The sequence below is a fragment of the Solanum dulcamara genome, chromosome 7 (genome assembly GCF_947179165.1).
Source record: "Solanum dulcamara chromosome 7, daSolDulc1.2, whole genome shotgun sequence".
In the NCBI taxonomy this organism is placed as follows: Eukaryota; Viridiplantae; Streptophyta; class Magnoliopsida; order Solanales; family Solanaceae; genus Solanum; species Solanum dulcamara.
This window is the reverse complement of record NC_077243.1, coordinates 30026244-30098332: the sequence shown is the minus strand read 5'-3', so window position 1 is coordinate 30098332 and position 72089 is coordinate 30026244. Positions and strand designations below refer to the sequence as shown.

General features: G+C 35.9%; 3 protein-coding genes across 8 annotated transcripts; 1 reads left to right on the top strand and 2 right to left on the bottom strand.

Annotated features, from left to right (window-relative positions):
* The first annotated feature begins 15185 nt into the window (after positions 1–15185).
* On the top strand, positions 15186–32710 carry LOC129894244 (transcription elongation factor TFIIS-like). Its single transcript, XM_055969834.1, has 2 exons — positions 15186–15598; positions 31506–32710. Exons 1-2 carry the CDS (start codon positions 15434–15436, stop codon positions 32484–32486), a joined length of 1146 nt encoding a protein of 381 aa, XP_055825809.1. The 5' UTR covers positions 15186–15433; the 3' UTR covers positions 32487–32710.
* Positions 32711–34523: 1813 nt separating this feature from the next.
* On the bottom strand, positions 34524–35253 carry LOC129896087 (uncharacterized). The gene is given in 1 exon segment (XM_055971909.1): positions 34524–35253. A coding segment is annotated over 1 exon segment (441 nt). The 5' UTR covers positions 35086–35253; the 3' UTR covers positions 34524–34644.
* Positions 35254–37650: 2397 nt separating this feature from the next.
* Positions 37651–66756, bottom strand: LOC129896695 (uncharacterized). 6 transcript variants are annotated; one of them, XM_055972633.1, is made up of 20 exons: positions 66646–66756; positions 65674–66460; positions 65376–65582; positions 64769–64830; positions 63694–64183; positions 58020–58220; positions 56170–56425; positions 55789–56029; positions 55547–55722; positions 54898–55461; positions 54007–54173; positions 51472–51688; positions 51121–51324; positions 48219–48335; positions 47772–48014; positions 46545–46749; positions 42966–43171; positions 40725–40876; positions 39322–39586; positions 37651–38404 (listed from the first exon to the last, which is right to left on the bottom strand). In XM_055972633.1, exons 2-20 carry the CDS (start codon positions 66456–66458, stop codon positions 38135–38137), a joined length of 5028 nt encoding a protein of 1675 aa, XP_055828608.1. In that variant the 5' UTR covers positions 66459–66460; positions 66646–66756; the 3' UTR covers positions 37651–38134. The 6 variants fall into 6 exon arrangements, with proteins under 6 accessions (XP_055828608.1, XP_055828609.1, XP_055828610.1 ...); XM_055972634.1 differs by having other exon boundaries at positions 55547–55716; XM_055972635.1 differs by lacking the exon at positions 64769–64830 and having other exon boundaries at positions 65431–65582.
* Positions 66757–72089: the final 5333 nt, after the last annotated feature.

The window sequence follows — 72089 nt, the reverse complement described above, 5'->3', positions numbered from 1 at the left end:
TATATTTAGGGGCTTGTACATGTGACAACCAGTCCGTGGGGGATTTTGTAGTTGACCAAGATTTTCATTTTTGTCTATTATCTATCTATTTTAAACTATTTTCACATTTTATTATGCAAATATTAGGTTTAGTCTAGCTTGTATAATGGGAATAGATAAGTGATATCACGTCTGATTTTGGGTCATGACAAATGATATCAGAGCCTCAGGTTCATAGGTCTCACGTGTACAAGTCAAGTCTAGGTAGATACTCGATGATCGGTATGGAGACGTATGTACTTATCTTCGGGAGGCTATGAAAACTGTTTGGAAAGATGTTTACTTCTTGATTTTCTATCGTGCGTCCTTGATCAAATCTAATTCCTATCGCTTCACTCTGTCCTCTCTCTTATATTGATGACTCATGCTTGGTCTTGCATGTGTGTAGTTGAGATATCATCGCTTGGTTTTAATGTTAGATTCGGTACTGAGGTGGAAGCGATATACTTATGGAAATAATGTATGCTCAGACTTGGAATGCTCTATGATCCAAAAGTAATGAGTGAGGTTGTGGTTCAGTGATATGTTTTGAGGATATGGTATTGAAAGGGGAATAATGGTTGAGAGACTGCATGAACATCTCATCCTGTCTGGTTATACAGTAATGGAAAATAGCACTTGTGTGGCTTATTCGATATCTGAAGTGGTTTGACAATGAAGAATGTTATAATTAGGGGATTGGCTATGTTGTGATTCAATAATGGAAAATAGCACTTGTGTGGCTTATTCGATATTTGAAGTTGTTTGACAATTAAGAATGATATAATTAGGGGAATGGCTATATTGTGAGCACTGTACCTTTAGGAACTACAGTCTATGAAATTCTTCATAAAAGTATGGGTTTCATAGTGTATGATGATGATGTTATGTCAATTGAGATCAGAATTTTTTATGATAATTTTATAGAGTAGGTGTATATCACGAAGAGTTATGATACATCTATTGCCACTATACCCGTGTTTACTTAGGTGAGGTTCTAGGTTGTGTTGCTTCTGCTATCGACCTGGCCTACGAAAAAATGCATATCATTTTTGCTGGAAATTGAAATGTTTTAGTAATGTATGGCAGTTCCGTAATGGGTAGAAAGGTGTAGACCATCTGGAGATGATCTTTTTGGTGGATATGGCGTGTTCTAGTGGTGGATCTTTGGTGGGGTATTAATGTATTTGGATGGTGATGTGTATTTTGAGGGTCTAACTGGGGATTAGTGAGTTCTTTATGAGCCAAAAATAGTGGATTGACATTGAAAGGATAAGTTTATAGGTAAAGAAAGTTCCATCAAGTATACTTATGTGAAGGAAATTAAGTGTACCAGCGAGAGAATACATATGGGAATAGGTTAATTCATAGGATTAGACAGTATAACAAGTTTGAGGTATCACATAGATGATAAGGTTAACTTTGTGATAATGGCAAGGGTCGCTGAGCATGGTAATAGTAGTTGGAGATGGACTCAGGTTAGGATGCAACTATATGGTGATGACTTTTGGTTAAGGGGATCCAGTATGATAATGTTGACGTGCGAGTATCTAAGGTTGCGGTTTCCCACTTGATGAGTAGCATAGTTATATGGAAATTTGTATGATGTGTTGGGAACCACTCGAGTAGAATTGAAAAGAGTTTTGACTTATGATTGGGAGAATTAGTGGGATGTAGTTTGGCCTTCAGAATAAGGCAAGGACAAGAATACTTACTTTGATTGCAGAGTTCAAGGATTTAACTTCAATGATGTTGGAAAGTTGGATTCAGAAACACGTAGCTTCGTCCGTTTGGTTCTGGTTATGAAAATAGTATCTGGTGTTCATCAGTCAAGTTGAGCATGCTTCGAGAGAGGAGTCTACGGATGTTCATATCAAGCATTGTAGTAAGTTCTATAGTTGTCTCGAGTATGACGGCTGGCATAATTTGGGTTCCTAATGAGGGACAAGGTAAGATCAACGTAAAAGTATTTGATGATAAGCTGAGGTATGTGATTACATGAAATCTTCAAGGTATAGGCTAATGTTGAATGATAAGGGGATCTATTTACACGATTTGAATTGACATTCAAGTTTTGCATCATAAATAAAAATTTGGGTGGTTAGTTTTTGTCAAGGTACGAAATGGTAAGGTAAGGAATAATCAATTATGTCGATTACTGAGAATTTGTAAGAACATATGCATGGTTTAAGTTGTGGAGTTTATTAATTTCGGTTGTAAAAGAGTTTGATGAAATCTTTCTTTGAGAAGTTTGATTTAAGGTAAAAGTTAATATGTTGTGGATGTTTGGCCAAGAAATAATGATGATAACCCTATTTACAACCTTCCCTATTTACAACCTTCCCTATTATGGATCATCACATCCTCCCTTCCTTAGAGGCATTTTGATAAGTGTGTAGAGAACAGGGGTCACATGGCCACTTTCAAGAAGGTTAGGAACACGTTTCAAGGTACAAAAGTGCGGGGTATAATAATATTTATGTTGAAGGAAAATGGCTCCGACGGATACATGGTCCATGTGTGCCTCCAATGGGTTCTGGCCTACTAGTCAGCAGATAGTATCATTAGGATAGATATGCATCACTATACGTGACATTGCATTGCACTACAATGCATCATACATCTTTTGCCATTTGTGCACTATTTACTCCTGATATTCTTGTGATTTATACTATTAATTGGTGTGATTTGACTGAGACTTAAGTTGTATTATTGATGATGATGATATATATATATATACTTGTACCGTCAGAAATATTAGACTAGGTTGATTTCTATGCCGGTTGTAATTTGAGGGGTTTGATTGGTATGACAGGAGCACTTGCATTCTATTAGCTTTTCTTATTCTTGGTTGTTTACTTCATGGGTACAGCGTTGTTGGTACTCACAGCTTGCTAACTACACTTGTGTAGATTTTGAGCCTGTATAGTGACCCAGTTTTCTTTCGTTCATCCAAGGCTTATTGGAGGAGACTTGAGAGGTAGGTGTTGATGCCGATGATCTTTCTTGTTCCTGTTTACTTTTACTTTGTTCTATTCGAGATACAAAGATTTGAAACTTGTATTTATATCAGTATCATTGTATTTAGGGGCTTGTACATGTGACAATCAGTCCTTGGTGGATTTTGTAGTTGACTAAGATTTCTGTTTTTGTCTATTATCTATCTATTTTAAACTGTTTTTGCATTTTATTCCACAAATATTGGGTTTAGGATGACTTATCCGGTGGGAATGGATAAGTGTCATTATGTCCAATTTTAGATCGTGACATGTACCAACGCACACCACATATGCAATATTGTATTAACATATGATCAAAACATAGATCTTATTTTTCTTTTCTTAGGATCATGTAGCTCAATCTTAGCAAGAGACCCCTACATTTTCAAATATTTCATAAATAGGAGAATAACTTTTCCACAATTCATGAAATTTTCAATTTTATATGCAACATACAAGTTTATATATATTAAAAGCAATCCATATATGATCAATTAGCCAATTCAATAAATTGTTAACTAATGACCTTTAAAGCATTCTGTCAAACAGTAAGCATAACTAAATTACTATACCACCACGAAGCATAAAACTCATGTCCATTAACATGCACAAACATAAAAGCGCTTCAATTTAAATATAGAAAGATAATTTACCGACGTTAGGAAGGAATTCAAACATAATCAATATATCAAGGGCACATTAATAAAATATTAAAAGATATCAAAGGATTCATCTTTATTTCTCAACGAAAAATACTTTCAATATATAGAGAAATTGTCAATAAATGTGACACAATAACATTTGTCACATCTACTCATTATTTATTCAAGTCTCAAAATATCAATAAGATTTAATTCTAACAATTTAGATACTCTAAACACAAGCAAATAATTTCTTAGTATGCACAATTCCAACACAAATATCACTTTTAATTAAAAAATACTCCAAATATTTATAGAAATAATATATACCTTGAGTACTCTTAAAATAAGATAAACTAATTAAAATGTACAAGTCTAATATGTCACAATTCAAATGAATCAATCAAGTAAGTATAAGTACTAGCATTTTATCTCGACCCAATTTCTCAGCTCATGATGGCACCTACTATAACCCACCAGTAGGCGAGCCGACCCATATTCCAGAATGGTGAGTAATGGGATGTCAGGGTAGAAGACCAACAAATCTATCTAAAATAGTAATGAAAATAGCAGGACCATACATGAACGGGCGGAAGCAACTAAATATATACAAATCAAAATGAATCCCTCCCAGAACCTAGAAGTCACTTGCACAAAGCAACTAGTAAGAAGAGTATAAGTCCCAAAAGTGGACCACGAAAACAAAGTTGTCTCAAAAAGTAAAAGACAGGCAAAATACATATACAGAAGGAGACGGGTAAATTCATGACGCAATATGCTCACCCTCGCCTCCGATCACGAACGCAACTGGCTCAAACTCAATGCCGGTAGCTACTACTCAGACCTGCATCACGAAGACAGATGCAGAGTATAGTATGAGTACCAAAACAACAGGTACCTAGTAGGCATCTTAGGCCGACTGAGCAAGATAAGCAAAAGTAAACTGAAATGCGAGTAAAAGACCACCATCAAATACAGGACAAGAAGTAAATGTAGGTATGTACATGAGCATACTAGCAAACAAAGAGAAAGAATCTAACTAACTCCGTCAGATTCCCGTAAATCCGATTGGTACGCTCATGCACAAATAAGGAGTAACCACTTACACGGACACCCATAAGCCCGACAGATGCAAGAATAGTTGAAGGATAAAAAGAACGGAACTAAAGGATTCCAGTAGTATCACCATTTTCCGAACTTGAACCAAACCATATCCAACTCTAACACCTCAACCCACAACTAAGAGTAGATGAAGACTTAACCGATGATTCATCAGGGAAAATAGAGAATTTAATCACGTGCGAGCTGGACCACGGACTGAAACTGGGTAACTATAGCTAATGAGTCGATATGAGTGGGCTAGACCAAGGACTTTAACCGGGTAGCTATAGCCAAAGGTCGAGAAAGGGTAAGCTAGATCGCGGACTATAATCGAGTAATTGTAGCTAGAAAGCCTGAACACAAGTAAGTTGGACCACGGACTGGAATCGAATATCTGTAGCTAAAGGAACCAATCACAAGTAAGCTAGACCACGAACTTTAACCAGGTCATGCTCTAAGAAGGAACACAATTTAGACCCCAAATCAACCCCAAAACTATTATGCATTCATGATCAACCTCAAGCTTTAAGAACTTAGAAACACTGGAAAATGGAGAACTTACCTCAAGGGAAATCTCAAATCCTAAATTTGAACAAATACTGGAATCTCCTCGAAAATCTACGCAAGATAGCCTTTTGAATCGCCCAAATCGCCTAAGAATTGAAGAAGAAATAACACTTTGAAATTTAATTCAAAATTTAAAAATCAAGTCTTAAGAACAACCCTCAGGTGTTGCTTTAGCGACACCCGAGTATTGCTTAAGCGACAGCCCTGTCGCTAAAGCGACTAAGTTAACAAAATCCTGGCCGCTTAAGAGACACTTGCTTTAGCGACCAGGGGTCGCTTAAGCGACGGCACCAGATATAGCTGGTGCAAAAACAAGCTTAGCATGTCAAATCCTCCGACGAGGTGCTGAGGATTCATTTAGAACCCCGTGTGCACAAACGAGATATTCTACCCTACCAAATTCGACGTTCTGGACTCAATGACGCAGTTAAAATTTCTATACGAGGTCGTTATGACTGAAAGTGGATCCCATACTCAAAGGCCGTTTTGAGCCAACTTCCACAATGAGCCTCGAGATTAGACCGGAAGCCTCAAAAAGCGAACAAAGGGTTCATTCTAGACCAAAATCGATATTCCAAAACTAACCGCGCTGTCAAAATTTTTATTTGAGCGTGTTTTTCAAAATGTCGACCAAAGTCAACTAGAGGCCAACTTTCAAAGGCAAAAGCGTCCAATGGTCTTAAACTCGCACCAATTGGCTCGATACTCGTGCCGACCATGCTATTAGCCTAATTTGGCCATTCTGAAACTGATGAAATCATCATAATTCCGTTCTGAGGTTGTTTTCTTGAAGTTATGACCGAAGTCAACTTTTCAAGTTATACCTGCTCCAAAATAGGGAAACGCTCTAAGAACTTGAGTAGTTCTAGAATCACCGACATGTATAAATTTTTATTCTTCTCCAATTCAGGTGTAGGACACAACAAATTTAGTTAACACAAATACACTTAACAACATTAAAGTCTAACACCCAATTACTTACATTTGCCACAAGATTCGCTTGAGAAATGACCACAACAATTTAATATCATCCGCTTATCAATTTTAATTTTAATTAGCGAGATTATCACTTTTCTAAATCTTCTTCTACATCGAGAGATGTGCTTACTTAATTTACCACACACAACTTTATAAAAATATAGACATATGTCATCACATACCATTATTAATGTGAACAATTGAAATGGACACCAATTAAATAAGATTACCTCAAATAATAAGAGATTATGTTTGTCAAATTCAAATGCATTGTAGTGACAATTAATCCACTCACAATTTGCTTTGTTTGGCATTAAATCCCTCTTCCCTTATGGCTGCTATGATTCCAGATCCAATCAAAGAAGTAATCTTGGTCATTAACTTCCCTTCAAGATTTCATAACTTCCCCAAAAATTCATGTTGTGTATCTATCTTCAACTTCATAAACGAGAAAGCATAATTGTTTTATGGAATGTTGAGTATCTTCCATAAGACCATAGTCATGAAATATCCTTAAGATTGTTGGAAATCTTACGAAAAATACTCTACCATAATGAATACTAACACTCCATCACAAACACTAACACTTCATTACGAACACTTGTAGGGAATTCATATAGCTTGAGGCGTGCTTCTATCACTGTCCTTAAGGATGTAACAATTTAATTCTAACAATTTAGATACTGTAACAAATGTTGTTATGGAAATTGAGTGTTCTAAGCATGTTTTGTTATAATCTCACAAGAATCAAATTATACGAATATTAATATCATGTACCACCTTAGATAATGCCAATAATTTCACATGTGAGTTAAATAAGAAGAATCTTTTCATTCTAAGAACTAGAGTAGTTCTAGAATCACCGACATGTATAAATTTTTCTTCTTCTCCAATTCAGGTGTAGGACACAACAATTTTAGTTAACACAAATATGTTCAACAACATCAAAGTCTAACACCCAATTACTTACATTTGCCACCAGATTCGCTTGAGAAATGACCACAACAATTTAATATCATCCGCTTATCAGTTTTAATTTTAATTAGCTAGCTTATCATTTCTCTAAATCTTCTTCTACATTGAGAAGTGTGCTTACTTAATTTACCACATACAACTTTATAAGAATATAGACATATGTCATCACATACCTTTATTAGCGTGAACAATTGAAATGGAACACCAATTAAATAAGATTACCTCCAATAAGAAGAGATTATGTTTGTCAAATCTAAATGGATTGCTCAGTTGGTTAAGCACCTCCACCCACGACCGATAGGTCCTGGGTTCGAGTCACACTGGAGGGGAAGTGTGGAAACACTATAAATCCTCCAAAATGGGGGGTTAAAAAAAGAAAAAAAAAATCCACTCACAATTTGCTTTGTTTGGCTCTTCCCTTGTGGTTGCTATGATTCCAGAGCCATTCAAACTAGTAATCTTGGCCATTAACTTCCCTTTAAGATTTCATAACTTCCCCAAAAATTCATGTTGTGTATCTGTCTTCAACTTCATAAACGAGAAAGCGTAATTGTTTTATGGAATGTTGAGTATCTTTCATAAGACCATAGTCATGAAATATTCTTAAAATTGTTGAAAATCTTACGAAAAATATTCCACCATAATGAATACTAACACTCCATCACAAACACTAACACTTTATTACGATCACTTGTAAGAAATTTATATAGCTTGAGGTGTGCTTCTGTCACTGTCCTTAAGGATGTTTCACCCGATGTGGGTGTATTTCCCAAGATTCAACAAGCTCTTCTAGTATTAAAATTAGGAGCCTGAAACTAACAAAGATAGAAGAGAAAAACCTAGCAAAGGAAAGAAGAGGAGATCAACAAATTGTTCTCTCATTCCTCACTTCCTAATAGAGCAAACTATGAACAATATATATAGTAGAGAAGATTCTGCCAACGTTGCAATACCATAAAGGCAATTTGACACAATAGGAATTGAATACCAATTGAAGAGAGAAGTAATGGTTGATAATTTAAGAGAGAAAGAATAATGGTCAATTAAATTGGTCAATAGGAAGGGTTATTTCAACGATAGAGAAATGGACAATATTTCTCATTAACAAGTCATTTACAACTTGGTCAAATTGATTCAACAAATATGTTTGGTAACTGACCAAATATCCAATAATGAATGTCATTAAGACTATTCAATTGTCATCAAAATATGTCACATAATTAACAAGGCATGAAGGAATTGACCTAGACAATAATATGAATACTTATTTTCGAGATATTAGAATTATTTTTCCAATAATTATATCAAAAAGTGTCAAGTAATATGAAACGCATGTAGTAAGAGAATGGAGAAAGACAATATATATACTCATGCTTAATGCATATTATATTGAAATACCGGTCATAAAAATGAATTTTGTGAAAAATTTATAAAAATATTTTTCTACTTATAATGTTAATGAACTTAAAGAAAAAGTTATAAATATCCAGATTAATAAATAAATAATATATAATATAAAGAAATGTACATATATATGATATAATAAGAATAAAATAGACAATACATAAGATAAATAGAAAGTTTGATTATTGTTCAAAATTGATGGGAAATTTAATTTTTAAAGCAAAGTTTTCACTCTAAAATATATTATAGCTTCAAAATAGAAGCAGCACTGAATACCAATAAAAGTAAAAAGGTTTCCAGTCAATTTGCTCTGTACCTTAAAATGTGGTGATCTAAAATTAGACTGAGAAGGTAAATACTATAAGAGCCCGTTTGGATGGGCTTAAAAAAGTAACTTTTATGTATAAAGTGTTTTTAGAACTTTAAAGTGCTGAAAGTTATTTTTATAAATAAGCAGTTGAGTGTTTGGATAAAAGTGCTTAAATGAGAAAAATTATGTGAATTTTAGGGTTAAAAGAATAAAAAGGGTAGCTTGGGAATTTAATTAAAATATAAGGGATATAAAAGTAATTTTCATGGTCAAAGAAAATGACTTTAAGCACTTAGGAAAAAAAAAGTTAGGAATCCTAACTTTTCATTTTTGACTACTTTAAGAATTTTCTGGCTTAAAGTTAGCATTAGACAAACACGTCCAAAAGCTGAAAAAGGGCTTTAAATTGGTTTTGACCAACTTAAAATCAATCCAAACGGGCTCTAATCCTGTTGGAATTCCACCAACTTAAATTGTGGGGCTCTCGTTTTCTAGGACTTGGCTTTCATTTTCCTTTCTCACTAATTCCATTGCAAAAAGTTAGAAAACCAAAGTCTAGGGCTTCCGACGCCGAAGATGACAAGTCCAGCTGCAGCAGGTAACGGACTCTTCAAGTTCCTCCGCCCCAAACTCCGTCCCCAATCCACCGATATCCAGGCCGCCGCCATGTGGGGTGTCGCCGCCGTTACCGGTGCCCTCTGGGTCATCCAGGTTCTTTCTCTTCTTATATTCCTTCATCCCTCATTTCTACTTTTTCATAAATTTTGAGATCTCTGCTTATAATATATATCCTGATCTGTTTCGTTTTCCCTTATGTTTCATTCAATTTGGATACCATTTCAAAGTCAAGTTGTTGATTAGATATTGAATCGCTTGTGGTGATTTTCCTGCAATATCCTAAAATATAATCATTATCAAATGCTTAATTAAGATTAATGATTTTGTGGAACTAGGATTTGGTGATGTTCAATGGTTGAACAATCGTGTCTTGTTATTGTTGTTGGGTTCACACTATTGTTGTAGATTTCATGATCTATGTGGTATTCTCGATCCAAATTTCAAAACTGAACAGCTTCGCGGACGTGGTAGGGGATGGAATGTGTTTGGTTTAAGTAATGAGGTGGTAGCAAAGGATAAGGATGGGTTATTAGTAGCATGTTTTACCGATCGGATTTTTTTTAAAGAAAAACAATTAAAATGAACAAAGAGAAGGATAGGAACAATAAAATGCTTTTTGCTCTTGCAAAATACCCCTGTACTTCCTTGATCCTTGTAACAAACAAGAGTGTGAGTGGGATTGTATGGTGGTAGTGAACTTTGGTGATCCATGAAACTTTTACAGATCTTAGATAGACTGAGATGGTCCTACCACCTCCCAGATTTGGCTACTCTTTTGTGTGCATTTTTTCATTCTGAAATATTAGTGTTTTTATTTTATACCATCAAGCTAATATTGCCTCCAGGGCTTTGGTCTAATGTAGGGGGAGGGGTGGATGTAGTGTGTAGCTTGCGGGTTCATCTGAACCCTATAGTTTTGGTTTGGACTTTATATATGTGTTAAAAATCTATAAAATAATTACAGTTATTAATTTTGAGCCCAGTAAATCAAATGAGAGGTGGTAGAACCCAAAACTAGAACCATAATGTTTAAATCTTGGATCTGCCTCTGGCTTAGTGGTAAGAGCGCAACATGTGACCTGGGGTTAGTAGCACGTTACGAGTTCGAACCTTGCTGCAGAAAAAGACTTGGCATTAAAGTGGAGGAGGGTAGAGCAGTGGATTCATTATCCACTGAGTTTAGTACCACAAGTCTCATCCCTTGAGAATTTCTCAGTTAATAAAAAAGATAAATTTTAGTTTATTGGGGGCATTCTGGATTTATATAGATTTGTGGTTTAACAGGTTACACCCCTACGATGTCCTCCAATAAAATTTGTTTTACCTATTGAAAAAGAGAGCTGCTTATATGCATTTTCTCCACAGTCTATGTTGTAAGAACTTATTACATTATCTGCCCAGTCATTCAGCACTGAAACTTATAGCTTTCTAGTTTTACTTTTGTTAAAATTTTATTTAGCAAGTTCTCACAGAAGATTCTCAAACTCATTCACAGAGAAGATATGAGTAGTATTTTATATTATGTCTCAAACTGAGTTATTATGTCAATTACTCAATTAGTTACAAAACTATTTCCCAAAAAACTACTCAGCTAACTCTAGCAGTGTTATTACCAATCGCTTGCTAAGGTGCGGAGACTCTTCACTTTTGATGCCGCATCCGTGTCGGATTCTTTAAAATTACACTACTTTTGGAGAATCCGACACGCACCCGCAGACACTTTTGAAGAGTCTGAGCATCATAGATTCGCTTGTCACTTTGAAAGATGAATCAATGTGAAGCGATGATTTATCGTTTCATGGGCAAAGCTATGTGCTTGAGAGAAGTGTGCACTTTAAACAATGACACACAATGTGATTCTAACAAGAAGTGGTTCATTATTCGAATGCCAGGACTGAGGAGTGGGTTATTATTAACATTATTGTGAATTGGATGCTAAAGTAAGTTAACTTGATTATTATAGTACCAATTCATAAGTTTTGTATTTTTTAATTTCCTGTAACTTGTGTTCTTTTACTTCAAAGAAGCTTGTGCAACACTTCTTGCTTAAAGCCCCATTGGCCTTGTCTTTTCTTTGTGCTTTTTCTAAAACCATTGTGCTCTATCTACAAGATCTCTATCTATGTTCCAGTACTGGCTTCCCTTCTGTGCTCATATTCCTGCAAGCCCCCAAGTTAAAAGACCAGAAAAGTGAAGTGTTACAAACATTCAGGTGAAAGATTTACAATAAGCTGCAGTTAATGAGAAAAATACAGAAGTTTTATGATGCATTTCTACTGGCTTGATATACCATGTAAGTTGGACATGAATGATACTGTTTTGGGAAGGAGGCGCCAGTGGAAATAGTTTTCTGACAAGCATCTTTTTTTGCTATTGTTTTCTAAATGTCATGTTTTTTGAGTCTTGATACTGGTTTACTCTTCATCTGTCTCAGTGGTTACCTTTGTTTCTGCAGCTTTATGCTCTTGTTGTTTCATATGGGAAAATTTAGTGCTCTCAATGATCTGTTGCTTGAATTCTTTTATGAGTTGCCTACCTGTTATTAATTTGAAAGGTTCTGCAGGATGTATCCTGATGGTTTATTTCTCATATTTGAATTGTTTGGGGTGTGATATATATGTTAGGTTTCATCACACTTCTATTTCCTTAAGTTTTCTGAAACTATATCTGTTTCTTTAGAGTCCAAATTCTAAATGACAGGAAAAAAAGGCCAAGTGAAATAAAGTACGTTGCTCAAAAAATTTGTTTTCTACCTATAGCGCAATAATTTCATTCTCTATAGGTTACTCGGGTAGCGTTCCCCGTTAAAATCCATTACCTGAGTTTATTTTTATTTTTTTTAATAAAAAACTTACATAGCGCAGATAAAACATGCGCTATGCTAAGTTGACAAATTTCCAGCCACTATAAGTTAACCCATTTCTTTCGTATCTACACCACAAATTTGAGAAAAAAGAACAAATACTCTATTATAATTAATATAGACAAGCAATATGGATTATTAACAGATCCAGTTTGGTTTATAATGTGAACTCAAAATTTTCATTTTATATGTTTGACTTTTTTCCTAATTTGTATAAAAAATCTAACTTAACAATTTTTATTAAGTTCTTCTTGGTGAAAAATTTAACTTTTTTTGTTACAGAATTAGGAAAGTTGAGTTGAGTTTTTGTAATAAAAAAATTAGGAAAAAGTTAACCAATGAAAAGTTACAACAAGTTTTTTTAATTTAACTTTTTTTTCTTCTGTAATAAAACTTTGGGATACTTTTGGAGACTTCCCTCCAAACTTGGCTTCTTCACGCTTACCTCCCTTGTTGTTTATAATAATACATGTACCTCCCTTATTTTTTTTTTTTTAATGTTTGTCTTAATCTGTTTATTATTAATGCAAAAAGATATGATGTGATTAATTCTCTCTTTCTAACTTACTATGTTATTTTTATAAAAATAAAATTGTTGTCTAACCATTCAGATCAATCAACCATAATTATAAGTGATTAGATGCAAATTGAAATAGCGGGTGAAGGAAGTTGAAAGCATATCACTATTGAAATGCTGGAAAGAGTTAAAAGAGATCAGAGAAACTCATGAAACGGGTTTACTTATAGAGTGACTGAATTTTTTTGTCAACTCTGCATAGCGTATGTTTTATCTGTGCAATGTATTTTTATAAATAAAATAAAAATCGGGTAATGGATTTTAATGGGGGACGTTAGCCGAATCACCTATAGCTCATGAAATTATTGCCCTATAGGTAGTTTGAATGCAATTTTTTTTTTTGCAATGTACTTTGGTTCAGTTGGCTTTTTCCCCGCCATTTTAGGTTCCAGACTCATTTCTTTCCTTGTTTAGGAAAACTTAAAGAAACTTACTATCAGTGTGATTAGACCTTTCCTTGATGAACCTTGGCATTTTCTTGCTGTAATGAGGAAGTTGCAATTTATTTTGTGTTCATAAAATCCAAAGATGTGTATGTATTAAACGAATAGGAGAGGTAGGTTTAATTATAGATGCTAGATGAGCTGAGCGGGAGAGAGTTTTCATGAAATATGCTGAGCTGAATGGGATATATTTTAGCAGTTTGATTTGATATCCTTGGACAGGAATATTTTATTTATGTACAAGGCAATCTCAAGTGGTAATGTTGCTCTTTTAAGATTTTCGGAATACCTGTAACTCCCTTCGAGATTGTTCAACGCTTTTCCAGCTAATGTTAGTTGTTACCGCATCAGTGTGGTATGTAAACACGATTTTACTGATGTCATAATTAATTTGCTTATCTGACTTTATACATTCTTCACTATATTTCTGCAGCCATGGGATTTTTTGAGGAAGACATTTATTGAGAAGCAGGAAGAAGAGAAGTGATGAAAATGTCGAAGAAGCTGGTGGCTAATTGATATCATTTTTGGTGATAAACAATCCTTAAGCAGGATTAAAATCAATAATACATTTTCATTTCATGGTCCTCGTTAGTACAATCATGAGCCTTTAATGGTTAGCTGCTTCAATCGATTTTCCAATTTGGATTTATTTTTCTTGGTCGAGCTTTGCGCTCATTATTGTTTACTTGATGCTTCCTATGGTGTACTCACCAGAAAGAATCATGATCTGTGTATTTAGAGTTTGAATGGGTTTCCAAAATAATCAGAATTTTAATTTCAATTGGTGCTGCATGTTTAATGTTCATGTCATCATCTATCTGAGGATCAAATTTTGTGCTTTACAGTTTCAGCAGGAGAGCGAGCGAGCAGTTAAATAAGATGATACGCTTTATCATCTGACTTGTAGCCAGTAGCTATCCTTTTTCTTCTTGGGAAAAGTAACTAATAAGGAGTAGAGGCTGGAAGAAAATTCTTATGTGGCGACACCATTTTGCAATACAAGATAGGAAATGTATACTTGTATTTATAGGCATCAGGGCTTTGAGTTCAATGCTAAGAACACAAATCTAACTCTGACATGCCTGTGAGCCAATTGGGGTTGGGTCAGTTAACTCACATGGGCATATTGATTATTTTGAAAGGAAATGAAAATGTGCGAGTAATCAACACTAGGAAAAGCAAGTGAATCTAACGGACTTTTCTAATATTTTTGGATTGCTTAAATGATTCTTTGCTCATTTACCTTGCAAAGAATCATCCCAAAAGAGGCAATGATTTGATTAGCCTTGGCTTGGCTTCTGTAGCCTCTTGCCACTTGAGTTATTATCGGATTCTCCAAATATTTAAAGAGCCATTTGGTTTTGGTCCCTAGTTCCTATTCAATTATGTATGTCTTTACTTAATTTTTTTCCTTCATTAATAAGAAAAGAATGTTATTATACTTAATTAAGCATGTTTCAACTATCGTCAAAAAATCATATTATACAACAAACTCCCTTTTTAAAAAGAGTCTAGGCTATACCACAATTTTACTATCTGGCAGTCGCAATTTAATTTTTGATCACAAACGTTTCAAATATTTAATATACAAAAAAAAAAGGTATTGTAAGTTACAACACTTCTTAGTTCTTATACAGTTTTTAAATATGAAAAAAAAAGAAGAAGAGGAAGTAATAAAAGAAACTAAAACAAGGTGCAGACTTTGCTAATTATCCCACGTCATTGGATCTTGATATCCAGTGTGGCCTTCGCTACCGTTCGATCGCCGCACACGTGCCGCAACTACCTTGATTATCTCTTCGCCCGCCTCAATCGTAACGACTACTCTCCCCTACATCTAAGCTCTAGGGTTTCATCATTCGAAGAAACGCCAATTCCTGAGATAATGTTTATTGTTCTTCTTGCGTAAAGATCCGACTGTTTTTAGTCAGTAGATATGGAGAAGGAGCTAATTGAGCTTTTCGATGCGGTAAAGCGAGCAGCTGATGCAGCCGCTGTAGACGGTGGTGCAGATTCTTCAGCGGAGGAGAGTAGGTGCCTTGACGTTTTGAAGCGGCTCAAGAAATTTCCTGTCAATTATCAAGTCCTCGTTTCCACACAGGTATTCAAAGATTTCCTCCTTTTCTTCGTCGCCTTCCAGTAATAATACACAATCTCCCGCTTTTCAGTTTTAGCATCCACGCATATGCTAATTCCGTGTACTTGCCCTTGGAAAGCTAGCATTTTGCATTATTTCAATTCCTGGAATTCTTTTTCTTTGTATTTGAAAAAATAATTTGAAGTGCTTCAGGAGAATCTCTCTGTGTATTTCTTTGGAATAAAATTCTGTACACGACCACACTTGCTTCTGATGCAACCGATCGGCCCTAACCTTGCACCATTCCGTCACTTTAAGCTACAAAAGAATTGCTTTTGATAACAATCGTGCTCTTCATTTAAAGAAAACCAGTTCGTTCCTTATTTAAAGAAAAGGATTCGTTCCCAGTTGATATGCTTCTTAGCTTCGCTAACCCTTATTAGGTGGATTCTGGGTTATTATTCAAAAATGTGATATACCATAATTGGAAGGTTGTGGAATTGTAATATTGGGATAACTGTCTCTTCGAATTAGGATCAAGCTTCGTTGCTTGGTGTCAAACTAGGATATGCGATGGATGATCTATTCTCCCTTTCAAGTAGGGGTTCAACGGAGCTTTATTTAAAGAACATTAACCACCACTTCGACTGATGCGGACGCGATTGGCCCATCACATAGAAGCCATTAGAAGTAATTATTCCAAATCAGGAATTAAAATGATACCGATCACTTAAAGCAAAAAAAACAATATTAAGCAAGGAGTCATCACTTCTTAAGTTAAAGTGATTCCACTTTATGAACTTTAACTAGTACTCTAGCAGTATGCAAGTTGATGCCTTTTACATTCAATATTGGAAGAACTACCATTCAGCAAGAAAATAGAGAATCAGAAGAGGTAAGACATCCTAATGGATATTCTCTTGGTCTGAGAAAATGGTCACAACTATCTGCTTTCTTTCTGCACCCCTTTTCTTAAATCAAAACACAGCTAGCATATTAAGCATGCTAAAATAACATAATGTCCCTGGTATCATATTTCCTAGAAACCGTAAGTCTTAATGACCATTGCAGATAATTGCAAATAATTAATCAGGCAGCTAACATTTATCTTCTTTTTTTTTCGAAACTGGTAATTTATTTATCCTTTTTTTTTAATTGGTACTTCCTCTGTCCCAAATTAGTTGTCAGGTTAGGGTCTTGCACACCCTTAAGAAAACAATCATTAGGAGTGTTATTTGACTAATATACCCCTACTAGAAAAATCAATATCATTGATTGATGTGTTCTGTATAGAATGCTACAAAGAATACCTAAAGTTTAACAAGATAACATTTCAATAGTACTAAAAGTTTTTACACTGCTCAATGAAATTTTTTTGCCGCCATCTCCGTCAATGAAAATTTTCTGCTCCCACAATTTGGTTTAAACAAAAAAATTTCTTTCATACTATATGAAAATTTAAAATTTCCCACTAAAATTAATATTATAAAAGAATGCATGGTACTTGAAATATGAATATCAAACAAAGTTATCTTCTGAAGTCATTAATTCTAATATATGCTGAAATTTTAATTTGAGTTTTGGTGTTCATGTATTTAAAAATATATGCATAATACTCTAATGATTCTTCTAAAACTGATTTATAGAGTAAAGTTAAAAGGGAGTAAGTGCATTAATTGAAGAAGTCTTGTAACTTGGAGTAATAACTTTTTTCACATTGAAATAGTCTTGTAACATTAAAATGACTTTTTGAAAACTATAGTTGTTATAGTAATTATTAAGGGTAGAATTGGAAAAAAGTGACTAATTGTTTCTTGATTGTTTAAACTGACAACTAATTTGGGACAACTATTTATAGTATACCTGACAACTAATTTGAGACGAAGGGAGTAAGAAGTAGCAATCTTTATCTTTGGAGCCTTTTTGGTCTGGATAAAGTTTTATCCATGGAGCCAATCAAGTGACTGTATCAAAAACAACTTTTGCTTTTACTACTTCCATTTTTGGTGAAGTGTGTTGATCAGAAATTAGAACTAGAGAATAAAAAAGCAATTGAACCTCAATTATTAAAATTCCCTGCATATGCATTTATTACTTTTTACATGATTAAATATAACGTTTTGTCAATTATGAAAAGAGAAGTAGAAGTGATGGGATTTCGAAGAACCATGTGCTTCAAACGGATAGACGAAAAAGTAAAATTTGTTGAAGTGTATGATCATCTCATCTAGCTTAAGAGGATAGAGAGCGCACACTTTTGGTTACTTAATTATATTCTGAACACGAACACGCTCTGTCAAGTATGGGTGAAATTCATTTTCATGGGTCAAGCACGTGCAAATTCTTTTTGACAATAGCAGATGGTGAGATTCGATCTTAAGACCTCTGCGTGCTCTAATACCATGTTGAAGTGTACTAAAAAAATTAGTAAAACCAATGACTAGGGTTTTCAATGTTTTTTTTTATGAAAAAATAAAACTATCGGATGTACATCGATTATTTTTCAACCAAAAATGCGTGGAAAGTATAATTTTTTTTCTATAAGAAACCGACGGACATCCATCTAAAAATGCACGAAAACTGTAAAACATAAAAAACCAAAAATCAATCGACTTTGTCGGCTTTTGAAGTGCAAAATTGCTATTGAAGGGTAAAAATAAAAATAATGGAAGTATTTCATCAAAGAGTATGTGTGGTCTAGTGGTAGAATTGTTCAATATCATGCTAAATACTTGGGTTCGATTCCAAGTTACTACATTTTTTATGTATATTTTTGAAAAACTTACGGACGTCCTTTAGGCCTCATTTGTTTGCATTTAATGAATGTTTGAATCTAACTCATTTAGTTGATAACTCATTAAGTGCATTTATTTTTCTTAGAATTCTACCACTTATTTGGTCTTAAAATGTCTGAAATGGGCAGATTTGAAATGAAGGCTGGAACTTATTTAACGCTCTTTGGCGGCTCATTAAGTGCATTAATTGCTAAGTTGAATCAAATTTGACATATTGATTTCATTTTAATTATTATCCGAATAGATTGTGGGATTTTTTTAGTAAATAACAAAGAAAATAAGTTTTTTTTTCTAGGTAGAATGTTACTATGAAATGGAAGGCTCCCTTAGGGGCTGACTAGGAAAGTGTTTTTCCGACTCCGACAGACCTTCGCTGGATATCTCTCTCCTTCCCTTTTGTTATCTCCTCTCCCCTCTCCTTATCTCTTTCTTCTCTTTCTCTCTCATCATTCTTCTTCTTTTTTTCTCCATTCTTGGTCAGTTTGTTACGGAGAATACTCTATTTTAGATCAAAGGGAAGTCTTATGATATCACAGAATCAAAAACCATTTCAGAAACTTGGTTTGACTGGGTGGAGGTATCGAAAAAGTTGATCAGAAGAATAGTGCTATGTAGAGAAGCACTACTGTGGATCTACAAAAGATTAAATGAGGCATCTGATTTTAAAGGCAAGATTTTCAAGTCTTGGAGATGCCGGTGGTCTCAACCCATATTTATTGCTCCCAAAAGTTCAATAAATTTGGCAGATACATTTCTATCATCACTGTAAAAGAATAGATAAAAACAGTGATCATTATCCCAGAAAACTCATTTAATGAGGGTTGGAATATTTTGGCCAGTAAACTGGAGAATTTTTTAAACAGGAAAGCAGAAGATCAAATAGCATTTATTACATTTGGGGATATGATACAACATAAATTGAATGGTAGGGGGAATTACAAAGAAGCTCTACAAGAAAGTAAATGGTCTAGGAAGAATGTTGAGAAGCCACTGCTATAGTCTTCAAGCTGGGAAGACAATGAGCTACTGCATAGGTGTCTTGTTGGTAGATTCATTGGAGGAAAAGAGGCTCCTACACAAAATGAAGTTAGGATTTGGGTGCAACAGATCTGCAAAGATGCCCCTAACACCTTAGTATATGATGTGAATGGCTTTGTATTTCTCTTTGAATTCCAAACCGGGAAGACTGCGGGGCATGTCATCATGGGGGATTGAAGACGGCAAGGAACAAGTCTGAAACTAGATTGGTGGTCTCCAACAAGAGTTGCTTTCCATGAAAGCACAAGATTCGATTGATTTTGGGTTAGGGCTCTTGGTCTCCCTCATGACCTTTGGATTAAAGATATCCTGAAGGAGATTGAAGATGCCTGGGGAGGATGGTTGGAAAATGAGGAAGAAATAGAGCTCAAAAATCATATGAGATGGGCGTGAATCTGAGTTCGAGGACCCAGGGAGAACATCCCAATAAAGGTCGAGTTGACGGATGGCAAGCTAATATACTTTTTACTGATCCGATGTGAGTCTTCGGCAACCTTCAGACCAGCGACGTAGTCCGAAATGGATTATCGAGGTGATAACAAGAAGTCAGAGAAGAGGCTAGCTATGATTCTGATCACAACAAACCTAGTTGACATGTGAAAGAAAAAGAAAAAAGTACAAGCTAGCTATGTCTCTAATGATAGCAGATCTAGTATACATGGGAAAGGAAAGGAGAAAGTACAGGAGATATATGCAAAAATCAATGGTTACAAGAATAAGGCAAAGTCTTTTGAAACCTCCTATGTGGAAAGAGAAGAGGGCTCCCACTTGGAGGTGATGGATGAAAGGCCTATTTTAAGTGGTTTCCTGACTGGATAAATGAAAAATCGACTCAAAATCTTTTGGGCCTTAAAAAGCCCAAATATTTTACTAAGCCTTTTATTGACTTTCAACCTTTTCTGGGATCTTCTTCCTTAAATTTTGTTGACCATTACACCATAGCTGGTGACACAGAAGACTGCATGCGCATGGGAGAACTGTTATGCATGTAGAAGACTCAATGAAGACTGCAAACTCCTGTAAGGATGATGAGACATGGGGTAAGAAGATATACAACAACATGGAGGTGGAAAGTTTTGGTGGAAACTTTGTCCTTTATTTGGAGGATCTTACACTTGGAAAAGAGGGGAAGGGCTCCAAACAGCTTTCAGCAGATTCCTCTATTGCTCACAATGGGAGGAGCAGTTCACTCTTATCAGGTAATCCACAACCCAATTCTAATGACGTGGGAATTTGAATTTCAAGAAGTTCTACTTCAAATTCGAAAACTGGTGGATGAGAGTGGAAGGATTCAAGGAAGAGGTGAAATTGTGGTGGCAATCTTTTGTAATAACTGGAACCTCAGGTTTTGTTCGGAAAGAAAAGCTGAAGCTCTTGAAAGGAAAGATAAGGAATGGAGTAAAAATAACAGAAATAATTGTAAAGCACAAAAGGAGGAGATTATAGAGTAGTTGGCCAAATGGGAAGTTGTGTAGGAACAAAGAGTGCTAATAGAGGAGATCTAACAGAAAACAAATTTGGCTATCACCTATGAGCAAGTAGCTAAGAAGGAAGAAATAAGGTGGAGGCAAAGATCAAGAATCTAGTGGCTAAAGCTGGGGGATAAAAATACTAAGTTTTTTTTCACATAGTAGCTACTTCTCATAAATACAATTCCATCGAGTCTCTTATGGTGGATGGATGTAATACTAATGAACTTTCTATCATTAAAGAGGCCATCAAAGCTTCTACCAAAATGTGTACACAGAAACAAGAGGAATGGAGGCCTGAGCTACAGTTACAGGGGATCACAAACATCAGTATGGAGGAGCAGACAGAACTTGAGGGTCCTCTTGAGGAGGAAGAGATCTTGGCTGCCTAAAACTTTGTGTTATGGAGAAAGCACCTGGACCTGATGGCTTCCCATGTCCTTTTACTTGTCTTATTGGGAGATATTGAAAGAGGATATTATATAAGTTATACAGGAATTCTATGCTACACAGAAGACTGAGAAGAGCTTGAATACTACTTTTGTAGCACTCATCCCCAAGAAAGCAAGTGTTGTTGAACTAAAAAACTTCAGGCCAATAAGTTTGATTACTGGAGTTTATAAGGTGATAACAAAATTACTGGCAGAAAGGTTGAAAAGGGTGATTGATAGGCTTGTCAACAAAAACCAAATGGCCTTTATTAAAGACAAACAAATAATAGATGCAATTCTCATTGCAAGTGAGTGTGTTGGCTCCAGGTTGAAAGGGAATATCTCTGGGGTAATGTGCAAGTTGGACATTGAAAAAGCATATGATTATGTAAATTGGGGTTTCCTGTTGAACACCTTGAGACAAATGGGTTTTGGAGAAAGATGGGTGGGATGGATAAAATTCTACATAAGCATTGTGAGATTCTCCATTTTTGTAAATGGAGAACCGGTGGGCTTTTTCTCTTCAGGGAGGGGAATCAGATAAGGTGATCCTCTTTCACCCTTTTTATTTATCCTGGTTATGGAGGAACTTGATAGTTTGATGGGGATTGTTACTCAAAACAGGTGGATCAAATGTTTCTAAATTAGTGGAAACAATGGTGATATTAAAGAGATTTGCCATCTACTTTATGTAGATGACACAATGATTTTCGGTGAGCCACAGGCAGAGCAACTTAGATTCATCAAGCTAATTTTGTTGTTTTTTGAAGCTTCTATAGGTTTGAAAGTTAATTGGGGAAAGAGCAGTTTATATCCTATCAAGGTTGTGACAAACATCCAAAGGCTAGCTGACATTTTGGGCTGCAAAGTGGAGAAAGTGCCCACAACCTATTTGGGTATGCCTTTAGGCAATAAACACAAAGATTTGGAGATATGGGATAACATAGTGGAGAAGACTGAAAAAAGGCTAGCCAGATAGAAGGCACAATACATCTCCTTTGGTGGTAGACACATCCTTATCAACTCTGTCTTAGATTCTCTTCCAACATATGTTATGTCTCTTTCAACTCTACTGGCAAAGGTGGCTAAGAAATTAGACAAACTTAGGAGAGATTTCCTTTGGCATTGCTCTAAAGAGAACAAAGGATACAATTTGGTCAAGTGGGCGACAGTTTTGCGTAGAAACGATTAAGGTGGTTTGGGCATCAAAAATTTGAGAAAGCATAACAGCCTTTTGATGAAATGGTTGTGGAGATGCACTGAGGAGAGGCAAGCTTTGTGAAAAGATTGATTAAATGTAAATATTAGGAGGATGGATTTTGGTTTAGTAAGGTAAGCACGGATGCTTATGAAGTAAGGGTTTGGAGAGCTATTAGAAACTTATGGCTCAAGTAAAACCAAATTTATATATCAAGGTGGAGGATGGAAGGAGAACTAGATTCTGGTAATAGATTCTGTGCACCAATTTTGATTCACTGATCAGTGATTGTTGGACAGAACAAGGCTGGAATCTCTATTTCAGAAGACTACTAAATGATTGGGAAATAGAGAGAGTAACCAAATTGTTGGAGGAAGTGGGGGATTTGCAGGCGCCAATATTGCCAATGATGTAGTAAGATGGTCACACAATAAGGATGGGATCTTCACAGTTGGCAGAGCATATAAAAAGGAGTGCAACTTGCAAAGCAGCAGATATCAGAGTTCATGAAAAAAGATTTGGAGGACTTCAGCACCAACAAAAGTTAATTGGTTGGTCATTAGAAAGGCAAGTCTTGAGGAGGAAAGGAAAGATCATATTTCCCTGGTGCTCTTTATGTGGGAAGACAGGGGAAACTAATACTCACCTATTCTTACATTGTACTTTCACAACACAAATATGGTCCGTGTCTCTCAACTTTTCGAAAGTGAAATGGACTATGCCAGAACATACCGTTGATTTACTAAGTTGCTAGATTAGGAGTAGAGGTAGAAAGAGACAGAAGACCCGGTGGAATTAATTCCACATTGCATTTGGTGGACAGTGTGGAAGGAGAGGAATAGTAGGAATTTTGAAGATATATCCAATTCCATTCACAAGGTTCAATGGAATTATATTGTATCTCTATGTTTTTATTGTAAAAAGATAGGATTAGAGGATTCAGATCAATTTTTAGGATCCTTGCAAGTATTACGCTTTTTGTTCTTTTCTGATTTTTCTAAAGGTCCCCAACATAGCCTTAATGCTGAAGAACACAATATTACCAAATCTTTTTAAAAAAAGATTGTGGATTTCATAGTATAATTTCTACACAAGCTATGTAGTTGTCTCCTTTTAAGTCAAAATATATCTCTCTCTGTTGCTTGTATTGTTATTCATGGAAAATTAATTAATTTTGTTGTGGTAAAAAATAATTACAATCCATATATCTTGCTAAAAGTCTCAATAGTTTTAAAATTTTGTGAATTTAAAAATTATTATCGATATAATATTTAATTGCTATATTGTTTAAATTTCATTTTGTGGGATTACATCGGGTATATTATTGTTGTTATATTGTTTATATTTTAGACTTATTAATTTTATATTCAGATGTTAAGAAAACAAATAGTCTTAATCATTGTTCAAATCTACGGATAACATCTTAATCATTCAGATTTTGATGTCTTAATCTTAATAATGACAAATGAGGCGTTAGTCCCTTATTTTTAATCGAGGCAGTCGGCTAAGTTGGGCGGACTCTTCACTTTCGATAGCACACCCGTGTCGGATTCTCTAAAAATTTTGGAGAATCCGACACGCACCGTTGACATTTTTGAAGAGTCCAAGCAAACATAGGCTGTCGGTTGGTTTGTGTAAACCAAACCACCTTTTTTTGACGTTATCAAGTTCGTGGTTTTTGGGTTGGTTTTAGTAGTAAAAAAGAGGGTGTGTGTTGGTTTTGGATCTCTGTTTCCGACCTATTCTTAGTAGTGTCATCTCATCTAAAAGCTTGAATTGCTAGAGAGAGCACACTTTTATTTACTTAATTATATTCTCAACAAAATTCAAAGGAAAGCCGTCAATTTTTTAGAAGTTGAATGTAAAAGATGAAAATGAAAAAAAGACCAAAGGAGATAAGATATGACATTTTGCTATATGATTCCCAGGACTCCTCCTTAAGTATGTTTCAGTTTCCTTTTTGTTATCTTCTTTTTTTTTTTCATGGTTTCCTCTTAGGCCTCATTTGTTTTCATTAAAATTAAGATGTTTGGATCTGAATGTACATCTGTATGATTAAAATGTTATTTCTCTATCTGAATATTGATTGTTTCAACATTTGAATGTGTATAATTTATTTTTTTATAATCTTAATGATAACAAATGAGGCGTTAGTCCCTTATTTTAAATCAAGGCAATCGGCTAAGTTGGATGGACTCTTCACTTTCAATGGCACGCCCATGTCGGATTCTCCAAAATATACTACTTTTGGAGAATCCGACACACACTCGTTGACATTTTTGAAGAGTCAAGCAAACATAGGCTGTCGGTTGGTTTGTGTAAACCAAACCACCTTTTTTTGACGTTATCGAGTTCGTGGTTTTTGGGTTGGTTTTAGTAATAAAAAAGAGGGTGTGCGTCGGTTTTGGATCTCCGTTTCCGACCTATTCTTAGTAGTGTCATCTCATCTAAAAGCTTGAATTGCTAGAGAGAGCACACTTTTATTTACTTAATTATATTCTCAACAAAATTCAAAGGAAAGCCGTCAATTTTCAAAAGTTGAACGTAAAAGATGAAAAGGAAAAAAAGGACTATTTTTTAGAAGTTGAATGTAAACAACAAACCCAGTATAATCCCATAATGTGGGGTCTGGGGAGGGTAGAGTGTACGCAGACCTAACCCCCACCTTGAAAGGTAGGGCGGCTGTTTCCGAAAGACCCTCGGCTTTAAGAGAGGACAAGATAAAAGGTCAGATAGGGGCAAACATATAGAAAACAAGATGAAAACAGGAATAGCAAAAGGGAAAGTCGTGGTAGAGTGGTACGGGAAGAAAGAGGCATAACTACAATAAATAAATAAATAAGATAAGATAAGATAGATAAGACAGTCAAAGTACAACGGCGCCACAACTATAAACAACAATACAATGCAGAAATCAAAAGGCAATAAACAATGGGCAGAACTACAACTATTATGGTGCAAAAGATGAATCACTTAGCCTTTAATCCTAATTTGGGTCCTCCACAAAGGAAATTATAGTGCGCTAATGCGCCTACTAGTAGGGTAGGATAACGCGACTATGTACTAGCCTTCTACCCGAATGCGGGTCCCATCCATGGCCAACCTCTCACACCTCCTTACTGGGGCATCCGTGTCTCTCCTCTTCACATGCCCAAACCACCTAAGTCGCATTTTCCGCATCTTGTCTTCCACTGAGGCCACTCCTACCTTATCCCGAATAGCCTTGTTTCTAATCCTGTCGCTCCTGGTATGCCCACACATCCATCTCAACATTCTCATCTCGGCTACTTTCATCTTTTGGACGTAAGAGACCTTAATTGGCCAACACTCCGCCCCATATAACATAGCCGGTCTAACAACCACTTTGTAGAACATGCCCTTAAGTTGTGGTGGCACCTTCTTGTCACAGAGCACCCCGGAAGCGAGCCTCCATTTCATCCACCCTGCCCCAATACGATGTGTGACATCGTCGTCAATCTCCCCGCTGCCTTGCATGATAGACCCCAGGTACTTGAAACTACCTTTCTTTTGGATAGCCTGGTCACCAAGCATAACTTCTACGCCAACCTCATGGGGTGTCTCACTGAACTTGCACTCTAAGTACTCTGTCTTGGTCCTACTCAGCTTAAACCCTTTAGACTCCAGGGTGTGTCTCCAATCCTCCAGCTTAGCGTTAACTCCGCTACGAGTCTCATCGATCAGGACTATATCGTCCGCAAAAAGCATACACCATGACACCTCACCTTGAATTTGTCGCGTCAATACATCCATCACCAAGGCAAATAAAAACGGACTAAGGGTTGATCCTTGATGTAACCCCATCACAACTGGGAAGTGCTCTGAGTCTCCTCCTACTGTCCTTACCCTGATTTTGGCGCCCTCGTACATATCCTTGATCACTCTAATGTACGCCACCGGTACACCTTTAGCCTCCAAACATCTCCATAGTATTTCTCATGGAACTTTATCGTAAGCCTTTTCTAGATCAATGAATACCATATGCAAGTCTCTCTTTCTCTCCCTATACCGCTCCACCAGTCTCCTCATAAGATGGATAGCTTCAGTAGTTGAGCGTCCCGGCATAAATCCAAACTGGTTCTCTGAAATAGACACGCCTCTCCTAACCCTCATCTCCACCACTCTTTCCCACACTTTCATAGTATGGCTTAGAAGTTTGATACCCCTATAGTTGTTGCAACTCTGGATATCTCCCTTGTTTTTGTATAGAGGGATTAGTACGCTCGACCTCCATTCTTCAGGCATCGTTGCTGTCCTAAAGATGACATTAAATAATCTAGTCAGCCACTCCAAACCTACCTGGCTCGTGCTCTTCCAAAATTCACCAGGGATCTCGTCAGGTCCGGTCGCTCTTTCCCAGCGCATCCTACGCACAACACCCTTAAGCTCTTCGACCGAAATACTCCTGCAACACTCACCAACGCAAAGCCTCCCTGTGTGTTCCAAATCTCCCAACATAATCTCTCTGTCTCCTTCTTCGTTCAAGAGTTTATGGAAGTACGACTGCCATCTCTGTTTAATGAGGGTCTCTTCTACCAATACTTTTCCATGTTCATCCTTAATGCACTTCACTTGATCCACATCGCGTGCCCTTCGCTCTCGCATCCTGGCTAGCTTGAACAATTTCCTATCCCCGCCTTTTTCTTCTAGTTCAGCATAAAGGCGTTCAAAAGCTGTCGTTTTTGCCGTCGAAACCGCCGACTTTGCCTCCTTCCTCGCTATCTTATAAAGTTCCCTATTCGTCCACTTCTCCACCTCATCCTTGCTTTTTATCAGCTTCGCATACGCTATCTTCTTCGCTTCCACCTTCCCTTGCACTTCTCCATTCCACCACCAGTCCCCTCGGTGCCGGCCACGGCTACCTGTCGAGACTCCCAACACTTCCCTTGCTACCACCCTAATACAACTAGCCGTCCTATCCCACATAGTGTTCGCATCCCCACTACTATCCCAGGCCCCCATATCCTTCAATTTTTCCCCCATCTCCAGGGTGCTAGTCGTGGTCAAACTCCCCCATCTGATCCTAGGTCGGTCATCCCCGATCCTCTTCTTCCTCGTCATCTTGATCCCTAAATCCATCACCAAGAGCTTATGTCAGGTCGTAAGGTTGTCGATCGGAATGACCTTAAAGTCTTTGCACATACCTTTATCATCATTTCTAAGGAGTAAAAAGTCTATCTGGATCTTAGCCACGGCACTCCGGAAGGTTATCAAGTGATCCTCCTTTTTAGGAAAACTCGAATTGGCTATCACCAATCCAAAAGCTCTTGCAAAATCCAACAATGAGACTCCTCCTCCATTTCTGACCCCGAAGCCGAAACCTCCATGCACATCATCATACCCTCCCGAAGTAGACCCGATGTGCCCATTGAAATTCCCTCCCACGAAAAGCTTCTCAGTAGACAGTATGCCTCCCACTAACTCGTCCAAATCCTCCCAAAAACGCCTCTTATCCTCCTTGTTTAAGCCTGCTTGCGGCGCATACGCGCTAATAATGTTCAACGTGTTCCCTTCAACGACCACCTTAATCGACATCATCCTTATCATTGGATCTCCTAACCTCCACCACCTGATCCCTTAAGTTACTGTCTACTAAAATGCCTACCCCATTCCTTTTCTTCGATCTACCAGAGAACCAAAGCTTATACCCGTCTATCTCCTTAGCTTTAGAACCTACCCATTTGGTCTCTTGTACACACGCTATATTAATCTTCCTCTTCTTTAGGATCTTAACTAGCTCTATGGATTTTTCCGTCAACGTCCCAATGTTCCAAGAGCCTATTCTCATTCTAGACGCTCCTTTAACCCACTTACCCCTCCTAACCCTCGTCCCCGTCCCCGTCCCCGTCCCTGAGTGAGAACATGACCCTAGTCTACCATCACTATCCAAAGCCACGAAAACGTGTGTGAACTAATAAATTATTCGAAGGTTTAAAGTTAGTAAAATGTAGTTACAATTGTATGAGTAAGGAATAAATAGGAGAAGATATGGGAACCGGAGGTACCAACTCCAGTTGAAATAATCCTGATTTCCAAGGTGATGTTCACAACGATTTTTGAGTTGTGCGGGTAGCAGATCTTGGGTTGAACAAATTCTTGGGCCAAGCACCCAAAAATTTGTAGACAGAACAATAAATGTCGAATATAGACAACGCACACTAACTAATAAGCAAGCACAGGAAATCAATAACACTACAATAGTTGAAGAAAATCAATACCAGCAAGCAAAAAAGAACAATATGCTGCCACACCTAACTCAAACAGGTCAAGAAGATATTAGAAGATAAACTGGTACACAAGAGATCAGTTGAGGAACGACCGAACCTGGAGCTGCAGACCTCACCAGAAAGACACCGGCGTCGGTAATGGATGACTCTGATTTTTTTTTACCTGAAAATCCCGACCTGAGGTTGTTAATCAGAAAGTGATGCGGAATCCTAAACGTCGCCGGAAAAGTTGGACGCTGCCGGAATTTGCTTGAAGCCGCCAGAAAATGCAAGAAGAGACCAAAAGCTTCGCCGGAAAAATCGCCGGAGAAGCCTTTTTCAGTCAGATCTGATCCTCTCCGGACAGATCTACTTGCAACCGCCGGATATTGGAAGCTCTAGTTCCGATTTTGACCAATCTGAACAAACCTATTTCTCCGGAAAACGCAAGAAGTAGACTCGCCAGAGAAAGTGACGTCGCCGGCGTTTGTTCCTGCAACAGAGATCGGCACTACAAGTGCAAGAAATATAATAAACCAAGTATAGATTCACAAAATTCCAAAAGTAATTGAAGAATTAAGAAAAGCCTACAACTATAGATTTTTATGAAATGTTTACTACTTTTTTGTGTAAAGATAGATTTTTATTTTTATTTTAAAAAAGAAATGGGTGATCCAATTTACACCAAAAAGTAAGATGTGTTGATTCTCCTACCACTCTTTTTGCACGGAAGAACTATATGATTCCCAAGACTCCTCCTTAAGTATGTTTCAGTTTCCTTTTTGTTATCTTCTTTTTTTTTTCATGGTTTCCTCTTAGGCCTCATTTGTTTTCATTAAAATTAAGATGTTTGGATCTGAATACACATCTGTATGATTAAAATGTTATTTCTCTATCTGAATATTGATTGATTAAAGACAATTTGTTTTTCAACATTTGAATGTGTATAATTTATTTTTTATTCATAAACAAAATAAATATTCAATTCAAATAAAATAATAATTAAATATTAGAAAAATCGAAATTCAATAAAATAAGTTTATTATTTGATTAAATAAGAAAATATTTATGTTCGCTAGTGATGATTGATATAGTTTGTAGTGGTGGTAGTAATGGTTGGTGTTACTACCTAGCAATGCTGGTGATGATAGTTGTGATGGTAGAGGTGGTTGGTGTTGTAGTGACTGGTGTGACGGTGATGGTTGGTAGTGAGGTGGTGGTTGTGATTGTGAAGTTGGTTGATGTTAGTAGTAGATGATGTTGATAGTGATGTTTAAGAATGTGTGGCAATTGATGATGTGTCAGTGGTAGTTGGCGCGACGCTAGTTGTGATGGTGAAAGTGGTTGATAGTTACTAGGGACTGATCGTACTGAGTGAAAGTGGTTGATAGTTACTAGGGACTGATCATAGTGATGGTAGTGGTTGATAGTGATAGTGGAGGTGAAGACGGTGGTAATGACAATGGATATAATTATAAGGAAAAAGGTTCATAAATATCCTTCACCTATGGAAAAAAGCTCATAAATACCCTCCTTCCACCTTTTAGTCTAAAAATACCCCCAACCTATTTTTTGGCTCAAGAATAACCCAAACATATTGGAAATAGTTCAAAATTACGCTCCTTCCATCTATTAGTCTAAAAATACACTCAACCTTTATTTTTGGTTCAAGAATACCCCCTTCCACCTTTTAGCTAAAAAACAAAGGTTTAGACTAATAGTATTGACAAGGGTGATAGTTGTCGGTGGTGATTATGAACTTTGAATAATTAAAATTGTTGTTTTCTTAACATTTGAATATGTCGAGTTAAAAAATTACTAAGTATAAATTTAAACAATAAAATTATACTAACATAGTCAACATAATCCCACAAGATATTAAATATTGCTCAATAATATATTTGAGAAAATATTAATATAATCTTGTAAGATGACTAAACTAATAAAATATAAAATATAGTATTAATTTCCTTTTTTCATTATTCTGATATGTTATACTCGAGCCGAGGGTCCTTCGGAAAAAGTCTCCTTACCTCCACAAGGTAGGGGTATGGTATGCGTACCAGACCCCCACCTGTGGGATTCTACTGGGTATGTTGCTGCTGTTGTTTACATTTAAGCAATAAGCATTGCTGCATTAAATGAGTTGTGGGAAGAAAGCGTCATTTCTTGTTTAAGCATTTAACAGCTTAATAAAAATCACTGAATGGTTTAAAGACTTTTGTTTAGACCAAATCAGACCTTGTAAGACTCATTCAGTGGTAGAAAATTTAATAAACAAATGCACTTAATGAGCTGCAGTATGAATGATTCAAATTCAGAGCTTTCATAAAGTGCAAACAAATAAGGCTTTATTCTACCTTCTGTTCTCCATTCTCATTGATTTGCTTCTTTCCTTTTTCTTTTTCTTCTTCATAATGATTCTTTTTCTATTTTTGTTGTGTAAGTCCTATTTCTTTTCATTCTTCTTTTGGAAAAAGAATCATGGCTCAGTATTGTAAGTTCGAGCTATTTACTCGGTTATTGTTGTTGTTTGTTACTACTATTATCTCTCTTTTCTCTCTTCTTTTGAAAAAAAAAACAAGGGTAAGTATTGCGAGTTCGTGTGTTTTAGCTAGTGGTTTCATTCTCTCAGGGGCTTTCCTGGAGATTGATTCAGGAATTTCATGTACTGGTGTTATTACCTGTTATTCTTTCTTACGTTTATTGTCCTCTTGGAGGTCCTCCTCTGCTAGTGGGTCCTTTTTCTGTGATTGACTAATGAATAATGTTTCAGGTGGGCAAACGGCTCCGAATATTGACAAAACATCCAAGGGAGAAGATCCAGGCGTTGGCTTGTGATGTAGTGAAGAACTGGAAGACTATAATTGTGAGAGAGACAATGAAAAATAAGAATGGCAATGAAGTAAATGGGGAATCTGTAAAAGCTGAATGTGCTGGTGATGATGGTGATGAAGGCTATAAATTCCAGCGTGTGAACTCGGTGAAGGTTGAAAAGGTGTTAAGGGTTGAGAATGTGACGGTTGAGAGGTCAAGTAAGTCTCTAACTCCAAAGTCTGAGAGATCAGTTAAGTCAGAAAGTTCCTTCACTGACGTAAAGTCTGAGAATGTTACTGTTATGAAGACTGAGAATACAACTTCCAAAAGTGTAAAGATTGAGAAGAAACCCAAGGATGAGAAATTGGCCTGTAATGTGTCTAGTGCTGCCCCACCAAAGTTGTCTGCTCTTGTTTATTGCAAGGATTCTGTGAGAGACAAAGTTCGGGAGCTCCTTGCTGAGGCTCTTTGCAAAGTCTCGGTTGAAGTTGATGACGATTTGAGGGATGCTGTGAATGGCTGTGATCCTTATAGAGTTGCAGTTCAGGTTGAGACTGCAATGTTTGAGAAGTGGGGTAAATCTAGTGGTTCCCAGAAGTTTAAGTATAGGTCAATTATGTTTAACATTAAGGATCCAAACAACCCAGATTTTAGGAGGAAAGTCCTTATAGGACAGTATTCACCTCATAGTATTGTTGATTTGAGCCCAGAAGATATGGCAAGTGATGAAAGGCAAAAGGAAAATAAGAGGATTAAAGAAAAAGCATTATTTAATAGCCAGCTTGGAGGTCCTCCAAAGGCCAGCACAGATAAGTTTAAGTGTGGTAGGTGCGGGAAAAATCAGACCACTTACTACCAGATGCAAACTCGGAGTGCTGATGAACCGATGACAACATATGTCACGTGTGTAAACTGCGATAATCGCTGGAAGTTCTGTTAAAATTGATCTTGTTAGCATTTGTAACTCAGTGGTATCACATGATGAACTTCATAGGCCCTTTCACAACTATGATGTAGTTTCTAGGTTATTTACAATTGTCGTCTTTGAGGCGGTCTCTGATATGCATGGTACGATCGCCCAAACTATTTTATTGTACGGGATGTTGTGACATCTAAACCATGTCTTTTTCTTTTCTGATTCAAATTGTAGACCAATTTTATTTAGCAGTCGTTTTTTGTCTTGATTACTCTTTCAGCTCGATGCTTGTTCAGAGGAGAGGTGTGACTCCTATAGTTTTTACTATGGAGATGGACTCACTAAGGTTGAAGGATCTAGCTTTTTGCAAGTCCTTATGCTCCTGATCAGTCCTAGGGGAGTAAACTTCTCAAAAGCATTTCATATCTGATTTACATTTGGTATTTCATTCTTCACCCAAAAAATGTAAATCCTAATTAGCAAGTAATTTGTGTTTCATGGACATGTCATCTTCCATGAGGTATTTTATGAGCAGCATGGAAGGTGAGATCATGGTTATAGCAGCGGCATTCCAATATGATACATTACATGAGTTAAACAACATTTTTCACACTATATCCAAATAAGATGTATTATTTACTTCAATCACGCATATTTTCGACTTGCTTCATAAATAGCTATTTTCTCAAAATAATAGTTATTTATGAAGCAAGTTGAAAATATGCTTGATTGAGGTCTATGATACATCTCATTCGAGAAAAAATGTTTTTTTGAAATAGTATGACAAATGCCCATGATCTTATGTGAAGATACTGCAGCATACATAGCACAATTGAAGAGAGAATTCGTAAAAAGAGATTGAACGAATCATATTTCATAAAAAATTTAACACACATGAATTCCAAAAGAATGGTGATTTAAACATCAACAAATTTGTTTGAGTAATAATATGGTGATTTATTCACTATAACTTTGGAAAAGATAGTGCACACGATTGGAATGTAAAAATTTAAGTTTTTAAACTGATATTTTCATTATGGGGAGTTTATAGGACAAATTACATCCAGTGGTCATTCGGCCCATTTATTTTCAAAAAAAAATAGCCATGCCTTTTTGTCTTACCAAAAAAATGGTTAATAGTCACTCGGCTGTGCAAAGCCAATGAGCCTTCGCCCATTTGCTTTCTTATTTAAAAAAAAATTGCTATGCTATTTTAAAAACAAAATCGCTGCTTTAATTTATTTATTTCTTTGCTCCTTTTTTTCCTTTTATAATTGTTTCACTTTTTTTTTGGAAAAAATGAATATTATGTCATTTTTTGTATTATTCTTTTATTTATTAAAGTGAAAATGCATAATAGTCAAATAAATATCGATACATTACATAATTATTTATATAATATCGATACATGATTATACACATTTAAATATATTATATATACACTGCATATTATTTATACATCATATATATATATATATATATATATGTTTATACATCATTTATACAATATTGATTCACGTTAATACAATATTTATACAATATCAATACATTACATATACACTACATAACTATTTATATAACATCGATGCATTACATATACACTACATAACTATTTATACAATATCGATGCATTACATATACACTACATAACTATTTATACATTATAGATACATTACACAACTCTTTATAAAAAATCGATACATTACATATACACTACATATTAGCCCGAGTTAATACGAATTGCACTTTTTTTCTCTCACAAGTAGGGTTGTCTTTTGTCTGAAACACCATTCTTATTCTGTGTGTCCTTCCTTTGCTCGATCTCCATTGCTTCGTTCATTTATGGAAGGAGACGATGTGTAAATGTCAATATACTATAGACTATAGTTATGAAAAATTATCATCTTTTGTTAAGGAAGGAGACGATGTATAAATGTCAATATACTATAGTTATGGAAAATTATTATCTTTTGTTAAATCAATCAAATATTGTATAGTATTATTATTTTGTGAAAGATCCTTTTTAGATCATATTGACCAATCACAAACGGGAAAGTAATATTGGCATCAACTCAGGTTAATTATTATTTGTAAGGCAGTAGAGCAGACGAGTGCATACATACATTATTCTTCACCTAACCACAAATACTATATAGTTTGTTGTAAATTTGGCAAGAGTCAGCTAGAGAGCAGTACTGTTGCTTCTAGTAGTTTCTGATATTTCCTTAAGAGCCTGGAAGACTGTAGAACTTTTGTCAAAAATCTGGGCTCTCCTGTTATAATCCATTGGGTCTTTCCCTTCATCCTCTCCCATAATTGCTTCTCTTTCCAAACACTCTAACAATTCTACCATTCCACCACCCAATTGTTGACAATTACTCGACATTCTGGCTAAATCTTCTTCCCTACCAATCTGTTCCTCTAATTTCCTTTCTATTTTCCCAATTGATTCCCCTTTCGCTCACTTGGACGACATTTTCCCATTTGATAATAATGGCTTCCACCTATCGACATTACCATAACCGCCTGGAAATTGGAGGTTATGATGAGTTGCAGAATTAACGTTGGAATTGGGAGAAGAAAAATAAGTCTTCACGTGAGGGAGAAAAGACGCCATAGCCATCAAACAAAGATTTGTGTTTTGTAGGAGAATTTCGAAAGCAAAAAAGCTGTGAGATTGGCGATGGAGAAGGGAATAGGATTGTTGGGCTTATATATATATATATCCACACAATGTCACGTGGAAGGAAGTAAGGCGTTTGGTCAAAGTGCTGCCTCGTGGCTTGACAAAAATGGTTTGATTTATAAATTGTTTTTAATTATTTTTTTTAGTATTTGGTTGGTCAATTTAAAATAAGTCTTAATAAATAATTAAATTTATTTGAATGAATTTATTTTAACCAGCTTATATGTTAAAAAAATAAGTTGGACTTTACCTATTTATTTTTTTTAACTTATAAGCAGCTTTCAAGTTACTTAAAATAAATATATCAATCTCATTTTGAAAATTATTTAATTTTAATTTTTTTATGTGATATGTTTAACATGATAATATTAAAAAATATTTTGTAACTTTTTATATATCTTTACTATATGATTTCAAAATTCAAAAAAAAATATTTTATTAAATTTTATGTCAAATTAAAACTAGACCATATGAAATTAAAATGATCCTTTAGCTTCGAGCCATGAATCCTTCTATCCATTAATTTTTATCTTAACCAAAAGGAATTCTCTATTTCTAGTCTTATTTCATACTAATACAAGAAGAATGCTGAATTGTTCCACTTTATATGATGCTATTACTCCTGTTCATTTTACTTATTTATTATATTGAAATAACTTTTCACTTTACGTATAAATTATCATATCAAGAGAAAAGACAAGAAATTTTCTTATTTTATTTTTAGAATTAACTATTCAAATTCATTTTAAATTATTCATCAATTACGTACTACGAGTTTCATGATAAAATAAGTTATATTTTATTTATTATTTTTAAGGCGTGTAAAATTTATGAACAAATAAACGCAAAATGCATATCAAACTTATATTCTATTTCTTCAATGAAATTAGCTTAAATAAGTGTGAAAACAACTGCCTAAATATCAAGAAATAACAATTTCACTTCTTCATTTTTCCTTTTATTCTTTTCCGATCGAAATATGTATTTGAATATCATGGTACAATAACCTACAACTATCTTTAATAACACACAATTTTGAATTTTAAAGAATGTGATATTTATTTTACCCACATTTACTAGTTAAAGTTACTTTTTCTTTTTACATCTTATAGATGATAAAATTTGTGTCGAGAAAACAATTTAGATAGAAAAATATAAACATAACATTTTGTTTCAATATAGTGAGACCTATATGAATTCTCTGAGCTTTCTTTTTCTAATATAAATTCAAAGACGTTTAAGCTTGATATGAATTTGATTATTTTCCATGAACAAATTAATGGCAGCCATGAACAATAATTATCCCACAAATAAATGATTTGCCTTTGTTAAACTTGATCTTGCATGCCTTGGTATTTGATTTACCTTTGTTAATTTGATCTTGGAGTACGTCTTGGTGTTTGATTTGCATCGGTTCTTGGCTTTGGAGTATTTGAAACTTGTAGAGGAATGATTGCATCCTTGTAAATTATAGGGAAACTTATAACGTTTGATCCACAGTTCTCTTTGGTTCCTTGTTAGAATCGTGATCCCTTTTCTAAATTATGAGGACCCTTAATTTTAGCCGTACGAGGGAATAGTTGTGACGATAAAGAAAAACTTCTTTGAACCAACTAGATTGAAGTGACACGACAATATGTGATTGGCTGAAACATGTCATTTGTACATGTGATACATTTTCATTAGCTTTTTGATCATTTGACTAGATATGCTATGTCATTTCAATATGTGGCATGTTTTTTAGACTTTTATTTTTAACTTGATGTACCTCGTCATTTGACACGTAACATCAATTTGAATCTCTAGGATAAGATGATATTTTTTTGTACTCTAAATGATTTCTAAATGTCATCTAATCCTGCCAAGTAAAGAAGAACCACACGCAATGCAAGTCATTTCCTAATGAACTTTGAATTGTATTTCAATAATTTCTCCTCAAATTTGATCACAATAAGGAAATCATTTAATTTGTTTCCCTAATTCTTGTAGGAGACCAAATATAATTTGACTCTGCTGAACAGATTCTCTTCTTTTTTGTTTTGAAGACTCTTACCGTCGTCAGTCTTCTTTCCTCTCTACCTACTTTATTTCTTCTATGAAAATACTTTTATATTATTAAGTAATGCTTATATCTTTTTATTGAGATTATATTGTCAAATCTTACTAACCTCTCAAAATTGCCACTTCATGGGTAGCATAATACTCGTAACTCGTCTATCTTTTTCTTAGGTAAGAATAAATATTGCTATTTAAGGAATCACCCAATTATGTATTTGATTGTTATTCAAACAAATTTCTAATATACACCAAAAGTAATATTAGATGTATTGATTCTGGTCCACCAAACGTCGAAAAAGATTTGAGGATGTACATATTATTTTCAGCCCCAGTTAGTAAAAGAAATTTAAAATTCTTCATTAATCTAGTGGTTGGTGAATCACAGATCAAAAGCAAGGTTAACACAACAAAAAAGAAGGAAAGAGATCATCAAAATAGAGAGGCTTGGGCATGAAAATGACAAGTCTATCTATACAGTGGTGGATCCATTATGGCAGATAAATATCTACAACCGTTATAACTTGTGCGCTCAAGCAACTAATGTACAAAAGAATCAGCTATATACAAAACAAATTTAAACTTGATCTTTTTAAGTTTTAACACACAATTCATTCTACTTTTGAACTTATGGATTCAGGTAAAGCATTTATTGAATCTTTAGAGGATTTTCACATATATATCTATGCTCCACGTCGAAAAAAACTGGACTCGGATCAACGCCCGCAACAAGATAACTATGACCAAAGAAAGCTTCTAATGGAAATTTAGCCGCAGCAACAATCGCCTCTCCAGGACATTCCACTGCTTATGGACAGCATGATAAATTGCCGAATCCTTCATTCATGTCCTTACATGTCGAAATAAAGATTAGGATCATGCCATGGGAATGAGATCCTAGTTGTTCCGTCAACAGCAGAATTTTGTTTATTCAACAATTCTCCTGTGGCTCTTGACAAGATGTTTGTTCCCTAAGCCTCCTCTCAGCAGCTATAGCAGCAGCAACAGAAGGTGGAAAATGTGTCAAGCTCTCAGTTGCATTTTCATCAGTGGAAGGTGCCGGTGCCACCCTGAATAAGGATTCAACATCTCTTAGTGTCAAAACAGGCTGATCTTGATTCTTTCTGTTGCCACTAACAAATGAACCAATATTCCTGCTCTTGTTCAACTTATATATGCTCTCCTCAACTGTGTCTTTCACCTATTATAAAAAAGATAACAAAAAGAAAGAGATCGTAATGAATAAGCCCCCAGTGGCGTACACAGGATTTTTTGTAAGCTGTGTCGATATTTAAAAATAAATAAACAAATGAATAATTGATATAACAATATTATATTAATAAAAACTATTTAAAGCTTACTAATAAAACATAAATCAAGCAAACTACTACAATTATCCTCAACGACTTAGGTTTAACTTTATAACTTATTATTGTGTCTAGTTCCGTATTGGATAAGTAATTAAATTCCTACAATACTACACAAATTGTATTCTAGTTCAACTAGTCTATTTTATCCTAATATAACTAGGAATTGCAGGTTGGAGGTTTGAATCTCTACAATATTTACTTTTATCACAAGAACAAAAGTTTACTGGAAAAGCCAAAAATCTAACAAAAATTTGCACTTGACTGCACCAGCGGCGCGCCAAACCAACAAGCCAAGGAAACTCATTTGTTGAACGAGTGTCATTTATGTTATTTCTAGTGATATTTTGTTCAACGAGTGTCACTTGACTTGAACTTAAATACAGCCCCGATCTTGCAACATGAGTGAAATACACCCCTAAATTCTCGTCAAGTTTAAGGGTGTTTTCAACACTTCTCTTGGCTTTTTATTAAGAGTTTCATGCTCCTATAAGAGTTTGAGGCCACTAGCTAGGTCTTGTGAAAGATCGACGGTGTATCTAAGTTTAGTTAGTCAAGTAGAGGTGTGTTTTTAAGGCTGTCAATAGTTCGGGGACGAAACTAATAAGTTGTGCCAAGTTCAGGGGTGTTTTCAATACTTCTTTCTTTTTGGTTCATTGTACCACATACTTTAGATATAATAGAGTTACCATACAGAGTTAGCTTTGGACTCCCAATTCAATAATAATGATGTTTTGATAGAGATACATACTATAAAACGGTGAACAAGAGTCTTATGTGCTTGCCCAATTCGATGCACCCTGCCAATGGCTTGTGCCTCTGCTGCAGGATTCAGCAATGGTTCAACAAGTATAACATGCTGGGCTTCCAGAAGATTGAGGCCATTGGCTCCATGTTGGATCAGGAGCAACAACACTTGAATGGATCTAGTTTCTGGTTGGCCCACATGTCTTTTGCCATTTTCTTCAACAGTGTTGTCATGGCCTCTGAATTGGCTGATGGCAACATGTGATTTCCTGTGAATGCAGTACTTAAGTTTTAAACTTGAAACTAATGTGTCATAGCACACTATAAGACATGCAACATGAAATGTTTAGCCATAAAATCAAGAGCTGCTTCCTTCACGAATTTTAGGAATGAACTATGGATGTGGTGACTTCATTCCAACTATTAGCTTCAACTGACATCTATGCCCTCCAACTTTGGGTGTGCACCAGTAGACACTTAAACTTGTATAAAGTTGAACAAGTGGACACACACGTCCTACGTGGCATAGTACACATAGGACGCCACATAGGACATGTGTGTCTACTTGTTCAACTTTATACAAGTTTATTTGTCTAGTTGTGCACATCCAAAGTTAGAAGGCATAGATGCCACCCAAGGCCAAGTTAAAGGGCACGTTTATGCATTATGCCCTTATACAATTGATGCGCACATATTTCTCTAATAATCAGTTATGCTGCTTCACGTGTATAGGTCCATAATGATCAGGATACAACCTGAAGGGGTTCCACAAGATCCGTAGACCTCTTTGTATTGGAATTTATTTATCCAAGATATGACAATGATAGGAAGGAGTGGAGGTTGCGTATTAGGGTAGAAGGTTAGTAGGGGTAGAGTTTTGTCTTGCCTTGCGAAGGTTTATGCTTGTTAGTTCCTGTCACAGTACCAATCGTACCCTTGTAATTCTCGCCATATGTAGTTATTGTTTCTTTCTGGTAGACTTTACACTGTTTTTCTTATTAACTGCTATGTTTTCTTCTTTCTTTACTAAACTTTGATGCACTTGATTCAAGGATCTTTTGAAAACAGGCTCTCTAACTCCACGAAATAGTGGTAAGGTCTGCGTACTCTACCCTCCCCAGACCCCACGTAGTGGGATTTCACTGGGTATGTTGTTGTTGTTGTTTTAAGATATGACTTAGAGTTCCAAAGATTTTAAGGCATGCCATCCTCAAAGATTTGACTGCTATCATTACCATAATTTTCCATTTTCTTTAAACAGAGACTTAAGCATGATGCAGGAAAATATGTATTCAGTCCCATGGTTGCTAAAATTGTGAAAAATAAGTTTTCCCTTCTGTTCCTAGGAAAACAACTATTTTTGAACTTTGAAAGAACCAAAAAGCTTGACTACAAGCAAACTATTACCTTCCTCCTTTCATCCGCACAAACGTTATGTTGTTAGCAGCAAACGCATGCTCTAATACATCAAGCACATCATTCCAACTGCTAAAGACAAGAACCTTTTCTGCTGGATTCGAAGAAGTGATCCATAAAATTCTTCTGGTGACAGCTTCAATCTAGAATACAACATTCATCAATAAATTGAAAATGCATTACAATTTTTGTTGTTACATACACAAATTCCAACTGTCCTAAAATTAATAACACAGTTCCATATTCAGTTCAAGTTATCAATTTGCAGTTTAGTTAAGCAATTATGTATTAAAAGTAAAACTAATCAAAACTGCGACAATATGCAATGATTCAACGACAGATTTTAGTCCTAACAAGTTAGTGGACTCTCTTTCTAGCAAGTAATTCCTCTTGTTGCAAGGTGCTTGATACAACTTAAATGGAAGAACTTCTCTTCCAACATTCCGATCCGATATAGATCATATTATTTGATTTAAAAGTTGACTCTGTCTAGCAAGTACTTCCTTTTGTTGCAAGGTGATTGATACAACTTAAATGGAAGAACTTCTACTCCAATAATCTAATCTGATATAGATTATACTATTTGCTTTGAAATTTTCCCAACTAACTTCCGTTCTTCAGTCTTCCCATTTCAAATCATTATCTTAATCATTTATTTATCAAATTCAATAAAATAATTTATTTGAAAATTCAACTATTGATTTCCACAATATTCAGACCAAGCCCATACCTATTCACCCTTGAATGGATGAGCTAAGCAACAATGTTCAAGATGAAATAGCATCACATATGCTCTTTGCAGACGATATTGAGTTAATTGATGAAGCTAGTGAAGTGTCAACCAAAAGTTGGAACCATGGAGAAGCACTTTACAGAAGAATGAATTTAGGATAAGTAGGAGTGAGACAGAATACATGCATTGCAACTTTAAACACAATTGAGGTAACTAAATGTAAATAGTTTAGATATCTAGGCCCAATGTCCCCGGTGTGCTAAAAATGGAAAGGAAGACCTAAAATCATGTGTAAAAAAGTTATCATAAATGATTTAAATATATCAGAACCTAGGAAAATCTACTAAAAGATAGAAACCAATGGAAGTTGAAAATCCGTATAAATGATGCCAACTAAAATACTAGTGCTTACTAGAACAGTCTTAATATATTTAGAGAAATAACCACTAGAGAGCCCCTAGTGGTAGATAACCCTTAAGTACGCGTATTGACATATTCGATTGGGATTGAAGATTTATACAGACAACCTCAACTAGCTTGGGATTGCGGCATAGTTGTAAATGTTGTTGTATTCATCCCTAAGAACCTATTTAGTCAAGCTGCCAAAAACTGCTTATTTTGAGAAGCACTTTTGTCAAAATAATTTTTTGTACTTTTGTAGAGAAGAAATTTGTGTTTGGCCAATTCATTTGAGACGTACTTTTTTCATTATTTTAATAAACAATTTTTTTGGTCGAAATTTGATAAGCAGATTGCGTTGACCAATCATTTTAAAAAGGGTTTTGGAGCGTTAAATTACGAAGAAAAAAAAACAGTAAGGCACGTTTATTTAAAGGAGAAATTATTTAAAATATTTAGGATGAAAAACATTAAAGTTATGAGCAAATTATTAACTCGTATTTTTTTTGTAGCGACGACATTGCTATTCCAAAGAGGAAGAGGAGAGATAGAAGAAAGAGACAGTAGGAAATAAGGGAGAAAGAAACTTGTATTTAAAGTTGACGGGCTATTCCAAAGAGGAAGAGGAGAAGAAGAGAAATGTGGAGAAAAGGGAGAAAGACTGGGCAAAAATAAAAGAGAAATAGGAAAACAGAGTTTGTATTTAATTGAAAGAAAGATGTGTTAAATTAGTGAGGGAAAGTTTGACAAATGTAAATTTAGGAAAGGATATTTTTTCTCTTGGAAAATTAATTTTCTGCTTCTGCATCTTGGAAAAAGCAGAAATTTGTAGTTTATTCTACAACAGAAAAACTGCTTCTCCTGCTGCTCAAAAGTACTTATATTGTTGGTCAAACACTTCAAATATCAAAATAAGTGTTTTTCTTTTAAAAAAAGATGCTTTTAGCCTCCAAGAAGCTTGGCCAAACAGGCTATAAGTTAGCTATTATGGAAGGAATGGGAGTAGATAGAATAATATTGGGACACATGAAGTTGCTGGGGAAGTACAATTCAATGATAAATGATAGAATTTGAATCTTGAGTACAAAAGTAAGGAATACCTTTGTACTATATGAACCTTGGACATTTGTAGAAGCTTCAGAATTCTCAGAGACTATAGAAGAAGATGGATATGACTTATTCCGTGTGTCAACAGCATAAGCAATATTTCTGCAGTCAGTATGTTGTCTACAAGTTGGGCACATCAACCAGTTAACCTGAGGCTTCCCATGAAGGGCTAATCTCTTCTCAGTCATTGCAAACAAACCTGCAATGGCAACCATCAAAGTTGGAGCATCATATCCACCTTTAGCATTCGTCACATAACAAAAAAAGGTTTATAGCGTTTATTCAAGTTCTTAGCTGCCGATATGCAGGTTCTGTAACTTCCTACAACCCCACAAAAAAATAGTCTGCCCAAGCTGTGTTAACTCAAATGTTGTTTATGCAGAAAGGAATGTTATCCTTCTCTTCCTGCAACACCCAAAACCCCTCAATTTTAAGGGCACTCAAAATAAATTTAAAAAAACACACAAGGATAAAACAGATATTAGGAACATAATTGTTGACACGAATGTGAAATACAAAAAGTGCAGATAAGATGGGCATATCAACTGTAAAATTAGATAGTTGGATTAGATATAGCCACATGTGTAAAGAGACGTATACTTGCTATAGTGTCCCACATCTAAAGCATGTAAATGGCTAGGATTTCTAGTTCTGTTCTGGAATCCAAACAAAATATGTAACTAAATACTCCCTCCATCCAAGATTATGTGGTACAGTTTGACTTGACATAAAGTTTAAGAATAAAAGGAAAACTTTTGAAACTTGTGGTCTAAAATAAACCTTATATATTTGTGTAGCTATTAAACACTTCATTAAGGGTAAAAGGAAAACTTTAAAGCTAAGTTGTTTTTGATTATAGAAAGGGGGCATTCTTTAGGGACAGATAAAAAGGAAAGGGTGCCATGCAAAAGGAGGGGCTTCTTCCTTCAACATAGGTAATGATTATTCTTCTCCTTCCTGGTACTATTGAATAAGGCACGAAAAGAAACCTGGTAAACAGAAATGGAAAGGAGATGTTTCTATTCATCCAGATCTGTGTACTGTATCCTCAAGTGCAAGACACTCCATGTGTCCGCCCACTCTCCTAGGGATGGCAATGGGGCAGTGCGGGTGTGGAGCGGTGTGGGTTTAGACATATTCAGTGCGGGGCGGGTTTATACATATGCGGGTGTGGGGCGGGGCGGGGCGGGTTGAAATTTAAAATTTTCTATTTTATGCGGGGAGGGCGGGGGCGGGTTAGGGATTTCTAATTTCTTTGCCGTTGGTCTTTTCCTCTCTCCGTTCTGTCACTTTTGCTCTGAAGAGTGAAAGTGTGAAACACTGAAATATTAACTTTGTATTATCCAAAATTTTAACTATCTTCTGCCCTCACAAATAGCATAATATATTAATAATATAATAATTTATTTGTAGAAATATATTTTTAGAATTTATATTATCATATAATTGTAGTTATTGTGCTTAACTCCCTTGATCTAAATTTATGTGGCAGCGTTGAAATTTCAAAATTCAAATTTCTAAACTTTGGTTGTGAATTCGGAAATTAAAATTTTAAGATTTTTTAAAATAAAATTTTATAGCTTTGGAAACTACATAAAATACTACTAAAAATTACAATAATTAACAACTTTTTAAAAAATATATAAAGAAATTTCGATCAAATCCAAAAATGATACACTTTTGAGTATTGACTCTCGAAATTTCAACTATATTACCTAAATTGGGACGAAGGGAGTGATGTTTATGGTCCGAGAAAATCATATTATTTTTGCTCTCAAGGGTATAGTGAATGGCATATAATCAAGTTGTTTAAATTATAAAATCATTAGCTCAGTAGCTCCTAACACAATGCGGTGATTAATATGACGGAACAATTTCACTCTATAGTTTTAGTAACTGCTAATTTAAGCAATCAAAAGTTTCACCTGTAACAAATTTTATTATGTAATAATATCCAAATAAAAATAAAAATAATGCAACACCACATGTATTTAGGGAATATCTCATATAAATTGCATATTTTCAAACTCAATTTTTTTTAGCAGGATGGAAGTTATTATAATTTAAAAGTTGAATGCAATTTTGGTGGAACTAATAAAAAGAAACTTAAGATTGTGGAGCGGGTGGATGCGGGGCGGGTTGATGCGGGTGAAAGTGCTTATGCAGAGTGGGGAGGGTTAAAATTTTGAGGGTGGGAGACAAAACCCGCCCCACCCCCACCCCGCCCCATTGCCATCCCTACACTCTCCTCTTATATCTCACATGATACCAGAATTTTATGAGAAATAAACTCATTCTTTTATTGTTGTTAGTTTCCTCTCCGCCAAAGTCAGGGTGGCAGGGCATTAGCTTCAGTTCACTAGCCCGTCCTGGAGAAAATTTCCTTCCAGCGCCCCTTTCCATTTGTGATAGTTGACCTTTCGTGAGTACTGTATATCAATAGGGACAACCACAGAACTCAAAATTGCAAGCTGAACTGCAGAACCCACAAAGTTGCATATTTTGACAGCCTTATGCAAACTGGGGAGGCTAGCTCCTCATATGCGTACTAGTTTCTTAATTTCCCTTAGGTGGACTAATTTTCCAACTTGACCAATACGGATTTAGACGAGACTTTGGGGGGTGAAACACTGTTCCAGAGACTGCTTTGGATAACTCTTACCTACAATCTCTTAGAATCCACACAGACTTAGCCAAGAAGAAAGATCAATCGAAGAAAAAATCTATACAGATGACACTAACTAGTTGGGATTAAAGTTTGTAATATTGGTATGCTCACATCGATCAGGTATTCAGAAGTGTTTTTAGTTTGTTCATAGACTTGATGCCACTGTAGGGATGAGCATGAGATGTAAAAGGATATTTACCCAGAGAACCTTTAAATTGCCTCAAAAAATAAATTTGAGTAGCTGAATGAAATGGGTCTAATAGAATGGAATGGATATACAGGATTCATATAGTTGATCTAAACTAGCTTGCTATTGAAGCGTACTAATTGTTATGTATATTAACAGTGTAGCAATAAAGAACTAATATCATACTTCCAAAGAAAATAACAGCTCAAAACTAATATCAACCCAGGATACGCACGTCTCTCACCCCAGAATATTCAAATGTCTTTTACAAATTATAATCTTTTTCCCAAGAGGGATAATCTTCTTAATCAACTGTTATTAACTAAGGTGGAAATATATCACCTATCAATAAAAAAGGAAAAGCAAGAAAAAGAAAGTAGTCCTATAAATGCACTAAGCTTAGTAAGATGAAAATGATCTTATATTAGAATAACTGAAAATCCCATTTTCATGGCATAAATTATTTAGTCGAGTCCTTGGAATATATGTACATTTAGCAAGGAGAAAGTTCAGTTTTCTAGAATCCTTATATAAAGTGCATGCAGTTACAACATACAGCTTGCCAGCTACAGCATTTCTAGAACCAAGAGGTTCAGTTACAAAATGCAGTTACGCTTGGTAATATAAATAATATATAACTTGATAATATAAATAGTACATTTGAAAGTACAGTGACTTGAAGCAGAAAAGGGGGATCCAAGGTCATGAGAAACTTACATTTACAACAAATGACATGCCCACATTGGAACACCATCTTTTGATTATTGAGCTTCTCTTGACAAACAGGGCATGTATCTTCCTCAATAATATCTTGGTATTCCTTTTTTTCTTCTGCATGAGCCGCTGCGACAATTGTGGCTTGAGTTATAGTTGAATTTTTACTACTTGCCAGATGGTTAGTTTGTTTGGATTGTACCAAACCCTGTGAAAGATAATATCCACAGGAATGTGAACACACAAAATATGTTCGAAACAAGCTCATGCAGATAATAAGCAGTTGTGTGTAAAACTTAAAATATAAATGGGCGATGCCAAGTTTATATGATTCCGGTGTCAAACAATTAGACATCCAAAGTCACCAAAAGTTAATTTTCTCTTTGTACTTCTGAGAAAAGAGTATGTAATGATGGAAAATGGATGTACCCGCCTCTAAAATTTAAAAAGCAAAAATAGGGGAGCAAAAGAAGAATTAAAAAAGGCCATTCCACAAGCCAAAGGAAATACATGCACAAACATAGACTCAAGTGGTTTTCACCTTTTCTTTTTCTTGCATACATTTCAGGACCATATAGGAACAGAATACCATGGCAACATCAGGAGTATCAAACATATTTTCTAGAATTAGGAGAAATGAATCAAGACTTGGCACCTTACCAACATAGGACCCATAGCCTTAAGAATTAGTTTTGCAACTTCTGCAAACTATAGTTACGGCTCCTAGTTTGGAAAATTTCTTACTCCCTCCGTTTCAATTTGTTTGTCCTACTTTCCATTTTAGTCCATTTCAAAAAGAATGTCTCTTTCCCTTTTTAGCAACTCTTTATTTCCAACTTTCCACATGGTATGTTTACGAGGACAACATTAAAGGGCATTTTGGTACATTTGACGTATCTTTAATTTAAGACCACAAGATTCAAAAGTCTTCTTCACTTTTTTAAACTCCGTACCAATCAAAATAGGACAAACAAACAGAGGGAGTAATTACTTCTTGGACTTATTGCCTAAAAAAGAGGCAAATATTATTCCTATGAAAGTGGTTCAATATACAAATGAGGTAGACAACAAACTGAATGGGATAGATTCTAGAACATATTGGTTTAATTGCAAAATATCGAGTTTAAGTAATGTCTATTACTGAAAGCATATATGAATTCACACCCAGATGACTACTGAATTTCATAACAATCTTGATACACAGGAGAACTCTGAAACTTCTGTTGTTACCTTCAAGTAGCGAAGCTGCCCCTTTATTCTTGATAAAGAAGATAAGAAGAAAAACTTTTCGCTAGACCATTCAGCACTGGCTGCATCTAATTCTCCCGAATCCAAGGCATCAATTGATTTGTCATTCTCATCTTCTTTTAAGCGTAGTCGAGAAGTTGCCATCATAATCTCATCATGAGCACGTAAAACATGGGCTTGAGCTGTTGCCAGGAGCCTTGCTTGCACATACTCCTTTCGCATTGCCTACAAAGAACTATGGAATGAACTACCTTATATAAAGGTGCACATTTTCAAGATGCTGGTCATGAAGGCTTTGTCTTGAACAGACTTTAATAGACTATTATGCCCATAAATAGAAAACTTCCCCGCTTTTAAGAATGCAAAAGATCTCGAAGGCAAACCAAATTAAAAAGACAACTGTTCTAACAAAGGCTTTGATTCAGATACCTCAAGAAGCTGCAGCTGCTTTCTGGCAGCCGATACACCTTCAGCATCTAACAGGCCTCTGGAGTTGCTCTTGATAAGGACCAACACTACTTCCAAATCAGATGGGGCTTTGGACACCTATTAAATGCGCAACCATTAAAGATTTGGTACATTAAAGCTAGAACTATGTAGGTGACCGATGACAGGAATCAGAGAACCAAAGATGGAGAGAGAATACCTAACTTATTTTCAAATCTGAAATCAAAATTTTCCATATTATTCCAGTCAAAAGATACAGAAATTTTCTAATATATGTTATATCAGGGAACACAATTTGCAAATGCAAATTCAGACTCTGCGGAAGATGAGATGCATTTAACTTGATGTCATAACATTAACTGTGTTTTCTTGCAGCTTAACGAAGTATGTTGCCGAATCTCTCTTCATCAAATTCATTAATTTGATAAATATGTTACTTTCGGACTGCAGGGTAGATGTGAGAGGTTCAGGTAAAGTCTATCAAGGTAAAAAATGAAACCATTCAGGCTGAGCAACATTAACAGCAATCTCACCAAAGAAGGTGAAAGAGTAATTAACAGCAACAAAGTATCAAAGCTTGTTGCCTTCATTAGAGCACTTACAAGTTGTAACCACATTTAATAATTGAATATAACTGTAGCTTCTTCCAACAAGTGGTTCAAGCAATCCTATACTACTATGAACACCAGAATTTGACAAAATTGAAAAGAACTTCTAACTTTTTCCAGTCTTTGGCAGTCTAAGAACTAGACTAATCTGATTCCAACGAGTGCAGTGGTGAAGAGGAGATAAGAACTTCCTCCTGGGTGGAGCAGAACATCATTAGACTAAGCAAGGAATTTGGGGCATTATTCGATGGCTCTGAAAAGGAAGCAGAGGCCTTGTTTGTTAAACTTGACCAGAGGAGAGAACAACCAAAAGAACCAACTAACAACAATCAGTTGGTAGCAAAAGAAGTAAGAAACTTAATCTTTGAGGTGAAATACAAAGATGGGGAGCCAAGGAGTGAATTGAGGAAAGGGAAGAGACCACTAATGAAGGTCAAAATTTTATCTTGGAATGTCAGGGGGCTCAATGGTGCAGACAAAAGAAAGTTGGTTAAACAATTAGTACATCAATGGGATGCCAACATTCAGGTTCTCATAGAAACTAAATTCGAGGGGGATGTAAAAAACATTACAGGCGATCTCTGGTCCAATAGATGGCTAGGGGAAGAGCATTTAGAAGCCAGGGGAAGCAGTGGTGGAATTCTTATTATGTGGGACAAGAGAGAATGGCTGGGGAAGCTGATTAATGCTGGAAACCAATCGATTCTATCTAAAGTTATTGGCATAAACCAAGAGATGACATGGAACCTTCGTGCAGTTTATGCTGACTGCAATAGGGCCACTAGAAGAAATCTTTGGAATGAACTGATTACTTGCAAAACTCTTTGTGATGGACCATGGGTTGTTTGTGGTGACTTCAATGTCACAAGGTATGTGTGTGAAAGGACAAACTGTAACAGGATCAATGGGGCAATGGTTGAATTTTCTGACTGCATCAATGGCTTAGCCATCAGAAAGGAAACAAGGAGGGTGGGGAATACAATTTGGTGAAGTGGGAAGAAACTCAACTGAGCAAAAATGAGGGAGGACTAGCCATCAGAAACCTAAAACTACACAATCAGTGCCTTCTCATGAAGTGGTTGTGGAGGTTTAGTGAGGAGGAAACTTCACTCTGGAAAGAAGTCATCTCTCACAAGTATGGTCAAGAAAGTCATTGGGTCACCAATGAGGTCAACAGTACTTATGGTGTTGGTGTGTGGAGAGCTATCAGATCAACATGGCCAAAAATGCATGGAAATACCAGAATCAGAATAGGAAATGGGCTCAGCACTCTCTTCTGGAAAGATCTCTGGATAGGCCAATCCACTCTCCAGGAACCCTTCCCTGATTTAATGCTATTAAGCTGCAATCCTGTAGCTACAGTGCGGAATGTTGGTCTCCCCAAGGTTGGAACCTAACATTTCGAAGACACCTTAACGACTGGGAAGTGTGGCAAACATGCTGAATGTACCAGGGGTCTTCACTGGCACAACTTCTGATCCAGATTCTTTAAGATGGAAACACACAGAAGATGGCATCCTTACAGTGAACAGACTCTACAAGAAGGAAAACAGCAGCTCAACACATGGGGAAGTCTCAAAGCTCAGGAAGTCCTTATGGAAGATTAAGGCCCCTACTAAAATCAAATGTTTCACTTGGCTGGTGGTCAGAAGGGCTTGTCTCACTCAAGAAGTTATCCAAAAGAAGGGAAGGACACTTGTACCCAGATGTTTTTTGTGTAATGAAATTGGGGAAACAAATAATCATTTGTTCATGCATTGCAAACTGCTCAACTATGGCACCTATTCTTTACTCTCACTAAAATTGAGTGGACAATGCCAGAGCACACAGCTGACCTGGTGAGCTGTTGGATCAGAAGAGGTGGCAGCAAAAGCCAGAAAAAGTGGTGGAGGATGATACCTTCCTGCATTTAGTGGTCAGTGTGGAAAGAAAGAAATGGGAGATGCTTTGAAGACAAAGTTAAGTCCATTCATGATGTAAAATGGAGTTGTCTAGTCACACTGTTTTTTTGGTGCAAGTAGAACTGTATAGAGGAAATGGATGAATTTGTAGATTTCTTAGGAGCTTTGTAAATCTAGACTCTATTTTCTCTTTTTGTAAAAAAAAATTGAAGGTGGCCAGCATCCCTTAATGCTGAGGAATACAACATTACTTCTGTCAAAAAAAAAAAGAACAAGACTGAAACAGTGAAAAGTGAAAAGGCTGCTGCTGCTGCTTTAGCTGAAGTGAAAACAATCATTTTATTCAGAATAAGCAAAGATATAATCATTACGCACCATAATGTTCTCTAAGTCCCTCTTCTTTCCAAAATCTTCATATTCGGTGGTAGCTGAACCTGAATTCCTGTCTGTTCGGGCTAAAGCTGTATAGAAACGATTCAGTTGAGACTTCTTCTTCTGCAGATCTACAGCCTCCTCAGCAGATGTAATCACCTCTCCACTCTTTCCTTTGTTAAGACGAAAAAGTCTGGCTTCATAAACCTGGAGACAGTACAACATTACTACACCACATTAACCCGGAATGGAGTAATGGGGAGAAATCTCAGAATATACTACATCACAATATTTAGATACCTAATGGCATAACTTCAATAGTCAAAAAATAAGGAAGAAACTAGAAAACCAGACCTGGAACAAGTCATTTAGTTCACAGTGAACACATAATACCCCTTCAGAATCAGCATAGCATTTTGGACAGTATCTAACACGAGCAATATCCTCCTTCCTAGGATTGCCCATTGTCTGGTCAATTTCCAAAAGCTTAACAAGTAAACATTCCCTCGAACTTTCCAGTGAATCTAAACCACTCTGAATATAGATCTTCAAAGCAGTTATGCTGCGGAAACTGTAGTGAAAACAATATATGAGTACATTATTAGCAAAATGATTGGGTAACAAAAAGATTGGTATTTCCACATACTGAGATAAAATTTGGAAGGACACACTTATAAACAGGGCATAGTTAAAGGAACAAAGGAAGCCTGATTTCTTTATGATTTTTATTATAAAGATGCAAGCTGATTTTATTTTTTTTTGGTGAGATCCACTGACAGGTTCCTCTCCTCAAAGAAAAGAACCAAAGATCGGCTAAAAGAAGAGCAGAGAAGCAAGGAGAAAATGAACGAGAAGGGGAGGGAGAATCAGGACCATCTTGTAGCATATGCTCGTCCATGGTAGAAATCTTGCTTGTTGTGTTCATGTGCTTGATGTGCCGGGGATTTCACGGCACATTCAATGCTTTTTAACAAAGGATTTTGTAGTTCTTAAGTATGTTTTTGTGCGATATCATGGGATTTTTTGTTTATGTGCAGGAAGACAGAGTGCGTGCGCAAAAGTTGGAGTTTTGAGCTAAAAATGACTAAGTGTTGATCTGTGAAAGAAAATGACGGACAGTAGAATCAATCCACAGACCATCTAGTTACTCGTGGAAGTGGATCTGCAAGGATACAAGTTTGTTTCAAGCTGACGGCCCGTGAAACCAAACGACGGACCTTCCAGTTACTAGTAGAAGAGGTTCTGCAGAGGTACAATTTGGACTTCATTCTAAGGGCCTTTTGACAGACCGTGGAACCAGCCCACGGATCATGCTGTCACTCGTCAACCAAGGTTCCATGAAGAAATTTTTGGTCTCAAACCACGGTTCAAGAAGACGGATCGTCAAAGTGTTCACGGACCGTGGACCGAGTCGTGATTACCTGCAAATTCCAAAACTAACAAGGGCAATTGACGGTTGACTTCCAACTTCCACAGACCGTGGATCTAAATGACTGTCCGTGGAGTACACGGCCAAGTTTTCCTTAGTTTGTTTAGGATAGGTTTTTATGTCTATAAATACTTTCCTTAGATTTTCTTTTGACGGTTACACATTATTACTGACTTCTTGAGCTGACACACGACATTGTTGACTTGTTCTTAATTCTTGGAGTTCGTGACATGTAGTTTGATCATTGTTTGTGCTAATACAATTCTGATTTTATTATTCTTCTCTTGTAAGTTCATTGCTATGATTTCTTCTACATCTTTTTCTATTGTTCGAGCATGCATGAGTAGTTAATCCCTTTGCTTTGAATTTTTTTAGCAGTTGCAAACGTTAGAACTTGCCATAAAGCTTAACTTGCTTGATAAAAGAAGTAGAAATTAGGAAAAGAGATTAACAACGGAGATTTGAGGTTTCTAACCCCCATTTAATGACTTGAGTTATTATAAGGAAAGTGAATCTGAAACTAATGACGAGGCTTGCTACTTAAACACTCGATGACTGAAAGGATTTAGAGGATATCCATCTATTTAGGTCGAAAGACATTAAATGAACCATAATTGTCAGTTTTGCATGTATAATACCGAGATAGATCGCCAACAAAATAGACTTACTAAAGTTATGAAATCATATGGAACACAGTGCTAGTCTCTTCTCACATATTGAATACAACAAAACAAGTTCTTAAACATCTTACTGATAACTATAAATCTTGAAATCTTTTACTTTCTAGGTCAACCCCCCTCGAAATATTGACTAATGGTTGAATAACCACCATTGACATATTTCTCGCCATATTCCATGTGGTATTCGACCCCAACTGTAACACAACATAATTTCATAACATTTAAAATAATGAGTTTGCGATTGACGAGCCAAATTATCACGTTTCGAGTCAACCGTCGAGAATATGTCGGGATAATAATCATAAATGGGTGATAATACAAAGGAATATTTATATTAAGTCATTTGGAATTCTTTCAGACCAAAGTTATAGGCTAAAGGGAGCCATGGAACAAAACTCCTAATTGACGGATTTATTGATGAAAAGTTTTCATATGATCTTATTTAGCAAGCAAAACTTTAGGTACTGATTCAACAAAACAATTTATGTTTGAACCCAACCATTCTTCCAAATAAAACAGCACTAGAGAAGATGATTCCAGGAAAAGAAAAAACTAATTTGAAAGAAACTTGGTACCATATTTACATACAAAACAACAATAGAGTTGATTACAACAAAGAATCCATTGGAGATGCAAGAAGTTGTAACTCTTCATGCTGCAATAAGGATGCCAATGCACGTGTCCTTCACAGCAATTGCCATCAAACAGTTGCAAAATGATAGCAAATAAGTTTGATGGACAAGAAAAGACCCTAGAGTAAAGAATAAATCCATTACTTACCAGGAAGCAACTTTTGATGCCCTAGAGGTGTTCAGAGTCCCAGAAACAGCTTCTCCTATTTTCCTGATCAATTCGTTTGAAGAGTCGTTGGTTTGCTCGATATGATGCAAAGCTTCCAGCCACCAAGCAGTATACTGGTTCTTCCTATCACTGAATGCATTACATACCTTCAAACATAAGATACAAGAAAATGTAAGTGGAACTTGCAAAGCTTGTATAGAGAAAGAGACCAAGTACAAAAAGAAATAGGAAACAATTGAGGGGTCTAAACTCAAGACATTCCAGGCATTTCAAGTTTAGTAGCTAATCATGACTGTAGAAAAAGTCAGAACTGTCTTCTAATAACACATGAACTAATAGGTCTCACGACACCACTACTCACACCAAAATTAGATGTTTTTGGTCTATTGATGCTGAACAGTTTTTGAGGATACTCCTGTATATGAAAAATTAAACATCTAATGTCGAAATACTAAGGGGAATTATTAGTCTCTATTTTGCAAAAAGGATGTTGTATCGCTTGGTCTATTCAATTTGCCTTCAAAACTCTTTAATGTAAATGTTTAAGCTGTTGGTGGTTATAAATATTTTCTTTTTCAACTGTTGGCTGGAACAGATAGTTTCTTTTTTCACTGGGAGACTTTGCAGGTCGAATATCTGTGAAAGACAAGACCTTTCCCAGGACCTTCTCTTGGACGTTATATTTCTTAGTTAGATGCTCTCCATCATCTAAGAGTTCAGTTTTCTGACAGAAGCACTCAAGTACAGGAAATACTAAACAGCATCCTCAAACAATTACAGATATCTTCTGTGAAAAAAGTCAGGCCTGTTCAAAACAATAAGTATAGCCAAAGGTTTTCCATATCTATGAAGACCTATTCTGAATATTACCTGATCATATGACTTTTTGAATTCTTGTTGGGCCCCTGCCAGCTTCAAATTAAAAACAGATAGGAATTTTTCCTTCAATTTTTCACATGCTGTTGTCATTGTACATTTGGACAAAAAATTTAACCTAGTGACAGAATTTTCATCAACAGAATCGTTTGCCAGTGAATTTGCCATTAGCTTGGATGGACCATCAGAGTTAATCAATAACATGTTTTCTTCCTTAACTTTGTCTTCCCTGAATAGGGCACCTTTATCGCTTTCTTCAGCATCTTCTATGTTGGATACTTCATCTCTTGCACTTCCAGGTACACATTCAAGCTTTTGCAAACTATCAGAGCTGAGTGGGAGTACCTCAGAAAGATTATGTGTAATATGGATGTTTAACAGCGGATCCAACCGGAAATCTTCGGAATGGTCTTCCGCTAAAGCCAGTGCTTCTTGGTACAATGATACGGCTTGGGAATAATTTTGATTAATTATAGCAATACCCGCCAGTGCATTCAAAGCAACAACCAAATTCCGGAGGGCTTCCTCTCCTTCTACCTTAGTCTTACTCACCAGAACCTACAAAAAGTACCTTTTATATACATGTTTGACTGGAAACAGCATTTAAGAAAGAACAGCTTTCTGACCCTGATTAACAACTTACCGACAGGATCTCCTCCATAGTCATGGGAGACTGTTGTAGCGATCGCAACCCAGAGCTCCCAACCTGAGGGTGGCAACAGGCTTGGCGCAGTTTTAGAAGTGAGTTAAAGAGCTTGGCAGCCTCTATATTGGTGATAACAACATCAGATGCAGCATCTTCCAATTGGGAACCTGCAACTGAAGTAAATCTCAGAATACATTGCTTTCAATAGTATTATGAATGAAAAGAAGAAATCTAACAACCAGGTATTTTTCTCTTGTATATATCATTTTTGAAACTTCCAATAAGCTCACGAGCGTCATTCACACACGTATCGTGCTGCCTTTGATAAAAGTGCTCTTCAATTGGTGAAAGAGAAAGCCAAGAGACACATTCTTCTTGAGGTGGAAGCTGCAGTTCATCAGCAACATGCACCTTTGATGACCTCCACATCAGGTGCTTAAAGAAATCATGCACAAAAGCCATCGCTCTGGAATCTCCCCTCTGGAAAAGAAAAGAGAGATTTCCGAGAGGGAGTGAGAAAGGGGAAAAGAGGACAGAAAGATAAGATAAGTGAACTTATAAGCATCAATTGCAATAAATAGTATATTCAATGATTGCTAAAGAAAGGCCAGGGCACAAACCTCATAAGGATCACGTATAACATCGGTCCACCACCTAAAAGTATTAAAGGGACTTGCATTGAGGAATCTCAAGAGACCAAACAAATCATCCAGTTTCCTTTGTATGGGAGTCCCCGTAATGCACCATCGATGAATTCCATGTAGTCTTAGGGCCATTTCAGTTGCAGCAGCAGCATTATTCTCCACCATTTGAGCTTCATCCAGACATATTCTCCACCATAATATTCTGGTTAATAGAGTAGGTATGACAGGATATCTGCAACATGAAACGCCAGAGATTTTATCCTCGATCTATAAACAAGAAAGGCTATGAAATATAAGTAGACCAATGCAGCAATCTGGTCAGATTTCCTAGCACAAATTGATCCTGGATGATAAGGTCAAAAGACGAAAAACCAGCACTATCTCATCACTCAAGAATATCTTTCAGACTGAAAGGTCCAAGCCGGACGTGTACATAATCACCTCTTCAAAGATTTGTTAGCCTGAATCAGTACCTTACTTTCAAGCGAGATTGTTTGGGGATCATGCCTTGAACAAAACACATACCTATGATCCTCTAAACAGGTATTGTAACTTAAAGTGCTTTTGAGAGCATTATTTTGCTTTCCACCAAGTTTCCATGAGAACAGAACAGAAGAAAGGAAAAAGCATAAAAAGGAGACTGAAACTTGACTTGAAGTAATGGCTTCAGACATCTCCTAAACATCAAGGAAAAACACGGAAAAATTAATTGTGTCCAAAAAAATCTGTCCATCTACTCACACTGAAAGCCTTCAGTATTTCCAAATAGTACAAGCTTTAAAACACCCTGCTAGAGTTTCAGAGTTCACATTGGTTTGGAGAAGGAGCACAAAGCACTAGTTGCATCATTAATGCACATGCATGATCCTTAGCAACCAAACGTCCATGGTCATTATCATCAAATATGAAACTAATGAAGGTAATAAAATTGTTCAGCAAAAGAAAACTAGGGATAATACCTTATAAAAACAAAAAAAAAAGAAAATTCTAAGGAAACCTTTTAAGGTTGTGTTAGGTCCAAGTGCCATAACATGGTATCAGAGCAAGACCCATCCCATTTCTTGTTACGCGATGTTTGATTCCCATATTAAATTGCCATGCTCCAGATGTCCAGCCCTGGCCATCGGGGGGGTGAAGAGTCCCACATCGGTCATATAAGGGGAGCATTAAACTCTTTAATATGGCTTGGGAAATCCTCACCTCTTGAGCTAGCTTTTGGAATTGAGTTAAACCCATGGTCCATAACAACAACAAAGAGATGTACAAAATTAAGAAAATACAATCAACATGCCAACCATACACAGTTTCAGAACCAATAACCTGATCCATGTAATAGTCAGTCAAATACTTTTCAGAAGTTGTCACAGAAAAAATAAAGGATAGGCACTGGGGAGACAAGAACCAGATAGTGCATAAGAAGCAAACAAGGGAAGCATTCGTCACTTCTAGGACAGTAATATTAATACACTCAGGAACTAACCAACAAAAGTCAACATCACAACCATGTCTCTCCAAAACCAAACAGATAGAACTTCCTGAGGTCAATCACTCAAAGAGAAGGAAAACTCTGCTCTGGTAAGGAGTGACAAGGTTGTAGATCCATAGAATATACTTTTGAATTAATAAGAGAACCAGTAACACTTCCGAAGCTACATTCCAGCATCATTTCTTTAAGCTGTAGCATCATGCAGGAGTTTGCAGTGATGCCTTGATTACAGCATTAAGAACTGACAAAAATCAGTAAAAGCAGCACTTCTACCTTGAGGCAACTCTCTAACCAAGCAAACTCATAAAACAGAAAAAGGAAATTGCAGGCTGAAGGATACCTTTTCTCAAATCTCAGAGCTCGACGGTCACCTTCATGCCTGTCAGAGTCATGTGATAAGTCCTCTTTCAGTACATCATAAGTTGTCAAAACGATGTTGGCATTGAGAAGTTCATTTATATCTGGCAAGGGTGTTTGTGATAAAGGGTTATTCCTCACTCCTTCATAAATGCATGTTTTCACAGCACCAGGACTTGTATGACTAGCAATAGGAAAAAAATGATGGGTAAGCAATCCAGATAAGAAACTTGAATAAAAATTCAATAAAGAATGGAATTAAGTTTTAGCATATATGGACTAGAAAGGCAAGAAAACTAACACACATTGCCATGAAAAACAACCTGCTCTTAGTCATCATAAAAGGAAGAGCACATTAGGAAAAAGTGTAAGGTCAACCAACAAATGACTGTACAAGCCAAGACCATAGGAAAAAGGAAACAAAAAAGTCCCTTCTTTCACAGTTTCCCCTGGTCACTCCCAGAAGTTAAGGAAACAGAAAAAGGAAGAGAGTCTCACTGAGTTCTCTACAAGACAGCTAAAGCACAAAAGTGGACTCATCAACCACGTCAGACCAACTAGCCCTTTGTGCTTATGAGTGATAGTTTTCTTATATCAAAAACCGGTCATCTAATTAGGAGAGCTTTAGACGTATTATTTTCAAACATTTTGGGCAGAAAATCTTCTGTTTTTATAACGATAAAGCAGTTCTTATTCAACTTTCAGTAATCAAGATGGTACTGACAATGATATTGAAGTCTGGACTTGAATAGGTTACATAACAGAAGATTCTAACAAGTTATAAAATCAGAAGAAGCAGTAGAAAAAAATCCATTTGTATGTCGTCAGTTCCTTTTTGTTTGTCCTTTTGTTGGGTTTTTTTTCTTTTTGGTGAGGGATAGATGCAGGGTCATGTGTTTCAAATTGAGTCCATCTTTTTTACCAAGAAGGTCACTCTATTCTCTAATAAGTGGTTTAAGATCAGACCAGAATTAAACTGACTACAATTTCTAAACTCACCCACATTGGTATGGCAAAGTTCAATAGCAGAATTTCCTGTATTCATACTCAGCAGAATAAGTAGTAGTAGTACCTCGCTACACACGCTTCTCGCTTTCGTCTGAGAAGCGACAGCTTTTTCATTTCACTTTGCTTTCACACAACCCTTGCCTCGCTTTCAACAACGCTATTTCCAATTTTTAAAGGACACGGGTTCAAGCCTTGGAAACAGCCTCCAACTGAAATGCAAAGTAAGATTGCGTACAATAGGCCCTTGTGGTTGGGCCCTTCCCCGGACCCAGCGCAAAGCGAGAGCTTTAGTGCACCGGGCTGCCCTTTTTTTTAACACTTCTAGATTTCTAGTTAAGCTTAAGGTATTTATCAGCCTACATAATCTGTTATATAACTAGACACAGTGTTGTCAAAATAGAATGCAGTTTGTTGTTACCGTAAAGAAATGGATCTTGGGCCTAACTCAACCCCAAAAGCTAGCTCAAGAGGTGAGGATTACCCAAGACCATATATGTTGGACTCTTCAACATCCCACCTCACGCCCAGGGATGGACATATGGAGAGTGGCAATATAATATGGGGCCCAACATCGGGAATCAAAGAATTGGGATGGCTCCTGCACTGATACCATGTAAAGAAATGGATCTTGGGCCCAACTCAACCCCAAAAGCTAGCTCAAGAGGTGAGTATTACCCAAAAGCATATAAAGAAACCACATATCCCTTTTTCATCCAATGTCTGACTCTTTAACAGTTACTTCCCAGCATCTCATCAGATCCGAAACAATTCCAACCATGATATTACACAACAGGATAAAAGATGCTCAACAATAGCCAAGAATACTTAGACTAAATGTTGCCGACAATTTCCATAACACGAAATTATGATTCACAAAGAAGTCTAGAGCACGATTTGTCCTGATTTGATTGGAGATCCCACAATAATTCTAGGAGAACATGAGATCAAGAGATAAGATGAAAAAGCTACCCAAGCTCTAATATGAGGATGTATGGATATAATATGGTTGTTTTATTAACTGACCGAACATATAGTCAATCCCATGAGAATGAAGTAACTAAAACAATAGACCAGTAATCAGGGGCGGATTTATGTTGCACGGAGGGGGTGCCACTCCACCCCATATATATACATGTATATTTGTATATATATATTTATAAGAAAAGTATAAATGTTAAACGCGGCACCCTTAGAAATAATGAGCCTTGTGGTGCCAGTGGTTAAAGCTCAGGTTTACCACCGTAGGGATGCAAGTTCGAGTCTTGCTATGGGGGTGTATTTTCTTAAAACTTTTTCTATCATGCAAGACAACGATAGCGAATATATTGTAAAAAGAATTGTGAATAAGTAGATTAGAATTCTAGACCTCTTGAAAATAAAATATTAACTAAACCAAAAGAACAAGTCTAAATTTTGTATGCAAATTTGCTAATAAATATTAAGTATTGTCTTGCTCTACGCTGGAGCTTTTACCATATGTTACTGTTCAAAGTAGCATGACACCCAGAGATTCAAAATTCTGAATCCACCTCTACCAGTAATATATGAAGTGAGATAGTCAGTGTATAAAATATTATGCCTAATGTCCACATTGGAAAATAAGTATTTAGTACTACGTAAAGTATGTACATAAATAGGGCTTAGTATAAGACGGTTCAGTTATGCATCTTAATAATATTCTGCTATGCCTTTTTATTTCTCACCTGGTATCAGAGGATTGGTGAGAAAATTATCACAAAGAAAATTATCATTGTGAGAGCGACATCCGAGAAGAAAGGACTCAGCGTCATGCAATTTTACATTGATTTCAAAGTTGTCTACATCAAAATCATTTTTCATCACTATTGTGCAAAAACAATTCCACCACAAAGTTCCTCAGACCCGACAACCAAACCCCAGTATACCAGTCCAATAGGAACCTCCCCACGTGCCGCTGACATTTAGGGTTCCGGCTGGTGTGTCAGCCCACGTACCAGTGTGTAAAGCACTCTTCCAGCATTCTCCAAGAAAGATTCTTATTTTGTGGTGGTCGCCTACCTCTTTCAATTCGACCATTCAATATTTTGTGGACAATCAGTCACCAAAACAGTGTTCCCAGTGAAGTGTTCCCAGTGAGGACTGTTTTTCTGTCCAAGTTTGTGTGTTTCTAGCAGTGTTTAGAACTTCTTTTGCACTACGGATCTCGGCTGCAGCTTTTAAAGCTCTCATCAATGCTTTTCGGATTTTTTTGGGTGACTTTCTGGCCAACCTACGTCAAGCAGCAATTATACAACCACTCAGCATTCTTCTCAACTTTATTTTGTGATTATTTAGTTAGCTCTCTTCAATCCAACCATGTTATTTAGAATTGGTGTTGGGTTTTTTAAGTCCCAAATTGGTGCTTTAGGGGTGGGATGGCCTCTTTATATGGTCTTGGACAATTCTCATCACTTGAGCTAGCTTTTTGGTTGAGTTAGGCCTAATTTCAATTTCTTTATCCTAGTATCTTGACTCAGGCCCATCTCAATCCATTGTTTGCCCAATGTTAGGCCCCCATCTTATACTGTTCACATTCCGAATGTCCATTCCTAGACTGCGGGGGAGTGTTGGTCCCAAATTGGTGTTTTAGAGGTGGGATGGTCTCTTTACATGGTCTTAGGAAATCTCTACCTCATGAGCTAGCTTTTGGGGTTGAGTTAGTCCCCAAGTCCATTTTTTATTAGGTTCCAAAAACATGAGATTTGGAACTCAAATCTTATGATTACTTTGGAGCCCTTAAGAGTAAGTTCAAACTATTTAGCTTGGGCTTCCTAAATGGAAATTTGGTGCAAAGGACAAGGTGTTCAAGGTTACTTAACAAAAGAGACTATTGAGGAAGATGGCAAGGCTCAAGTGCAGTGGGAAAAGGTTGTGCTCAATTATGTAGTCACCAGTGGATATCTATTGATTTCAAGTTGATGCCTTTATTTCATCCTTTACAGACTTGTTATTAGTTTGGAAAAAGGACCACACTTAACATATTAATGGTATTTCTTGCTTTTATGATGTGATATCTCTGATGATAAACTTATAAAAATAGAAATTGGATATGTTTACTTACTAATACTTGGGAAAAGTATAGGCAGACATGGAGGAACTTAAAAAGTTGATGCAGTTATTGCTAGAGTTGAAAAACAACATGAGCAACGGCAGAAGATATTTCTAGTCTAAGTTGCTCGGACTCGGGTGCGGGTGTCCGATACGGGTGCGGATCTAGAGGCCGGATCCTCTATGATCTAAATTTTAAAATTCGGGGACACAGATCCATGTTAGGATACGGGTGCGGGGATTCGGCTAAAAATAATTCAAATATCTAAAAATAAAGTTATAAAACCTAAATTATGAGATATTATGTGGAAAACTCGAGGAGAAAATACTGATCAAGAGGAGAATCTTGGAAGGAGATAAAAGAAAAGGGAATGCAATAGAAATTTATAATTACAAGGTATTCCATTTTCTTCAATTTCAACTTAGTTTTTGTTTTGATTACATCAATAATTGAACTGTCCAAAATTTCTCCCTTGAATTTGGTCAAAGTATCCAAACCCAGTTGACCAGATCGGGTACGGATCCTGCACCCACACCCACGTTGTGTCGACACGGGTGCGGAATCGAAAGTGAAGATTCTGAGCAACTTAGTTTCTAATTCATACACTTGTTGGACTTCCTAATGACCTTTATTTGATGTGTGACCAAACTTTGGTTAGTCCTACTCTTCCTACAATTGATGAACTATTCTCTCGATTACTTTGCCTTTTGCTCCGCCACCTAGTCGCACAGTGGTCTCATCACTAACTGATGACTCTTCTGTTCTCACATTCAGACAAAGGAAAATCAGACATCTCAAACTATGGACAATCGACGAGGAGGATGTATTTTGAAAGATCTCAATCCAAATGTAGTTCTTATAATAAGCTTAGACACACTCGTGAAGTATGTTATTCTTTTCATGATTGATCGTGAGTTCCTTCAATGTTGAAGGAGCAATCAGCAATCTCCACAAGTAGCCTTTGTTTCTCAGAATAATACATCTGTTGCTAGTAATTATGTTGCTTGTATTTCACAGTCTAATACTCTTGAACCATGGGTCATGGACTCTGGCGCTTCTGTGATCATATTTCTAGTAAAAGATCACTTTTGAGTCGAGGATGTATGGATATCAAATGGTTGTTTTATTCACTAACTGAACATACAGTCGAGTAATGCAAGGAGAACAAAGCAACTACAAGTAAATAACAACAACTAATGTTATGATAAAACATATATGAGTGCATATCTGCAAACTGATTCACAGACAACAATAGACTACTGCCTCAAGGTTTAAATTCAGTAATACAGTTTAATATCGTTCATCCTTTAAAATCTTTAATAGAAGGAGCTCTGAACATTATATGAAGAGATTAATTTTTTCCAAAGAAACATCAACTGAGAAGGGCAATAACTAATGGCTCCTCTTGATACCAAATAATAATACATGAACGAAAATGTTTTGGTTGGTAACATCTATGTCAACTGGTTTATATATAGTTACACCTTTCATGAACTGTACTCTACTGGAATATTGAGGAAATCCAAGGAAAATAACATGTTTGAAATGGAACAAGGAAAAATGAAAGGATAAGTAAGAATACCGAACAATTTCAGCATGCCACTGAGGCAATATAGGAGCTGGACACACTATAAGAGTTGCACCAGAGGCAACTGGCGTTACACAAGCTTGGATCAGTTCTGAGCACAGCTGGCAGATATAGCCGTCTTCCATTTCAACTATTTTAACATCGTTTTTGCGTTTAGCATGCTTGTGCATATTCCCAGTTGACTGCTGTTCAGTTAAGATTGCTTTGGATTTTGTATACCTCTTGTTAGATGAGTAGCCCACACAATCTGCATGTTGCCACGCATCACAAACATCACACTGAACCCACAACCCTTTATATTTGATGCTTTCACTCACAGAACCACATATACATTCAACACGATCTCTTTTCAGTCTTTTCAGACTATTCTTTTGACCCTCATCACACAGAAATTCACCAGTAAAACTGTCAATGGAAGATGTTGCCACCTGATGTGTAAAGATACAAGCAAGCAGTTCAACAGTCTTTCCCAGCCCCATCTCATCTGTAATATAACAATAACAGAAGAAGCAACCAAAGCTAAGTAAGGCTTTCAATGACTGTAATATGTCGAAAGGCACTGTTCACAGTTGAGGTACCTAATGTCTGCAGAATTGTCTAACATCATATATAATCAAACATCCAAAGCATAAACCAATTACTTATATGGAAATTATATCAGAAAACAAGAAATCCATCCCCTAACTCAGTGATACAGTAACTGAATATGAGGGAAGTGTTTTAATACAAAAGAAAAAATGAAGGAAAAAAAACTCTTTCAAAGAAACAAGACACGTTTGTTATCCAAGGCAATTACATGTCAGACAGAAAATTAAATCCATATTTTAATCAATAAGGTAAGATTTCATCAATGAACAGACCAAGAAGGTCCTAATATGTACAGAGGATCAACCAGCGCAAAGAAAAAAAACCAAAAACAAACGACGCTAAAATAATGTATGATCCTATCTATCCTAAAGATTTTACGGTGTCCAACACATTTTTAATTGTCTTCCCTGAGGATTGAAAGCAATAACATACAAAGGTAGATCAAGGATGGAAGACTGGCAAATTCAGTCATTTTGCTTACCAGCTAAAATACCACCAGGAACAACTGGCGGGACACTCTCTGGACACAAGGATACATTTCCACTGAAAAGTAACATCAGAAACTGATCATTTAATAAGAACTCTTCTTAGATGGTTAACAAAGTATGAAGAATATAACTTAACAAAGAGATATTTAAGAGAGATATCAGTTCAATCTGAAATGGTTCTATTTCAATTTTTGACCCCTTGTATTTTGAGTTAAGAACAATAGAATTGTGTACTTAAGGAAGAGGAAGAAGCACATATCAATAGTGACCTCAAAATATCAGGAAGACAATTTTTACCATTCATGTGTTCGAAAAAAGAAGGGGAACATGGATGCTTGTCCTGGAATTAGGGATGTACATAGCAAATCACATCCCAATCCAAAGAACAAAAGATAACGAGAAGTTGATCATCCACCTTTTGAATTCATAAAATGCAAGATAGCAAAATCATATTCAGTTAGTGCAACCAGTTGGAAGTGTCCATTTCATCACAAGGGGACATATTGGATGAACCATGGATGAAACATACTTCAAAGGATAGTAGAAGTACAGTGAATCCAATGGTAACATTTTCTGTACATTCTAGAGAGAGAAACATACCAAAATGGATTGTAATATATTGTTATAGAGGTGTCAATTAAACTCAGTGGCATACATAGAGGAGAAATGAAGTGATTTATTTTGCTTTGCAAAGAGTCATCGGAATTTCTTTTCTCCCTCTGCACCATCCAATAAGCAGCACGGCGCTGGTAAGGTCTAAGCTTAGGAAGCAAACCAGGGAGGTCATCATCAAGCATCGGCTCCTCCCTGCAGGAAATATCACAGATGCAAGCCAAGTATGAGGAAATTTGCAATATAGCCGACATAAATTGAAACTCATGACTACAGAACCACTCACTTTGATGGCTTAATAGCTTCATAGAAACTAGCTACATCAAACCTAGAAAGTTTCCTTGAAGCAGAACTTTCATTCAGCCCTGAAGCTAGACCAATATCTGCATTTGCTGCCACCTGGTATCCATATCTAGCCTCTGCTGTGACAACCTCTGGACGTAGCCAAGCCATCACATTCATCATGCTCTTTTTCCATAGCTGTCTGGATGTATCAAGAAGTGACTCGCACGCATCAAAGGAACTTTTTAAAATCTCGACCCTCATCCGTATAGATGTTAAACAACTTGGAACAACAACGGGCCTCAATGTGAAGAACTTCAAACTAGTCAAATGGACTAGCCCTGATATACCCTCATCAGGTCCATCAAAATTTCCCACCACCAACACAACCGTTTCCTCCAAACCCCCTTTCTCCTGTTTTGCTACAATTTCCAGAGATATACTAGTAGCAGATAATACAGGCCAATGACCCAACTTTATCCTAGTAAGATACTCATTAACATTACTGACCCTAAACCTCAATAAATACCTTGAATCCCGGTAAAATTCCTCATCCAATATATAATGACCAAAAACATTCAAGTCTGATAAAACAATTTCAGAAATATCCATATGTTGGTCAGATAACCAATTAGACCTATCAATTTCAACAAAAAATGGCACATCAACTGCAAAAGCCTCATCTTTCTCCGCAGTTTCAGCCTTAGTTTTACCGTTTAATTTCCCCTTAGGAAGTTGTCCTTCCAAAATTCCCACAGAACGATTTGGCTTAGATTTCCTCCGACCCATTGCTGTAACAAGTAAGTAATACAAAGAGGAGCTATGTGATTAACAGAAAAAGAATTAATCATTTACAGTCAATAACCAAGAAGCAGTACATATGGCAATGTCAAAACTGAGAGAAGTGAAATAAGTAGCATAATTTCCGAAGAGAATTGAAAAAATTATTTTACTAGAAGATGAAAAGAGAGAAAACCTTAATTTCCCGCGAGTACAACCGTTGAACTTGGAACTCTAGGAGGAAATTCCAAACATTGGATTGATCTGTTTCTCGATAAAATTGAGTTGTAGGTGCAGTTGGTGACAAATTGATCAAGCCCAAGTCAAAATACTTTTAATTAGGTTATTAAGTCAAATGGGGTAAAATATAATTTTTAAAACTTTGTTAATTTTTATTAAAATATAATAAAATCTCAAACTTTTTTTTCAAATATATTCAAATTCTTATTAGTTGGACTTTCCAACTTCTCTTCTCCAACTTCTTCGATCTTTCTTCATCTCCGCACTCTCTCAAATCTCTCCCAAAATTATTTTCTCTTCTTAATCTCTATTTCTTTCTAGTTTTTCTTCTCCTTTCATTTCTGTCAATCTTGTCGTGTCATTGTCTTTCCCTGTCACTGTTAGAGTTTCGATTTTTAAAGTTAAATTCTCTTTTTTTTCTCTTCATTGTTAGAGCTTCTTTTTTTAAAGTGAAAATGGTTATTTAGGTTTAAATAGAAGAACAAGAGCCTGAATTTTAAATATTTTTATTGTTTTTGTTGTTGTTTGGTGGATTTCTTGGTCGTTATCCTTAAAAAATACACTATTGTTGCAGCAACTTAAGAACTTGTGTAATTAAAATACACAGTTGTTGAGGTTGTTGTAACAAGTCTATGAACATCTGAAGTTTTTTGAAACAACTGTTGAACTATTGCAGCAACTGCTGATGCAACAATTGAAGTTTCACACAACAATTGCTGAAGTTGCTGCTTCTCAACTTCAGCAGTTGCTTCAGTAACTCAACAAAAATTTCAACCATCTTTAAATTGTGAAAATAGTGATTTAGGATTAGATAGAAGAATAAAAGCCTGAATTTTACATATTTTGTTGTTGCATACCTTAATAAATAATATATTTGTTGTTATTGTTGTGGATTTCACATATTTTTGTTGTTGTTTGGTGGGTTGCTTGGTTGTTGTCATTAAAAAAATATGTTGTTGTTGCAGCAACTTAAGAACTTGTGTAATTAAAATACACAGTTGCTGAGGTTGCTGTAACAAGTCTATGAACAACTGAAGTTTTTTGAAACAACTGCTGAACTATTGCAGCAACTGCTGATGCAACAATTGAAGTTTCACACAACAATTGCTGAATTGTCTACTTCTCAACTTCAACAGTTGATTCAGTAACTCAACAGTTTATTTGAAAAAGTTATTTTATGTTCTTGTTTGAACAATTACAGTAGTTTGCTTTTTATATTTATTTTGAATGATTGGTTAAATTAATTGATGACTTTTTTTTTATTTCATGTGGTGTAGATAAATGACTCAAAAAAAAAGACAATTGATGATGCTACTGCTTCTACTACTCCTAATAGATATACTAGAAGGAGGAGACTTATGGCACAAAGGCAAAAAGAAGCAGAAGAAGCCTCCAAAAATAGCATCAATAAATTATTCGCACTTGCTGAACAGGCTCATGCCCTTGCTGAGAGTGAGGCAACTCCAAAATCTCAAGAAAAAGCAAAATTCATGTCACAAAAAGAAGAAACATTAAGATCAGAAAAATCAATAGAAGAAGAAGGTGAAATGGATGCTTCTTCTAAGAATGTAGAGGATGAAGGTGGTCAAGATGTAGAAGATGGTGAGGAGGATGAAAGAGCTAGATATGAAGAAAGAACAAAGTTCCGGCATGATATATCTGTTCCAGAGAAAAGAAAAACACCAGATTCTGTTGAATTCTCTCCAGTCAAATCTTCAGGTGATGACACCTCACATATCAACCTTGTCCAATATTTAGATTACAAATTTATGATCAAGATGGATGAATATTCAAATTTGTCTGATTCTTTTACTGTTAAGTCCGGTTTGATGAAGTCTTTTAGAGATTTTAGAAAAATTTTGAAGCAACAAAAGTTGAAAAAATTCTTTAGGTCTTCCATATTTGGCAGCTATCTAGACCTACCTGAGAAGATGACTCACTAGTTTCAAATAAAGTTGGTGTATCAATTTTTTCGATGCCAAATTAATTTTCAGCAATCAACAAAGGTCTAGATAAATTTTTGTGGCATGCCGGTTCGTTTTGACATGAAAGAATTTGCTATTATGACTGATTTGAATTATCACTTAGCAAAAGAATATGATGATGGAAAAATGTCGTCTAAGATTAGGAATTAGCGACATGATATTATTAATTCAGCGGGGAGGACCTTCAAGAAGAATGATCTGATTGAGCATCTCAAATTTGATATTGTTTCAAGAGATGCAAAGAAGTCTTTGTGCTTGATTTATTTTGTACATTGTATTCTGTTTGATAGAGATCCAAACACAAAAATTTCGGCCGAAATGATTTTATTTTCAATAGATAAAAAAGCATTTTGTGCCTATCCATAGGATCGTGAATTCTACAAGCTGGCGGTTGAATATCTATTGAAGGCGGTGAATAAAGATGTGAATACCACCAATATTTATGGCTTTTCATGTGCCTTCATGGTAAACTTTAATTTTTTTTCAAAGTTTTTTTATTTTTAGTCAATTCATAATTTTGATCATTTTTATATGTCATTATTTTATGTAGTTTTGGGCATTTAAGGCTATTCCTCATCTTCGAAAGAAATTAAAGATGATTCCGAAAGAAGTGACTTCGCCGCGAATCATTAGATGAATTTTGACGGTCAACAATAAATCTGTTGAGGCTCGTGACTTGTTTGAACCCTCCAAAAATTCGGTAAGCCTCATTTTATCTTTATATAACCTTGGTGTTTATTTTCATCTTAATTATTTTAGTTAGTTGCTGCAATTGTTTGTAGAAGCTATTGCAGTTGTGTAGTAATTGTTGTAAATATTTCAGCAGTTGCTTATAGTTGCAGACGCAGTAGTTTGCAGCAATTGCTGTAAATATTTCAACAGTTGCTTTAGCTGTTGTAATAGTTTGCAGTAATTGCTGTAAATATTTCAGCAGTTGCTATAACTTTTGTAATAGTTCTAGACACAGTTATAGTAATTTGCAACAGTTGCTGTAAATATTTCAACAGTTATTATAACTATTGTAATAGTTGCAGACACAGTTGCAATTATTTGCAGCAATTGCTATAGCTGTTGTAATAGTTTCAGACAACTATAACAGCTGCTGCAATTTTCATTGTTGCTATACTTTTTTTATTTAGTTTAATTAATAAAATTTTAATTTTTTTAAATATATGTAGATTGTGTATTCATGATTAGTGCCTATACCTAGTGAGATGGAGATGAAATTTCTCACTGGATTTGTGCCTTTGGAGTTGATCGAGGATGAAAAAATTAAAAAAAATTGAAAAAGACTTGAATGGTTTTGTAGCCATCAAAAGAGATACTAAAATTGTTGAGAAAAATTTTGATCCTTCGGTGGCCCTTGTTGTAATGACCCGTTTGGTCATTTTGAGAATGAGTCATTTCTCTTCCATAAAATACTCTCTCCAAAAAAAATAATAAAATAATAATAATAAATTATAAATTTGGACTATTCAATAACTACGGTTATTTATTGAGGGGTGTTTTTAAATAATTAATTTAATTGATGGGCTAAATAATTAATTTAATTAAAATTCTATACCACTTTTCTTATATTTAACAAAATAGGTAAGTAGGGTTGTCATTGTTAATACATAATTAGTTTGAAAATAAATAAATATATATATATATATATATATATATATATATATATATATATATAATCTGATGGCTTAATGCCATCAGATGTAACGAGAAGAAGAGGAAAAGAAATTAGGTCAATAGGACCTACTCGTCGGCGCCATTACAAATAGAAGTCAGGTGATACTTTTACGTCAATTTTTCTTGGTTACATTAATAGTATAGATAGGTTGAATATAGATTAGTGGGATTGTCTATGAAGTAAACTAATGTTAAAGTGCAAAAAAAAATGGTTTCTGTTTATGTTGAATTTGTGGGGTAAAGAATAAAGAATGTAACAATTTTGCAATGATGAGTAATAATTGCATACTGCTAATACAAAAAATTTACATACTAAATCCCTGTACATTGCATGATAGGATTGGATCAATTTGGCAACCCTTTTATTTTGTGCAGTAACGCACGACTAATGGTACTATGGGCTTCATATTATTTTTTTTACTTGGTTTTGGTTATCACATTATAATTTAAGTTTTGACATATTTGTATAGCTAATTAAATATTTGGTGTATTATATTATATGGACACCATTAGATTTTATGTATTTGGAGAAATTGGAACTTAACCCTAGGCTTGAGATTTAAGGAATAAAGTATAGATATGGGTGAGTTTTTGGGTCTAGGCTAAACATATAGTAATATGGGTATTATTAGTCTCAAAGATCTTATTGTGGTTATTTATTTGATTAGATTATACTTATTTGGAGGCCCAACGAAAAGGAAAGGCTCAAGTACCGGAGTAATTGCTTGATTAATTAAGGCAAGTGAATTTCTAAACCTCAGTTTAAGTTTATAGATGCTTGTATTTCCGTGTCATATATACTAGGGAGTAATGAAAATTGAACTGGATTATTGAATATATGATTGACCTTAAAAAAAATAGAGATGAGAGTATAAAATGGTGATCTAATGACATGTATTGGTGGAATTGATATATTGTGATTTTGGACATGTGAAACGACTATGTTGATGTGAGATAGGAAAAATTATTGTGGTTGTCATGTTATTATCGTGAATTATATGAACATGAATTGATTGCACTGGTTCTGACATATTGTGTTGATACTGAAAATGATATGAAACAAAAGGGGTCGGGCCACACGCTCCGTGGCAAGTAATATGAACAAAGGGGTCGGGCCACACGCTCCGTGGCAGGTATTATGAAATAAAGGGGTCGGGCCATACGCTCCGTGGCAAGATATATATATTGAGGGGACGGGCCACACGCTCCGTGGCAGGTTACATGGACAGAAATGTCCCCCATGGGTTCCGGACTGTGATTCAGCGGATGTGTACCGATAGGACAGACATGCATCATTTCATTGCATCGCATTTTGTTGATATTTGTGAATTTGTGTTTACCCCTATATTGCTCTGTGTATGTTGAACTTGACTTGGTATGATTCATTGAGGAGAATTTGTGGACTGTATTACTGTTGTTATTGTACAAGTGTAGAGTTGGGCTGATTTTATGCAGGTTGTAGTTAAGGAGGTTCGATTGGGAGGACAGGAGTACTTGTATCTATTAAGCTTTGCTTAGTTTTAGTTATCCACTTGCTGAGTACCGTGTTGTTTTGGTACTCACCCCTTGCTTCCACACTTGTGTAGGTTGTGAGCCCGGACCTGCATGATCTTCTAGCATTTTTTTTTTACTACATCCGAGGCTATCATTCCGAGTGTCGAGGTAGCTGTTACATCTATCTAGCGGACACCTCTTGCTCTTTTCTTATGTTTTAGTCCTATTCTAGAGACAA

What these genes read in the sequence shown, in the direction of transcription:
- LOC129894244 (XM_055969834.1), top strand. Translation starts at nt 15,434, where the DNA reads ATGGAGAAGGAGCTAATTGAGCTTTTCGATGCGGTAAAGCGAGCAGCT. An exon ending in AAGTCCTCGTTTCCACACAG is followed by an intron (nt 15,599 to 31,505) that starts GTATTCAAAGAT and finishes ATAATGTTTCAG; the next exon opens with GTGGGCAAACGGCTCCGAAT.
- LOC129896695 (XM_055972633.1), bottom strand. Translation starts at nt 66,458, where the DNA reads ATGGGTCGGAGGAAATCTAAGCCAAATCGTTCTGTGGGAATTTTGGAA. An exon ending in AACTAAATGACTTGTTCCAG is followed by an intron (nt 51,325 to 51,471) that starts GTCTGGTTTTCT and finishes TACTGTCTCCAG; the next exon opens with GTTTATGAAGCCAGACTTTT. An exon ending in GGCAGCTTCGCTACTTGAAG is followed by an intron (nt 46,750 to 47,771) that starts GTAACAACAGAA and finishes TATCTTTCACAG; the next exon opens with GGTTTGGTACAATCCAAACA.